The sequence below is a fragment of the Talpa occidentalis genome, unplaced genomic scaffold (genome assembly GCF_014898055.3).
Source record: "Talpa occidentalis isolate TD23 unplaced genomic scaffold, MPIMG_talOcc4v2.1 talOcc4.15, whole genome shotgun sequence".
In the NCBI taxonomy this organism is placed as follows: Eukaryota; Metazoa; Chordata; class Mammalia; order Eulipotyphla; family Talpidae; genus Talpa; species Talpa occidentalis.
The window spans coordinates 63,483,655-63,555,743 of NW_023601543.1; the positions used below are offsets into that span (position 1 = coordinate 63,483,655).

A 72,089-nucleotide genomic window follows, 5' to 3' on the forward strand; every position below is an offset into this window, starting at 1 on the left:
GGCCTTGTCATTGGCCGTGATGGCACATGAATTCATGGTAGACCAGGATTAAAGTTTCTCATTTCTCACATTAGTCCTCTGCACAAGTCAAAATCTGATGTGTTTCTGTCTTTCAACTATGCTGTAAGTTCCCTAAGGCCAGAGAAAGTATCAAATGAAATATTCCTTCTTCCCAAGCCTTTCTAATGTATTGACTGGATGTGGGCCAACTTGAACAAGCCAAGGCCTGCCCATTCAGAGGGACATTTTCCAGCTAGGAGAATGGAGGTACAATTGTAAGTGACTTTTTCCTGGTAGACTCTGACTGGTGCTGGGCTAAACATAGCCTTCTGTATAAGGATCTTTCCAGGTGGATGTTTTGGTTTGTTATAGTTGCAAGGAATGGCTCAAGTGCATCTCTTTCTTTTAATTGTTCTTTTGAACTTTTTATTTTGAAACAATCTCAAACTCATAGAGAGTTAAAATAGTTTAAGACGAGAACAACAAAGCAAGAAGACTCAAAAGAAAGCCCATATAGTCTTCATCCAGATTTACTAGCCATTAACACTTGGCCTATTCATTATTTCCCCTGCCTCCAGAGTATTTTCCTCAGTACTTCAGCTTTCCTCAGCTGCCACTGAGGTGCTTCATCCTTCAGGTCCTTCCAAGGTCGCTTTGGGGTGAGGCCCTCACTTCATCCAGCCACCAGCACGGAGTCCGCCAGGCAGCTCCAGCACCTTGACTTCTCTCTCCAACACCATGACCTCTGTCTCGGAGCTCGCCTGCATCTACTCCATCCTTATCTTGCAGGACAGTGAGGTGACAGTCACGGAGGATAAGATCAATGCCCTCCTTAAAGCAGCTGGTGTAGATGTTGAGCCTTTCTGGCCTGCCTTGTTTGCAAAGGCCCTGGCCAACATCAACATCAAGAGTCTCATCTCTAACGTAGGCGTGAGCCGACCTGCCCCCCGCAGCAGGAAGTCCCGCTCCCTCCCCCATGACTACTCCAGGTGCAAAGTGGAGGGAAAGAAAAGAATCTGAAGTGTCTGTTGATGACATGGGCATGGGTTTTTTTTGATTAAACTCTCCTTTGTAACATGTTCAATAAAAAGCTTAACTCAAAAAGAAAAAGAACTTCAGAGTCGACGTCCTAAGCCAGTGACAGCCTTGGGCTTCCCTTTGCATTGCCACAATATACCCACGGAAAGCAAGCCATTTAGCACCGCTATACACTGTCATCTGCGATCCTTATTTAGATGGCGCCGACTGTCCCCAGAGAGTCCTGTATTGCAATTTTGCTTATCTATTGCAGGATCCAGACCACGATGGCGCATTGCATTTCGGTGTGATGTCTCTTTAAATCTCCTTTAATTTATAATAGTTCCTCCCCCTTTCTTTGGCATTTATGACCCTGACATTCTGGAGGAGTACAGGCCAGCTCTTCCATGGACTGTCCTTCAGTTTGGCTCCATTTGGTGTTTCTTTATGAAACATTTTTAGCAGGTACCCCAGGGAAGTGATATTCTATCCCCAGGGCATTTATGAGGAGTCTCATGATGTCTGCGTGTCTGGTTATTACGACTAAGGTAGTGTTTGCCAGGTTTCTCCACTGGAAAATCAGTATTTTTCCCTTTGTAATTTGTGGGGCCATACTTTGAGACTGTGTATATCTATCTCCTTGTCATAAAACACTTAACCTACTAGTTTTAGCATCCGTTGCTGAGTCTTGCCTGAATCAAGTATTACTGTGATGACACCATTTTATTTTTTAAATGATTTCCTGTCTTGTGGTTTCCAACAAAAGTCAGAAATGTATTTCATTAGCCTTGCCCTGGAATGCTGAGAAACATTTATAAAACATAGGGCTGTTCCTGAATTATGGCTGTGAAAACTGAACATTTAGGATTGGGTATTTCATGAATTTTTTTTTTGCCACATCCTATGGTAATTTCCTTGGAATATTTGCTCTTACATTCTACCAAAGGGAATAAATAGCATAGTGCCTCGAGAGAAGATGGATGAATAAAACAATAGGCGAATATATTGGCTCTGCTATTTTTAGTTATTGCTGAAAGTAATTTTAGAGCCATCTGTGGCCCTGATTCTAATCTTTTGCCTTCTTACACTTTTTTTTCCTCTCTCATGTGAACACAATGGCTGAAGCCTGGGTGGTTATCAAACATCTTCCAGTAGCTTCCAGAACGTTAGTTAATAATCCTGCTCAGTTTCTCTAGCAATAAAATGCCCCTTCTGTGGTAGTCTGGTCAGGCTGCCTTAGTGCAATCAAGTGGCAGGAGGCAATTGTTGGGTTCAGTCTCCACGAACCACGGCTTCCTCCCAGGCTTTCACTTAGTCTCTGCCTTATTCGAGTGTCCCCAAATGCCGATCTGTGGAAGGACAAGCAGGAGGCTGCCAAGCCTTCCTCCACACTCTCCTCTAGGGCCTCATCGGGAAGGTCCTGTTATAGGAAACAGGCTGGTGTCTATTCTTCACACTTATTCTTTGCACCAGAAATAAAAAACGACTTTTTACCTTTCAGTGAGAGGGTCATTCAATATTTTGAATCTTAGAAAACTTTTATACAGCTTATATAGGCATAGACATTTGGCTTTTTAAAACTTTGTTTTGAAAACAGTTCACATTTATAAAAAAAGGTTTTATAACAATACAGGGAACTCAGATGCACCCTTTACTCAGATTCACCAAGTGTCAAGGTTCTCACAGAGACGCAGAGACATTGGGAGAAGGGATTTATTAGAAGGAATAGGATAGGGTATGACAGAGCTGGGAGAAAAGGAGCTGAGGAAAAATGGGGTCTGAAAGGAGAAGCTGGAGGATTCCAAGTCACCAATCTGCCAATGTGAGGAGTCAGGCCCATTCAGCCACCAGGGCAGGGCCTGGGGCGCTAGGGTGGCTGGTGGAGAGGTCTGGTGGAGAGGTCTGGTGGGGGACCTTGGCCTCCCAGATGCCACCGCCAAGTATTCTGGCAATGGGTTTCGGGAGCGGGTGCTGCTGTTCAATAAGACCAGTACTCAGGAAGAGCTGGACATGGAATGGAGAGAACATTCTGGAACCTGCTGACACCTGCATTTGTGTTTCATTGCAGTTAATCCTGAAGGCCTTCTGAGAGTCATGTTTTACTTCCATATGCTACATTTTTTACAAAGATCTCTGAGCAACTGTTACCTGGAACCATACAGGGAAGGGGATTCTGGGAAATGTGGTTCCAGCTCAACCAGGCTGTCAGTACAAACTACTGCAACCAATTTTAAATGTTGCCATATTTGCTTTATCATTCTCCTTATAGATAAGAATGTGTATGTATATGTGTCTGTGGTATAGAAAATATTTAGATATACATATATACCTATATCCAAACACACATTACTTTTATTTTTTGGAATCATTTAAGACTAGGTTGTAGACACAATTCTGCTTTACTTCTTAATACTTCAGTGTGTATTTCCTAAGAACAAAGCTATTCTCTGCTGTAATCACAATAGAGTTGTCACTGATGTGACATTGTATACAACACTCTACGTAATTACAATCATATTTCAGTTGTGTCCACTGTCCCATTAATGTCCTATTTTATAGCAGCTTTTCTTTTTCAGAACAGATCCAAGCCAGTACCACGCAGGGCATTTAGTTGTCTGCTGTAATCTGGAACAATTCCTCAGCCTGTCTTTGTTTTTGAGAACACTGACATTTTTGAAGCGCACAGGCCAGGTTTTTGATAGAATACTCCCCAATTGGTTATAATTTCTCAGGCAAAATACCATCACAGTGTCCTTCTAGAGGCACGCTTGTCTGCCCCTTGGGGGGACTGTCCATTTTGATTCCCGAGTCTAGGCATTCTTGTTTCTCTACTGAGTAGTTGCAACTGTACAGCTTCTGTGATTTATTCCATCCTCCCCCACACCTTAGAAGTAACTAGCTTTACTGTGTTCTGGTTCATTCTTCTTGTGTTTTGTTTTGCAAAAATAAGGAATTTTGGGCCTCCCTGGTGGCGCAAGGGGTTAAGACACAACCTATGAAGAAATCCACAGCCTCTGTAGCAGTAGTTCGATCCCCGGCCAGGGAGCAACCCACCTGGTGCAGCAGACCTCTCCTGTCTCGCCCGCTGCTCCCCTGTGCAGTGTATTTCAGTCAATCTGCCTGTTCTGTTCCCCACTCTGTCTCTGGTAGATCCTCCCACCCCCCCCCACGACTCTGGCCTGTACCCCAGTTCTTGTATGCATAAATAAATCTTTAAAAAAAATAAGGAATTTCATGCATATTTAGTTACTTCCCCTTCCTTACACAAAAGGAAACATACATTGTTCTTATTCACTTTACCATATATTCTGAAAACAACCCCGTATCACCTCGTAGATATTTTCCACATTCTTTTTCACAGTTACATAGTACCCGGGTGTGTGGACATATCACAGATTAGTTAGCCAATATCCTTTATTTGGACACTTATGTAGTGTGTGACTTGGGGTGTGCAAGTGTGCTGAATTTCCTTGTGTATGTATTTTCTTGTTATTACAGGTATATTTGAAGAAGTAAGATTCTAGAAATGGTATTGCTAGGGGAAAGGATAAATATCAATTTAGCTTTGCTAGATGGACAAATTAGCCTTTCACTTAACATTCTCACAAACAAGATACAAGAGTGTCTGTCACCCCATAGCCTTGTCAGCAGACTATGTTGTTAAATTTTAGAATGTCTGTTGATCTGATAGATGAGACATGGTAGCTCATTGTCCTTTTTTTAAAAAAAAAGATTTATTTTACTTATGCATCCAAGAACTGGGGCATAGGCCAGAGGTGTGTGGGGATGGTGAGAGGACTCACCAGAGACAGAGTGGGGAACAGAACAGGCAGATTGATTGAAGTACACTGCTGAGGGGAGCAGCAGGCAAGACAGGAGAGGTCTGCTGCGCTATGTGTGTATCTCCATGACTGGGGATCGAACTCATGCTCCAGTGGCTGCCAATAGCTTCAAAGTGCTGAGACTTAACCCCTTGCACCACCAGGGAGGCCTTGTCCTTTTTTATTTATAACAGTTGTATCAAGGTATAATTCACACACCATTCAACTTACCCATTTAAAGGATGTAATTCAATGGTCATTGGCATATTCACAGAGCTGAGCAACCATTACTACAATCAATTGTAGAACATTTTCAGCACCCTAAAAAGAAACCCTGTACCCTAGTAGACCCTCCTCACTCTCCAGTCCCAGAAGTCCCTGGCAACCTCTAAAGTACTTTCTGTCACTAAGCAGTTGCCTCCTCTGGACATTCCATATGAACAGAGTCAGACAACAAGACACTGTGCTTGCTTCTCTCACTAGCATTGTGTTTTCCAGGCCCACCCACGGTGATGTAGTAGTACTTCATTTCTGTTTTTTCCCAGTGAGGCAGTTTAAGAATCCCAGGATTTTTCCCTCCTGTGTGTTTTTGTCTTGGTGCCAGGTGAGGTTGCCAGTACAATGAAACCAAACTGACAGGATGAAGCAGATTATTTTGCCACTTTTCTATATCTTTGAGTTGTGCATCAAATCTGGGGCTGATCAGTCCACACTTGTTCAACCTGCCTGTGAGGTTCACAATTTTCCCAGCTCTGTGATCATCAATGATTTCAAATTTGCCAATATAACCATGCTTCATCATCACAGTTAGAAACCGGGGGCCTCCCTGGTGGCCTAGGGGTTAAGTCTTAGATTTATCATTGCTATGGCCTGAGTTCAATCCCAGCGAGGGAGTTACCCACATGGCACAGCAGACCTCTCCTACTCTTGCCCGCTGCTCCCCTCAGCAGTGTATTTCAGTAGATCCTCCTGTTCTGCTTCCCACTCTGTCTCTGATGAATCCTCTCACACACACAGCCCCCACCCCTACACCAGCTGTGGCTTACACCCTAGTTCTTCTGTGCAAAAACAAAAACAAAAACAAAAACAAAAAAAAACTGGACAACGACTTTGAGGCATGACCTGAGAAGAACTTAGCATTTGCCTCCCTTTTTGGCATTGGTGGTGGTCTTGAGAGCATAAACCAGGGGACTGCTTGTGCGCCACTATGGCGTCTGGAAAGATGGCAGAAAGAGCACGTGAGGGGGCAAGTGCAAGGAGTTAAGGGCTATAGTACTTCATTCCTTGGGCCAGATGTGCTGGAGGGTGAGAGGATTCACCAGAGAGAGTGGGAAACAGAACAGGCAGACTGACTGAAGACACTGCTGAGGGGAGCAGCAGGCGAAGCAGGAGAGGTCTGCCACGCCATGTGGGTAGCTCCCTGGCTGGCCGGGAATCGAACCCGCACTGCAGAGGCTGCGGACAGCTTCACAGCACTGTGCTCAACCCGCTGCACCACCGGGGAGGCCCCAGTACTTCATTCCTCTTTATAGCAGAATAATACGCTACTATGTGGATAGACCACATTTTGTTTATCCATTCATCAGTTCAATGGACATTTGAGTTGTCTCCACTTTGAGCTATTGTACATATGCTGCTACAAACATTTGTGTACAAGTTTTTGTGTGGATGTGTTTTCATCTCTCTTAGGTAGATACTTGGGTGTGCAACTGCTGGGTCATACACTGTTTAATTTTTTTGAAAAACTGTCAGACTGTCTTCCAAAATGGCTGTATCACTTCATGTTCCCACCAGCAATGTGTGGAGGTTCCATATTCTCTCTCCATCTTCACTAAAATCTGTTATCTTTTTAAATTGTCGTCATCCTAATTGGTGTTCTCAGTATAGTCTTTTTTTTGAAGATTTTATTTATTTATACAAGAACTGGGGTATAGGTCAGAGGCGCGGGAGGGAGAGAGAATTCATCAGAGCCAGAGCAGGGAGCAGAACAGGCAGACAGACCGAAGACACTGCTGAGGAGAGCAGCAGGTGAGGCAGGAGAAGTCTGCTGTGCCTTGTGGGTCTCTCCCTGGCTGGCTAGGAATCGAACCCACGCTGCAGAGACTGCGGACAGCTTCACAGCGCGGCGCTCAACCCACTGCACTAACGGGGAAGCCCCCTCAGTATAGTCTTTTTTTTTTTAAAGATTTATTTATTTATGCATACAAGAGCTGGGGCACAGGCCAGAGATGCAGTGGGTGAGAGTATCCACCAGAGACAGAGTGGGGAACAGAACAGGCGGATGGACCGAAATACACTGCTGAGGGGAGAAGCGGGCGAGACAGGAGAGGCTGCCTCGCCATGTGGGTTGCTCCCTGGACGGCCGGGAATCGAACTCATGCTGTAGAGGCTGCGAACTGCTTCATGGTGTGATGCTTAACCCCTTGTGCCACCAGGGAGGCCCCCCCTCAGTATAGTCTTAATGTGCACTCTTACTATGAGTGAATTTGAACATCTTATGTTTAGGGGACATTTTAATACCGTCTTAGGCTAATTGTCTATTCATATCTTTGGCTCATTTTCAAATAGGAATTTTGTACTTTTTCCTCTTCAAATTTTGAAAGCTCCTTATATAGTAGAGCTATTAGTACTTTATCTGTGGTGTATGTTACAATTTTTTTAATCCTAGTTTGTCATTTGTCTCTTGAGTTTTTAATGGTGTCTCTAGCAGAATCACTCATATTAGCCCCAAATTGTGAATGGATAGACAAAAATGTGGTATATCCGTATGAGGAAGACTATTCAACAGTAACAAAGAACTATTGATACATGCCATGGAAGAATGACTCTCAAAAAATATTACACCCAGTGAAAGCAGTCAGATATAAGAAACCAAATACCTTATAATATCATTTTTGTAAAATGTCCGCAAAAAGCAAATCGATAGACAGAAAGATTAGCGGATTCCTGGGATGGGGGAGGGGGGATAGTTTTAACAGTAAATGTTCTAAACAAATGGTAATGTTGCACAACTTGATAACTTTAATAAAAACATTGATTTGTGCACTGCAAACAGGTTTGTTATATGACATCTAAAATATACTTCAATAAAATAACAAATTTAAAATGTTTAGTCAGGTTTATCAATATTTTATTTTATTGTATATGGATTCTGAGTCATTAGAAAGGCTGTATGGGCCTCCCTGGTGGTGCAAGGGGTTAAGTCTCAGCACTATCAAGCTATCGCCAGCCACTGCAGCACGAGTTTGGTCCCCGGCCAGGGAGGTGACTCATATGGCTCAGCAGAACTCTCCTGTCTCGCCCACTCCTCCCCTCAGCAGTGTATTTCAGTGGATCTGCCTGTTCTGCTCCCCACTCTGTCTCTGGTGAATTCTCTCACCCCCCACACCTCTGGCCTACACCCAAGTTCTTGTATGCATGCATGAATAAATAAAAATAAATCTTTAAAAAAATAAAATAATTCACCCTGTTTTCTTCAAGTACTTGTATGGGTTTTTCCTTGTTTAAATTTAAATCTCAAATTCATTTGGAGTTTGTTCTTTTGTATGCCAGAAGAAATGGATCTAGTTTTGTCTCTTCCTAAATGAGTATCCTGTTGCCCAACATCATTGATTAATTAGTCCAGCTTTGCTCAGTGGCTTGAGAAGCCACCTTTACTATACACTAAATTTCCATGTGTACCTCAGCCTATTTTCAGAGTTTCTATTCTATTTCATTGGTTTGTCTAGTAATGCACCTGTGTCATATATTTTTTTAAAGATATATTTATTTTATACAAGAACTGGGGTACAGGTCAGAGGCACGGGAGGGTGAGAGAATTCACCAGAACCAGAGCAGGGAGCATAAGAGGCAAGCTGAGCAAAGACACTGCTGAGGGGAGCAGCGGGCGAGGCAGGAGAGGTCTGCCGCTCCATGTGGGGTTCTCCTTGGCCAGTGGGGAATCAAACCCGCGCTGCAGAGGCTGCGGACAGCTTCGCATCCCGGTGCTCAACTGCTGCGCCACTGGGGAGGCCCTATCATATTTTTTTTAAGATTTATTTTTATTTATTTGTGCATGTAAGAACTGGGGTGCAGGCCAGAGGTGTGGAGAGGTGAGAGGATTCACCAGAGACAGGGTGGGGAGCAGAACAGGCAGATCTACTGAAATACACTGCTGAGAGGAGCACTGGGTGAGACAGGAGAGGTCTGCTGAGCTATGTGGGTCACCTCCCTGGCAGGGGACGAAACTTGTGCTGCAGTGGCTGGCGATAGCTTGATAGTGCTGAGACTTAACCCCTTGCACCACTAGGGAGGCCAAGTATCATTTTTTTTTTTTCATTTATTTTTTTATTTTTATATTTCCCATACAATTGCACCCCCTGATTTTTTTATTATTATAAATTTTATTTTTATATTCCCCATACAATTACAACCCCCTTATTTTGACCCCTAGCCCTCCCCTCCCTGCCCCCCATCCCCCATAGAGTGTCTCTGGTTCATAGTTGTTTGTTGATTTTGATTTTCACTTTCTTATAGTTATTCTTTTTCCTGGTCCCTTATTTAAGTTTTCTAGATTCCTGCTATGAGTGAGACCATCCGGTATTTTTCTTTTTCTTTCTGGCTTATTTCGCTGAGCATGATCCCTTCCAGCGCCATCCATGTTGCTGCAAATTGCATGTGTTTATCTTTTTTGAATGCTGAGTAATATTCCATGGTGTATATGTACCACATCTTCTTGATCCAGTCATCTATTTTTGGGCATTTGGGCTGTTTTCAAAGCTTAGCTATTGTAAACAGTGCTGCTATAAACATAGGGGTGCAGGTGCTCTTTGGAATTGATGTTTCTGTGTCCTTTGGGTAAAGACCTAGGAGTGGAATTGCTGGATCCTATGGAAGCTCTATGTTTAGTAGGTCCAGAAATCTCCACACAGCTCTCCACAGTGGTTGGACCAGTTTGCACTCCCCCCAACAGTGCAGGAGAGTTCCTTTTTCTCCACACCCTCGCCAACATTTGCAATCCCCTGATTTTGACCCCAATCCTTCCTTTCCCCCCGCCAAAGTGTGTCTCTGGTTCATAGTTGTTTGTTGATTTTGGTTTTTTTCTTTCTTATAGTCCAAGTATCATATTATTTGATTCATAGAAGCCTTATGTTTTTCATATCTGGTAGGGCTAATCCACCCCTCTAACTTTTCCTTCTCAGTATTTTCTTAGTTTTCCACATGTAAGCCTGGCTATCAATGTGTCTAGCTCCATATAAACATTTTCAGTGGGCTCACACTAAATGTTCATTAATTTAGGAAGAACCATCATTGTTACGATGTTGTGGGTTGAATGATGTCTGCCAGACAGATATGTTGAAGTCCTACTCCCTGGCTAGGATGGTACCATAGAATGTGACCTTACTTGGAAATGGGTCCAGGTGTAATTAGTTAAGATGAGGTCATACTGGAGTAGGGTGGGCTATTAATCCAATGACTGGTGTTTTATAAAAAGGAATTTTTAGGGCCTCCCCTGGTGGCGCAGTGGTTGAGCACTGGGCTGCGAGGCTGCCAGCAGCCTCTGCAGCGCCGGTTCATTCCCCCGCCGCCGGCAAGGGTCCCACAAAAGAAAGGAATTTTTAAAAAAGATTTATTTATTCATTTATACAAGCACCGGGTACAGTCAGAAGCGCGGGAGGGTGAGAGAATTCACCAGAGCCAGAGCGGGGAACAGAACAGGCAGACTGACGAAGTACACTGCTGAGGGGAGCAGCGGGCGCCTCAGGAGAGGTCTGCACGCCATGTGGGACCCTCGCCGGGGGCCGGGGATGGAACCGGCGCTGCAGAGGCTGCGGGCAGCTTTGCAGCCCAGCGCTCAACCGCTGCACCACCAGGGGAGGCCCTAAAAAGGAATTCTACCTCAAGACTATCATAAAAATATTGCCTGAGTTCCTGCCTGCCCGCCTGCTTCCACAATCACATGAATCAATTCCTTAAAATAAATGTGTATGTATACATATGTATATATATAGTCATACATTTTCTGGAGCACGCTGATATACATGTTTTCCTATTCAAAAAGATGTCTTTTCATTTGTCAAGTCTATTTTTGTGTCCTTTCAGAGTGCTTCAAAACAGAAGTTTGTATTCTCTAGACATGATTCATAAAGGGCAGCCAGGGTAGATATAAAAGTCTTGGCTTGCATTTCCTTTCCTTGGGTTTCTTGAAAATGCTGCTCCACTCTTACACCACTTTTTGTGTTCTCTTGAGAAGTTTGTCAGGCAAAATTTCTTATTCATATCAGTAATTTGACCTTTTTCTTGAAAGCACTGAACATCTTTTGTCTTTAAAGTCTAAAATTTTAAGAATCTCACAGTTGATTCAGGTCAATTTCCCCAAGTATATGTGAGTCCTTTCACTATGTAGAACTGGTTTTTTTTTTTTCTTTCTTATTTCTGGTAAGTTTTCTTGGGTTAGAGTTTCAAAAAATCAGTTCTCATCCATTATTTTTCTCCAGGGATTCAAAACATATATACGTTATAGTTTTCTGGCATATTCCATTTCAATCATTTTTTTTTTCCTGACCGCCCCCCCGCCCTTTTACTTCTTTCTTCACTTTTCATTTTCTTGGGGCCTTCCCAAGCTTTATCCAATATCCTTTATTAGATTTTTTTTCTTTAAGATTTACTTATTTATGCATACAAGAACTGGAGTACAGGCCAGAGGTGAGGGGGTGAGAGGATTCACCAGAGACAGAGCGGGGAATAGAACAGGCAGATTGACTGAAATACACTGCTGAGGGGCGCAGTGGGCAAGTCAGGAGAGTTCTGTTGTGCTATGTGGGTAGCTCCCTGCCCGGGGATCGAACTCGTGCTGCAGTGGCTGTGGACAGTTTCACAGGCTGCGTCTTAACCCCTGCGCCACCAGGGAGGTCCATAGATTTTCATTTGAATGTATTCTTCTTAAGTATCTTATAATTTCTTTGGTTCTGAGATGCTTATCTTTGACTTCAATTTCTTTACTGAGTTCAGTTCTCTTGCACTCCTTTTTTTTTTTTTAAAGATTTATGTATGCATACAAGAACTGGGGTACAGGCCAGAGGTGTGGGGGTGGCGAGAGGACCCACCAGAGACAGAGTGGGGAACAGAACAGGCAGACTGACTGAAATACACTGCTGAGGGGAGCAGCGGGCGAGTCAGGAGAGGTCTGCTGCGCCATGTGGGTAGCTCCCTGTCAGGGGATCGAACTCGTGCTGCGGTGGCTACAGATAGCTTCATAGGTTGCGTCTTAACCCTTTGCACCACCAGGGAGGCCCCTCTCTTGCATTTCTACCTGGTTTTAGTTCATTTCCATTCTTAGCTTTTACATATCTGATTCTAGGATTTTTTAATTGTTTGGATTTTTGTACTAGAGTCATCTGCTTCATGATTGGCTTTTATGGGGAGAATTTTCATTAGCTATTTTTTTCCTTTTTTCTTCTTAGTTTTACATTGAGTTAAATATTTGTTTTCTATGTGCAGGCATTTTGTAGAGATTTCTAGTTCAAAGCACCTTTTTCCTCTCAAAGAGCAAACAGGGTTGTTGCAACGCAAGGTGGGAGTGGGATGAACAAGCTGGGCTGCACTGGGGTAGAGCTTCTGTGCTGTGGTAAAAGACCAGTTTTAATTTTCATTTCAAATTCATGGTGGACTAGTATTTTTGCAAAATACAATGAAAATGAATTACTGTTTTTTAAATGATGAAAAATACAAGCCCAATTGTTTTATATTTAACAGCTAAAATGCATTTTAACTAATATAATCAGAAACATTAAAAATGTATTCACTGAAAGATATAGGCAGAGATAATGACCATTATACCCATAGCTTTATTGTCCCACAATTCTAACAAAAAACAATTCCCCTACATTGAATGTCTATATACACACTTTGAACAAAAGCCACCTATATTTAATGTTTTAAATTTGCCAAAAAGCTTGGTTGCTTGTTAACTTATTTAATTGAGGTTGGATTGTTGACAATTCTACCTGTAAGGGATAATAACTATGTTTTGTCTTAACATAAAACTAGTCTCACAGAGCTATGTTGACAAGACTAATTTTAAACTAATTTGGCAAGATCAGGATATTTATTTTTAATTTTCATTAAAAAAAAAAAGGGATTTATTCCTAAAATGTCTTAATAATCTTCCTCCAGTCCCAGCAATTTATGAGATAAAAGTGAGAACTAAATATAAATTCTGGATTATATAAACTTTTGGGTTACTGGCAAACAAACCTTAAATATCTCCCATTATGACAGTTTGGCTGTGCATGACCAGGACGCAGCTTGTCCTATGCGTGACTGACGCACCATGCAAGCTTGACAACACCCAAGCCGATCTGTCCCTTGTTCAGCGAGATGAGTCTATCGATCATGTATTTGGATGTCATGTAATATCAAAATTGCTATAAAAGCTTCTCAGCACTGATCTCAATTTTTGTACTTCTCACATCACAGACTGATAGCAGCCCTCAGGCTGGCACAAGTCTGAGGGCCACTTTGCAGAGTATGTGATCCACCAGCAAGTTATTGGAAGATGCCTCGATCTTCAGGAATAGCTGAAGGTAAGGGAACACTGAAACAGGCCAAAAAAACCAAAAAAACAAAAACAACAAAATAAAAACATGAAAACTAACCACGACCTTATCTTTTGAAGTGATTAGACTGCCCGAATACCTTCCGCATTTTGTCCCGTCTGTGCATATGCCAATACCATTTTTTCCTTCCGCCCTTCCCCCTCCCCGCCTTTATTTCTCCTCAATCACACAAAGTTATGTTGATTGTTAACTTGAATAGTTCTTAAGTATGAGGTGTGCTACAAAGTAAACAAGTGTCCCTCAAATGGTGACTTATCAAAGGACACAGGAACCAACTAATAAAGGGGCCCCCAATAGCCTTATCTGGGACCACTGAGCAACACAATACATGACAGGAGGGGGTTATAACAGAGACTAAAACAAGTGTCCATGAGTTCATGCTGATATAAGTAACGGAAAAAATAAACTAATGGGGAAGACAAAGCTTTTTACAGAATTCAAAATTAACATATAAGGAATGATGAAAATAGTGTATCAATTAACAAACTACACAGTAATAATTATTTCAGGCAAGAATCACCAATGGATGCTAAAATGGATGTGTGAAAGGATGAAAAATGGGATATAGTCTTAAAGTGTCTAATTACAGGAGAAAAATTAGTAACTTTGTAGGGGAGACACCTGGCAGATACCCCCTTAAACAAAGTGAAGGTCACCAAAAATGAGGCACATGATGACACCACATGCCTCTTGGTAAAGATGCACTCATCCAATCCTATAGTATTCTTTCCAAAAATGCAGAGCCTGAATTTTACCTCGAGAAATTGTCAAACAAACCCAAACTGAGGGACATTCTAGAAAATAACTTGCCATCACCCTTCCAAGGTGAACTGTCCCAGATTAAAGACGACTAAGGAGACATGACAGCTAAACGCTGTGTGCTCCTGAATTGGCTCCTAGTCCTGTGAAAGATTATTAGTGGGACAACTGACACGTAGCTGAAGCCTGTTACTAGTGTTTGCAACCAAGCCACTGGCTAGTTCACAGCCAGGACATCGGTGGGTCCAGGCATTGCTTCTAAATTTGGTAGTTACTATAGTTTATATTATACATTCACAAACCTTAGAAGATTATCTCACTGAATGACAATTTTCACAAACTTGGAGTATTACCATTCCCATCACACAGATTAGAAACTTTTGATTCAGAGATTAAGGGATTTGCGCAGATTGTTCAGCTAGTAAGTGGTGGGTGAAGCAGTGGAGTGAATTCCTCTGCAAGACTTCTTATGCATTTTAATTGCAATGCTTCTTACCAGTGGCCTTCTCCATTTTTCCATTAACCATTGCAGAGTCGGCCATTCTGTCAGGAAAAGGCTAGAGAGAAACTTTTAAATCCAAGGTTATTAGGCTTGATATCATAGTATATCAGTGGCCTGTTCTTTGATCCCCAGGTTCTTTGCCCCTCGGAAATTGTTTTATCATGCATTCAAAAGCTTATGGTTTCCATGTTATTTGGTTCCAGTGAAAATGGATTCAGAATATCATTCCTTCAGAAGATTGCCCAAGACAATAAAAACCGAGTCTCTACTATTTCTAGTAAGTTTATTCCATAAGAAGTATCTACCACATTTAGAATCAAAGGTATTCTATAAACCTAGAATATTCCACCAACTACTTATGAAGTGACTGGGTTCTCTCTTTCAATGTCAGTCAAATAACCTGCCATGAGTCTGGCTTTTCAGCCTCTCACACAATCTAGACACTGTGATTTATGTTCCTGAACAAATTAGACTTAATTTAAGAGCAAATCATCAGCAACAGGTATAATAATCTTGGCAGAACATTTATTTTAATTAATTGCTTTCTGCCTAACATAGATGGAAGGGTGCTGATGCCATTTACCCTATAAGGATTAGTGTTGTCATGTAATTAACTTTTTTTTCTTCCCCTAGAACTTAAAGTCTCATCAGTTTTAAATTACAAAGGCATTAGTTTACTTCATATTTAATCATAACAATCCACCTGGTATGGCAATGTTTATTGAAAAAAAAATCATGAAAGAGAAACGGATTTTAACCATTCTGCAGCATCACAGAGGCCTGGTCAGCAAACATAGGCCCTGTAGGCGTCCATGAGGGTCAGAGTGCTTTGGGGGTGGGCAGCAGAATAATGTTCACCCCCACAAAATCAGCAAGGGGTAGAGGTGGAGAATACTTGGGTGGCTCTAGAACGTAGTTTTTTCTTCCTCGTGGAGTTACCAGCTTCACTATTATTTATAGTTCAGTGAAAAGCAAAAATAAAAACTGCCTCCATTCTAGGAAGTTCAAAACTGTTAATTGTCAAAGGTATTGTGCATTAAGTGGTAAAACTTAATGGTAAAACTTAAAACACAATAAATAGCGTCCATCTTCTCAAACCTGCCAACCTCTTACAAATGATTTGATGATCTCTCCAAAGAAGAGGCAGAAACAGCTAATACTAAACCCAGGTAGGGTTCCTGCGGACAGGGCAGCACAACTCTCATATGGTAATTTTTCTACACGCTGATAAAATTTAAAATTCTGATCTGCAAGTCCTTTTTTCTTTTAATTGAAGTAACACTGGTTTACAGCACTGTCTGATTCAGAGGCACAAGATCAAATCTCTTCAAGAAACAAAATTATAGGGGGCCCTCCCTGGTGGCGCAAGGGGTTAAGACACAACCTATGAGGCTATCCGCAGACACTGCAGCACGAGTTCGATCCCCAGCCAGGCAGCAACCCACATGGCACAGCAGACCTCTCCTGTCTTGCCCGCTGCTCCCCTCAGCAGTGTATTTTGGTCAGTCTGCCTGTTCTGTTCCCTGCTCTGTCTCTGGTGAATCCTCTCACCCTCCACACCTCTGGCCTGTACCTCAGTTCTTGTATGCATAAATAAATAAGTCTTTAAAAAAAAAGAAACAAAATTATAACCTTAGATAGTCCTTCATATTCTAAACAATTAGTTGCTTATTCAACTTTTAAAATGCTATAGGAAGCACTGTGATTTCACGCATATGTGGTATATAGAAAAAACAAACAGCTAAGCTAAATAAAACAAAAACTTTAGACCGTAAGATCAACAGTGCTTACCAGAAGGGAAGGGGAAAGGGGTGAAGGACAGAGTGGACTTCAGTGGTAAAGTTAATGCAGGTTACACACATGTCGATTTCCAGTGATGAACACCTGAAACTTTTATGTTAAAAGCAATGTTACTTCCATAAAAAATAAAGGCGTCAATTTTTTAAAAAAATCAAATAAAATGCTAAAGGGAAATTTAAGCCTTTCCTACACCTGAAGTCTAGTGTGAATTTATCATATATTCTGTATAAATTGAGTAACAAGAATGGTAATTGCAGTGTCTTCCTTATATTTGTAATGAATCTCAGGAGGCAGTGAGAACAAACAAATGTTAAAAAACAGCATGAGACTATATATAATAAAACAGGCAATACTGATTAAATAACATCCTGTTAAGTTAGATTCTTGCAACATAAAATAGATTTAATATTGAAATGACACAATTTTGGAATCATTAACTTTATTTGTCACTCTTTATAGACATTGGTCCACTTCCACATGAAAAGTAGGCAGCATCTACTTCCACTTAATATCCTATAAAAAAGACATTGTACCACAACCACAGTAACTTACACAGGGGAAAAGTTACTGAGATAAAGATTTTATATTCATGCCCCAAGATGTCCCCCCAATTCTTGTTTTTGTGTATATAATTACAAGCATCTAAAACTCCACAAAGCCAGCTTCTTCTCAGATCAATATGGTATTTTTAATCCCTATACCAGACCACCTGGATCACCAAACTTTCAGAAGAGGTTAAAAAACGGTTATATTGGGTCAATCAGATGCAGTTCCAAATCTAAGCAACCTGTTCTCTTGTTTCAGGGATATTTACATCAAATTAAGACATTTACAAAGGGTTCATAGAATATCACTGACCAAATATTTGCACCTATCCTGTGTAAGGAAGTTAAGCATTTATAAGTTTCTCCAGTAAATTCAGTGCATTTTTCCAACATAAATAACACAAGCTATTCTAAATGTCTAACATTTATTTCAGTGCATATTTCCAAATAGTAAATGGAATGAAATTATATTAAATGGTATATTATAATATTCAAGCATATAATGGAATCTATATCACATAAACCAATTCACATCAATACTCTAATTCACTCTAAAAAACATCACAGGCACACACAAAATAGAGAACAAAGTTTGCTTTTTTATAAATTTAAAGTGTACTACCAACTTTAAACTACACCGAAAGATTAATTTTAACAAAATAGTAAATTCCAAACTCTTTTTCTAAGTTTGGCGTGAGGAAAGTTCAATCCATTCGAATCTTCTGATTTGTCATCCTATATATGATGCTATCATATCCAGGATCCATATTCCAAATATTGTAAGAGGTGATAATTACAGCCAAGGCCAAGCCGATCATAATCCAAAGTACCAGGTTGAAGACCACTGGATACTCAAAATTATACTTATATGCAAGGTTATAAGGAGTTGATGGGGGCCCCTACAATGAATAAAAGAAGATAAAGAAGGAAGAATTTTAAGATAGGAAATTATTCCAATTTAGTAACTATGATTGACTGATTAACAATTATTCGTAAGCGGCACAAGAGTCTCTTAAAAGGGGAGCCTTCACGGAAAAGACAAGCACTCTGGGGTAGAATTATAAATTGGTCCAACCACTTGAGAACATTTGGAAACACCAATGAAGTTGAAGGTGTGCATCTCCTGTGATCCAGCGACTTCACTCCCTACAGAGCACTGTGACACGGGCAGCGAAGGCCACAGACAAGGACGTCCATCACCAGAATGGGCAGTTATGGCACATCGTACAATGGAACACAAAGCACTACAATGACTCCATAACAGCTGCATTTATCAGCCCAGGGCTCTTAAAGCTATCCATAGATTCGATTTCCATAAATCTCTAATACAGGTAAGACTAAACATTTTTTAAGGATAAATACACATATGATCAAAGTAAAGAAAAGCAAGGGAATGATTATGTAATATTCAAGACAGCAACTACCTCTAGATGATGCAGGTGGGGGACTAAGACAGGGGGAGCTTTGGAGAACAACTAGTCTCTTCAGTTACGTAGTGTTAAAATTCTTTTTATTCTTTATGTTAACCATTATTACATGTTATAAATATCTATGACCCACTTGAAAGGTAAGCCCTTCTGGCAAAGGCAGTGAAAACTTAGTTTAATCTGGCTAGGAAATTAAAAAGTAGGAAAACAGCAGGAGATGAAGCCAGAGGCAGGGGAGCTGCTGAGAAGCCAGCCTTGAGCCCACAGGCAATGAGAAGGCACCAAGCAGGAAGTGACAAGATCAGGTTTGTCTTTTCCTTTTTTTTTTTTTGGGGGGGGGGGGGGTAAAATGGGTTCTTTCCTCACTTATTTTAAGTGCATAATTCATTGAATTTTAGTATATTTGCAGAGTTGCAGTCTTCACCACGATCTAATTTTAGAACATTTCATCACCCTAAAAAGAAACTTCAAGCTGAAGGCCTCTTTTTCTCTGGGAAGCAGGCGAGACTGTCAGCATGGAGCTGAGAGCAGACACTGGATTTAGGAGAGTAATGAAAGCTGACGAGAGGTGGTGAGTCAGAGACTGGAGGCAGGGGCAGAATGGTATTCCAAGAAATGTTTGGTACCAACCTCCCATCTCTAAGTGTTAGTTTCAGTCTGTCAAGTTTAACAAAAACTAAATCCTAGATTTTAGGCTACTTATGCACAAAGTTAATTCACTAGCTTGTGAGTAAAGACAATCCAACGACATCTCCCGATTCTTGTCCTTACCACATATGCAGTCATTGGAGAAACTAACTTTCTAATAAACTCAATTTGTCCATTAAAACGGCTGATCGGTAAATTCAACCTAATGCCTAGAGTAGATAGAATAATTCAACTCTGCAAAACTAGTTTCTCAAAGTTCCAAAACAAAGGTACCTTTTTCAAATGGTCTGCTTCTCCTGGGAGTGACTTCATGCAAAATTAGCAGCCTAGGGTGGGCCTGAGAGGATCTTAGTCCTTAAGAGGGCTCCCATTAAGTTAAAATTTACTAGTTTGATTGCTTCATTTCTTCAATCATTTCAAATCATTGTTTTATGGCCCATACCCACATTCTATTACTTAAAGTTCTTGGGGGTCTAATTCTGCCATCTGAGGCATTAGCTACCATACACTCATGGCAGCTTGGCCCCACCTATGTTGTCCAACGTTCTGTGCTCACATCCATGAGACTAGCTATGGGGTCCTCCCTCCACCGTGGCTCGCTAGCGTGGATGGCGTGTCCTGCCAGAGAGGGTTTACATTTGCTTCTGCTGGGCGCCACAGGTTTTACCAGCCTGGGGCTTCCTAGGCCTTGCAGGTAATATAAATTTGAGCCCCAAACCCACACAAAAGTGGTCCTGTGGTTAAGAATTGCTTGGGAGACATCCCACCCCCAGCACATACCCCAATTACACAGAGCCCAAGCTGCCTTTCTGTCTCCCCTTGCTGGTAGGGAAACTGTTTTCCCGTGGGCCCTACTCACTGAGCCCTTTCACGGTCCCAGCTTTAAGTGGTGGGGTCATTTCCAGCTCCCACCCATGTTCAGAGGGTCAAAGATGCTGTTTCCAGGCTCCTGGTAACCCAACTGGACATGTCTCTAAGGCAGCCTACTTACTACAATTTTCAAGTTCCTTTTCTTTACTTGCTCCTTACGAATTCCCCTTAACTTTCTTGACAGCTAAACTATGCATGCAAAAATAGCATTTATTTTTTTATCCATCATTTCTAGATGTTATAGTGGGAAAGTTTTCAGGGCTGTTTAGCCTGCCATGCTGTCTTAAGCAGTCCCCTGACCAGAACATATTCTCACAGCATGTATCATTTCAAGACAAGCCCAGTGTGGCCGAGCAGATGGGGCTACGTGCTGGTAAGTTGCTAGAGTTCTGAGGGTAATCAAAGTCCAGAAAGGCAAATAAATCCTCCTCCCCTCGATCTCAGTTCATGTAATAAAAGTATTTATTGTTCTATAAATAGACATCCTTCCACTCCAGTTCAATTTAGAATGAAATAATCTCAAACCAGTCATGTCTAGGGCCTCCCCGGCGGTGCAGCGGTTGAGCGCTGGGTTGTGAAGCTGCCCGCAGCCTCTGCAGCATCGGTTCGATCCCTGGCTGCTCCCTGGCCACTGGAGGAGGGTCCCACATGGCGTGCAGAACTCTCCTGCCGCCCGCTGCTCCCCTCAGCAGTGTATTTCGGTCCTTCTGCCTGCTCTGCTCCCTGCTCTGGCTCTGGTGAATTCTCTCACCCTCCCGCGCTTCTGACTGTACCCAGTGCTTGCATAAATAAATAAATAAATATTAAAAAAAAAAAAAAAAAAACCGTCATGTCTAGATTATGGACTGTCTTACTCCAACCCCCTCCCAAACAGGGTTGGGGATACAAATGGGTCCCAAGAGAAGTGTCTATAAATGACTGGGAAGCTGACCGCTCCAAGAGATGAAGCCAACTGTAAGCAATGCTCCTGGCTACATAATGTTCTGGAGTATCCACACTGCTGCCCTTGTATTTGTACATGTGTGTACGTCTGTATACACACATACACATGCTTTACTATGACTTGCAGTCTTACCGATGACCCCCTAAAATGTAAACTCAAAGCAAGATCCAGATCAAAATTGCAAAAGATCAAATTAGAAAGCGTGTACACAGCAGACCCAGGAAAATGAGAATCATGCCGCCCAACATAGCTCTGGGAAAAGGCTCTCCGGGATGAAAGAGCAACACCCTCTCTCACACTAATGCCAGTGTCTCCTTGTACTACCAATGCGTGAATGATCTTGTTGGCTTGGAGATTTCCTTCATGCCTAAATCAAATTCTTGCATTATCTGATTATAATCCCAAAGAACAGAGTATCACTGGCAAAACACACTTACCTGTGTGAATAAGAAAGTTATGTTTTAACTGAAACTGGCTTCAGATTTACTGACTGCTCATTCATCTTGTCCTCAGGCGATATAAGATAGAGGTGATAAGGGTTGTTTTTTTTAAAGTTAATTTTACAATTTTAAAGCAGGATCTAAAAATGTACTTACTTCTTCTTTTGTTTCAAGGATAGTCCTTGTCTTCCTCATAAGGGATGTGTCGAATGATTTGACGGTCACTAATTCTACCACTGCATTCCCACCATAAAGACTGTACATGTCATCTGCAAACTGAAGTTATTGACATTACTATGAATCTCAAATACAGACTAAAATTACTGTAAAGTTAATGTGCAGCTACAAGAACATATACTTATATATTCATTCATGAGATCAACTATCTTAAATAGGCAAGTCTTTTTTTTTTTTTTTTTTTTATAAATTTTATTGTTATATTCCCCATACAATTGCCGCCCCCATTCTGACCCCAATCCCTCCCCTCCCGCCCCCCCCCCCCTAAAAGTGTCTCTGGTTCATAGTTTTTTGTTGATTTTGATTTTCACTTTCTTATAGTTTTTCATTTTCCTGGTCCATTATTTAAGTTTTCTAGATTCCTGCTATGAGTGAGACCATCCGGTATTTTTCTTTTTCTTTTTGGCTTATTTCGCTGAGCATGATCCCTTCCAGCGCCATCCATGTTGCAGCAAATTGCATGTGTTTATCTTTTTTGAATGCTGAGTAATATTCCATGGTATATATGTACCACATCTTCTTGATCCAGTCATCTATTTTTGGGCATTTGGGTTGTTTCCAAAGCTTAGCTATTGTAAACAGTGCTGCTATAAACATAGGGGTGCAGGTGTTCTTTGGAATTGATGTTTCTGTGTCCTTTGGGTAAATACCTAGGAGTGGAATTGCTGGGTCATATGGAAGCTCTATGTTTAGTAGGTCCAGAAATCTCCACACAGCTTTCCACAGAGGTTGGACCAGTTTGCACTCCCACCAACAGTGCAGAAGAGTTCCTTTTTCTCCACACCCTCGCCAACATTTGTTGTTGCTAGTTTTTTTAATATGTGCCATTCTCACTGGTGTAAGATGGTATCTCATGGTAGTTTTGATTTGCATTAAATAGGCAAGTCTTAAAGCTTTTCATTATATTAAAATATCCAGAAGTGTTAATCTTCAACATATATTTAAATGTTCAAAATAAAATTTCTTTAAGAGATGAATTTGTTGGCACATAAATTGGGCAAAGGGAGGCAGAAAAGGGAAAAGAGAGCTTCCGAGTGGTCCCTAGTAAAATACAACAAAGGGCTAGCTAAGCCACCTCACTGGGGAGCTGCAGGGAGCTAACTCCAGGAGCGGAATCTACTGAATCTGGTGTTGTGCCAAGTATTCTTCATCACATCAGCGTTTGATGGGGACAGGGTATCAGGTAGGGAAGACGTAAGCTCTGCAGATGGATGGTGATGACAGTTGCACAAATGTGAATATACTTAGTGCTACAGAGCTGTACACTTAAAAATGGTTAATATGGTCAATTTATGTCATGTAATTTTACCATGATGAGAACACTGCACCAGTTATTCCTACAAAAATGCCCCTTTGGGTGCTAGCCCTGCCAGCATTAGAAACTGACATCGCAAAATATACTTCCGACCTACTTCATCCTTGGTCATTAAAACTAGTGGGTCTCCAAAGAAGGTAAAAGTGCAATCAGCAGTGTTTCACTAAGGACATTTTTCCATCAAGAGGCTAAAACAGAAACAATCCTACCCAAACCTCTCATAGCCCGTCAATAACTTACCTTTTGTAGAGCATCAACAAGGATCTTAGAAGCATCTCTGAATTGTTCAGAGTCTTCTCCATATCGTTTCCCAATTTCATCCAAGCCTGCCAGCTCCAGTGAATATAAATCAGGGGAATGATCCTTGGCTAGATGCTTATGTCGAGACAACTTACGAGAATAAAAAGAAGTGGATAAAGCAATGTCAAACATAGCCAGTTGAAGCTCTACACCTGACTGAGTCACGCTGAACAGAACTGCACCAGAACACACGATATACAAATAGTCTAAAATGGTGGAAAATGGATGTGGTATGACAGGAACTCCTGATAAAGTTACAAGATTCCTTGATTATTTAATAAAAGCTCTTTAAAAATGTCTTAGTTTATAAACCTCAGACATGGGCCAGAGTATGAAAGAGCAGATGGTTAGACCAGTGTGATCCCAGGAGAGCATGCGTCACTGGTGCTCAGAGAGTAGACACCTCCCACGTGCCCTCCCGAGCCACCTCACCAGCTCCTCGCACTATGTATCCAGGCTCCCAGAACCAACCCCACTGATAAAGTACGGGCGACAACGTCAGATGCTAGCACATAGGCAAGTTTCCTATTTTAGTCACAGGAGGATTAAAAAAAAAATCATTCACCCCCCCAAAAAAAGAGAGAGAGAGACTATCCTCCAGGCAGATTTATTCCTTTCCTAATTTGGTTGACAGCACTAGTCTAAACTGTTATTTCTTTCTGACCCAAAAATTATATATAGGTACTAAGTCTTGATGCCTGACAAATTAATAGCCAAGTCAGGAACTACGACCAGGATGCCTTTACTTCTAGGTTTGTCTTCTTGGAGAATATACTTACTGTCGCTCCTAAAAGTAGAAATGCAAAATAACTTGAATGTAACATGAGTTCAAAATTCCCAATACCACCAATATCTCAACTCACATGGTACCATAAATCCAGCACATACTTAAACCAATGGTTTCGGTATTACTCAAGGATTCTCTAAAAGTATCTTCTGGAACCAAAACAAATGGAACTGAAAAATTCATTAGACTAATTCTTACTTACCAAACTTGAAATATCATGTAGCACTTGCAATTCAGAAAGAAAGAGCAGGTCAACCTGCAAAAGAAATGGGCATTACTTTAAATACGTGTCAGCTCTGCACTTGCCCTTTATCAAGGAAGGTACAGGATATTACAAATGTTAAGCACGTAAGTGAATTTATGAAACAACCGTCCTTGAGCTGAGAGGTTCATTCATTTCAACTGAAAATGCATATAAAACATTATTTCCTAACAGAGAGGTAATAGTCATTCCCCACCACAGTGACTATCACTCAAAAGCAGTATTTTTGATACAGCATCCAAACTTTAATGTGGTTTTCCCTCAGGGCATCAGAATATTCTGGTCCACTGCAATGAGGTCCTGTTTGCTTACTTCCCTTCAATCCTTTCTATACCAGAGAATAAAAGATGGTCCTGGGCATCCACAGTAGATAAAGAGGGGAGGCTGCAACAAAGGTGGCTCGCCATGTAGGTAAGAGGGTACCTGAGCAGGGGGTAAAGCTGACGAGGCAAAAAGGAAGGGTGGCTCCCTCCACTGTACTGTCAAGAATGAGTCAGAAAACTGAAGTTACACATCAGAAGTAGCAATGAATAATGGCCCCCATTCAACAGCCACTAAGTGGATAAATGTGACTTCTGACCTGTCTGGACTAATTGGCGGCAACCCTTGTGCTAGAATGTGATACTATTTACTACTACAGCTCAATTCACAAAAAGTCAGTTTATTTGTGAACTTCACAAGAAAACTAGACTATAAAGGAAAGAAGAAATCTAGTCCAGGAGTAAATTTGTGAAAGCTTTCATTTTCAATTTCAAGTGTGCTCTACAAGCAGGAGGGTATAAAAAAGGGAGATTAGCAATGATAGTCATTTATTTATTCAACACTGGCATTACTTACCTCATTGTTCCTACTCAGCGAATTTAGGGGAAGTGAATTGAGAACAGAATTTTCTTGAAACAGACGATTGCGGAGCTGCCGTAAAGTTACTGAAAGATCTTCAAAAACTGAGTTTGCCTTCCCCACCATATACACTCTCTGCAAGAATCCAAAATTTTAAGTCACAGTCCACAGATTAATTCCAATAAACACAGAGCATTTTTCATGAAATTAGTTTTAGGTTTTCACTAAGAATAAAAGTTTATTTTTAAAAGCATCTTAAAAACTTAGCACTTACTTCCTCACTGGGAGCCAATTGCAAAACTACCGGAGTTTCTTCAGAAAACAGAGAGTGAATGGAATTTGCAACACTGTCAAGACTAAAAGGAACTGCCTGAAATTTAAGAGTAAGATGTTGATTACAATCAGAACCAAAGTGGGAAGAAGAAAGATCATTCAGATGGTATTAAAAAAACCCAAAACACCCAAGCCTTTAAAAACAAACCAACCCCAGCATTTTCTACGGAAATTCAAAAGACCCAAATCATATGCAAAATCAGAGCCCTTTTGAGGGCTGGGAAGATTAAAGAGTCCCCAGTGAGCCAATGAGTTTCTATCTCCCAATGTACCTAAATGGGAAATAGCTGCTGCCAGGGAACACACCACACCAGCCCACCACAACCTCTTCCTGGTGGCCAGTCATGTGCTTTAAGCCTCAATACACCCAGTTTCAGTATTGATTAAGCATGCTACAATTAATGTATATTTTACAATCAAGTATTAACATGCATTTAAGAGGTCAGAGGAATTTGAAGAATTGAATTTAACTGAAAAGAAATAGGGTCTCATTTTTCCTTTCAAAAATTCAAAAACATTTAATTAAAGATTAAGGGCTTGTCTTCGAATAGACTAAAGACTCTTAAACAAGGCATAAAATGTGTCACAAGAATTTTGAAGCCCTGACAGCGTGAACCCAAGGCCCGGTGTGGAAAAAAAAGAATTTTGAAGCCTTCTACCAGGACCATGAAATATTATTAAATTAAAATAAACAGTTGTAGTGAAGCCTATTTTTCCTTGAAATTTTTTATTAAAATATGCATACAATATAGTACACAAACCTTGGGGAAATAAATAGCTCAGGGAATGTTTACAAACAGATACATTCCTATGACCCAACACATCAAGACAGAAAGAACATTCTCAGCACCCTAGAGGCCTTGCCATCCACTCCCTCCACTTCCAAAAGTAACTAAAATTTTATCTTCCCTGTAAATCTGCTTTTGCTCTCCATTATTTTAAAAAAATATGATATAGTAACTTTCCCCTTCAAAAATTATTTTATACTCAACATCATATTAAATCATGCAGTATACTAGCAGTGTTTTTATTTTAGTGGAGATTTCTTAAATGCTCCTTTTTTTAAAAAAGTAATCCCCTTTAGGTTAAGACACAACCTATGAAGCTGTCCATGGCCACTGCAGCACGAGTTCGATCCCCGGCCAGGGAGCAACCCACATGGCGCAGCAGACCTCTCCTGACTCACCTGCTCCCCTCAGCAGTGTATTTCAGTCGATCTGCCTGTTCTGTTCCTCACTCTGTCTGGTGAAACCTCTCACCCCCCCACACCTCTGGCCTGTATCCCAGTTCTTGTATGCATAAATAAATCTTAAAAAAAAGAAAGTAATCCCCTTTACTGTTGTTAAAAGGCTCATGTTTATAAGTAGCTAATTAATGCTCATGTGGTACAGGTAGAAATAAATATTACATAAATTACATGAATCTGATTAAATCCTACCATCAAAATTAGGTTTATCAATTTTATGATACTGTAAAGTAAAATCAATTTGTTCTCTTATCCAAGATGCATATTAATAACTCTTCCCAAAATTCTCTTAAAATGAGTTAAGAAGGAACTGAAGGGGGAAGAATTCAAGCTTGCAAAAGCATAATACTAGCAGTGCCGAGTCAGCCACAAGTGATCTCCTTTTGCAATCATACAATAATCCACCTCCTTGGGTTTGGAAGGAATACAAGAACATGTAACACAAACTCTCCAGCCTCATTTCACCCAGTGAAATGGCAGAAAGTTGAAGATTAAAGCATGATGAACACCAGACTGTGAAGGAAAAGAAAAAGCTGCAATATATAGACCTTAAAACTCAAAGGAAAAAACTTGGAATTCTGGTCCCGACTAGATCAGGAAAGTAGTGCCCCCCACCCCCGTCGTCCTTTGAACCCCTTCCTGAGCACCTCTGACCTCCAATGCATTCCCCTTTTCAACTTCAGTCCATTTCCATACCCACACAGCTCTCTCCAGTCAGCTCCCTAAATGCTCCACGTCCTGCGACAAGCCCTTCAGTTCAGAGTATCCCAGGCCTCCCTCTCTCTGCAGGCTTCCACTGCAGTCCCCCACCCCCCCTTTTCTAGCACCCTTGTGCTGCATTCCTTCTTCCCTGCCTTCCATTCCTCTCTCCTCCCTTTTTCCTGTGACTGATCCTAGTGGGCCCCAGCCCCTTGTCCCCTGTCAGGTCCAACCTTCGCTTGTCCCACACCCCTTCTCTGACCTCGGCTCATGAGCCCCCTCAAGGTGGGAGCCAGTTGCAGAGCTCACCCTAGAGCAGAACCTCTCCATCCAAGAGGAAAGTAGGGGACCTCTAGGCCACTCACACGTACAGTTGAGGGGTGCAGATTGCAGATGAGAGCTCACTACCCTTATACTCCAGAGTGACCCACTTCCTCTGCCACCATGAACAGGGTCCCTCTGAAGTGGGCCAGGATCCTGCAGGACACTGATAGGGGCTTTTGACCCCTTCAGAGATGCAGAGAGGCCTTTCTGCTGCAGGCCTTGCAGATTGCACTGGTGGTCTCTTTACTGGGTCACCTCCATCTCCACAGTGTTCCTTAACAAGTACCTGCTGGACAGCCCCTACCTGCGGCTGGACACTCCCACCTTTGTCACTTTCTACCAGTGCCTGGTAATTGCACTGCTGTGCAAGGGCACTGGCCACTGGGGCAGTGGACCCCCACCTGCGCCTGGACCCGAGTGGCCTGGGGCATCTTGCCCCTATTGGTGGTATGCATGGGTATAATCACCTTCAAAAACCTCTGCCTCAAGTATGTGGGTGTGGCTTTCTGCAAGCTGGGCCGCTCTCACCACCAGCTTCAAAGTGCTGCTCTCCTACGTGCTGCACCCTTGTGCTGCATTCCTTCTTCCCTGCCTTTCATTCCTCTCTCCTCCCTTTTTCCCGTGACTGATCCTAGTCACAGGATCTGTGACACCACCTCTGATGCCTGACTCACCTGCAGCAGCAGCATTGGTGGCCACCGGTTTGTTGTGGACCAGGAGGGGACAGAGGGCACCCTGTCTTTGGGCACCTCTTCACCGTGCTAGCTAGCCTCTGCATCTCCCTGAATGCCACCTATATCAAGAAGGTGCTTCCAGGGTGGACAGCAGTGTCTGGTGCCTGACTTACAATGTCAATGCCTGCGTCCTATTCCTGCCCCTGCTCCTGTTTTTGAGGGGGCTCAGGTCCTCCACAACTCTACCCAACTGGGCAGTGCCTGATTCTCGGGTATGATGACTTAAGGCGGCTGTTTGGCTTTGCCACTGGCTGTGTGACAGGACTACAGCTCAAGTTCACCAGTCCCCTGACCTATGTGTCCGGCGAGGCCAAGGCCTATGCCCAGAATGTACCAGCTCTTCTCTACAAGGTGAACCAGAGATTCCTCTGGTAGACTCCTACACCTGGGTCACGGGCTGGGACAGGAAAATTCAGTAGGATCAAGCCTCAAAGAGGAAAAGAGCAGCCCAGGGATATGAGCTCCTCCAGGGACACTGGGAGGGCCCAGAGGGGTGCTATGTTTGAAAAGTGCCAAACCTGACTCCACCTCCTTTACTATTTCTGGGTTTTTTGCCCTCCCCTAGGGAACAGGGGTCCACAGGGGACTCGCCAGTTATGTTCTCTGGAAGAGCACTGGCTCTTGGGGAGTAGGAAGGGAGCAGAACCCCTTCTGCCCACTTCCCAGGGCCTCCTACCTCCACATGACCTTTGGGATTGTGGATGGGCTACAGGGAACACTTTTGGCAAGGCTGTTAAGAGGGCAACCGCAATGTGAACTGGGTTGGCCTAACGGTGGGCCCTCACCCGCGCTTAAAAGGGACTTATAATGAGACTCAACTGCAGGCACACACAAAAAGGGTAATAACGGGTTTAAATACAAGAAAGGGGAAATGATGAAATGAATAGCTTAGGGAGAAAGAGAGATAAATTGGTGAATGCATCCTACGGAACCCCAATAGCACACTGAAAGCCGGCAAAAACCAAGGGCCCCCAAGACCCACGTGTCTGGTTAATATACCAAGCCTGGCTGCTTAACTCCACCCTCAGTTCCCAGCAACCCTCCTTCAGCGGTGATGACATTATGGGATCTGCAGTCCCTGGGGTCTTGGATCTCTTTGGTCTGGGGTGGGGGTGGGTTCCATAAAACCTGTTTGTGGAGTTTGTTCAGGACATCCTTGCCCCCAACAAGGCCATTAAGTCTTCAAGTCTACTCAGGACAGTCATGTGACCCCACCCTGGGCCACTGAGGGATTTGGCAAACCTATGAGCTCTGGGTGCTGGGGTAGGTTGTGTATTTTTGACACACACAGAGTCCTCCTTTGGAGGAAAGTGGGCTGGGCTGAGGAAATGGACCAGTTTTCCATGTCCTTTTACAGAGACCCACAGGCCTCATGAAGGGCACAAAGGATCTAGTATACACCTGTCCTGGCCCTGACACCCGCAGGGACTGCTGGAAGTGGCCTAAAACTGGGGTATACCATGGAAAAGCAACCTTTCCCCGCTGTCTGCATCCCATTTCCAGTTTTTGAAATTAGGGGAACTAAACCCTTCTCCAGTCCATGACACACTTTTATCTGCCTTGCTCCTCTGCCCCTGACGCACCATTGCCCCTCTGGTCTGCAAAGCACCTGGGCACAGCTACCTGGTTCAGGTAACAGCCTTCTGGAAGTGAAGCCAGGGTGCCACTTCCCTTTACCCAAATTTGCCTTTCCCAAAGCTTCATCCCCAGGCAGAGCTGTTGGATTAAGGGTTCCCAGCTTAGAGCCTCCACCTCAGCTGTAGGGCCACTCAGGTCACTGCAGGGCAGATGTCCTGACTGGGGGCCTCTTTCCAGGGAAGGTGATAAGCAAACAATGACATTCCTCCTGGAGGTTCCACCCTGCTAGCCCCAAGTTACTTTCACAATCCCATCCCACCCATCTCCTGGGAGGTAATCCTGATGCTTTTAGCTCCTACAGGGAAAGGTTGGGGAGGGTGGGTCTTACCCTTCCCCTTCAGACCCCCACAATCCCAGGGGTTTCTAATGAAGTTGATAGGGCCTGATGCTCGGAATTGTGTGATTTAATTAAAAACTAGAGAAGTCATTAAAAAAACAAGGGAAAAACTCAGCTGATTAAAATCGAGTAACTGTTTTCTTCCACTGTATTAAGTATATGCATGGCTGTCCTGTAAAAAATGGAATTTTGGTCGCTGATGACTTGAAATTCTAATGAAAAGAGCTAAGCTAATCAAATAGAAGTTTTGTTATATGGAATTTGAAGACATTCTATTTCTTCTCTATTTTGTGGGTTTTGCCCTGAGCCTTCTAGCATTCACCACCTACTGACAGGAAAAGTATTATAAATGGTCAGTCAGGGTCTAGCAACTAGCTCTTTTCACAGCTTTTGCTCAGTAAAATGAGGTAAATCTGTTTGTTTAGCATTGCACACTAACACCTTTATGGCATTTTGAAATTTTCTATATTTACTTAAAGGGACCTTCCAAAATGATTTCCACAGAAACCATATGACAAACAACTTTGAAGACTAAAGAAATTTTTTTAATCCTTGGATTTTTACTATTCCCTTCCTTGTACTTACTCTGAAATTTTTCTGGTTTCCTTAGCTCATTAATTTCTAATCTTTTAAATTGTTTATCATGCACATTTGAGGTTATAAATTTCCCACTCCGTACCACTTTAGCTGCACCCTAGTTTTTTACATATAGTGTATTGAGACTCAATTCCACATAATATCATAACTTCCACTGTGATTTTCTCCTCAACCATGAATTATTTAGGAGTATATTTAATTCCAACTTTCTTGCTGACTTAAAAAAAAAACAAAAAACGTTTAGGGCCTCCCTGGTGGTGCAAGGGGTTAAGACACAACTTTTGAAGCTGTCCGCAGCCTTTGCAGCACAAGTTCAATCCCCCGGCCGGCCAAGGGGCTACCCACCTGGTGCAGCAGACCTCTCCTGACTCGCCCGCTGCTCCCCTCAGCAGTGTACTTCAATCTGCCAGTTCTGTTCTCCACTCTGTCTCTGGTGAATCCTCTAATTCCCCCCCCACACACCTCTGGCCTATACCCCAGTTCTTGTATGCATAAATAAATCTTAAAAAAAAAAAGTTTACCTCTCCCTCATTTCCCAGTTCTCTGAGGCACTCTTTTCCAAATCCTGTTTCTTTTTCTTTTTCCCATCATCTCTAAATAATGTTTATTTTACTACAATATCTATCTATTGCCCATTACAGAAAATGAGGACTTAGCTCTCTACACCACCAACCACAGCCCCTGCCCACATACACCCTGTTTCTCTCTCTCCACCCTCCCAATAGGTACATCAGAATTTTCATCAGGTCAATATCATCTCTTTATTATGACTATGTAAACAGTATTTTCAGCTCAGCTTATGCTACACAATGAATGCTTTTCCATTCCTGCTCTTCTAGTCCCTCATGGGAACAGCAAGAAACCTGCTGTCATTTTCCTCTCAGTACCACATCATGACAGCGTCTTCTCTCCTGGCAATGTTTAAGATTGTCAGTGTCCTTCACAGTGCTTCAATTTTACTGTGTGTAGGTGTTCATTTGGCTTCAGCCTACGGGGTGGGGTGCTCAGTGTGCTTTAAACCTGGGGTCATGTAGCTTTTGCTTGTTTCTACAGTTTTAAGATATTTTGGTTTAACAGCATTGTGGTCAGAGGGTGGTTTACATGATACGGATTCTTTATTGTTTGTTGAGATTTGCCTTGTGACCTAGTTCGTAAACACGTAAGCATTTTTTTTTGGTAAGCATGTCATGTGTGCTTGGAGTAATCTATTCTAGACCACCAGAAAGTCTGTGTGTGGGGGGGGAACCCATCTGTGTGATGCTTCATAGAGACCGCAATCTTATAATGCAATGAAATTTGAAATTGAGAAATTAAAAATTGTTTGAAACAATCCTCACACATTTAAATACTTCTGTTACAGGGCAGAGAGAGGGACAGCCCAGACCCCGCAAACCTGCCTGCTCTAAAGAGGTTCTGCCATCCGGGACCACCCTGTTACACTTCTAAATAACGCAAAGATTCAGGAGATTAGTACAAACTATGTAATGTTTAGAACTGAGTATCACTGAAAGGACCACATATCAAAAATGTTTTTTAAAGGCATAACAGCTTCTATGTCTTCCTTTACTCCTTCACAATTCTAATGCATGTATTTTTAAATCTCTTTTTGAGACTGGTCTACTATCTGTAGTTCTAGGCGGGGAGGAATCCTATCTGTGGCACCTGCTGGCTTTCTCATGGTACTTTTTTTCCTTCAAGTGTTTTATAAATTTGACTCAGCTTCAACTTTTTACCAAAGGAGCCTGGGAAGTGGAGGTGGCCCCTTTGGGTGGGTGGTGTGAATTTGGAGCACACTGCTCTGCATGGCGCAGCCTGTCGCTCCAACTTCTCTTAGGGGATTCTTTGGGTCCCACAGACAGGCCAGCTCCCCACAGTAGCCCCAGGCAGCTGGGGTTTTACTAGTCCTCCTTTCAGGAGCATGACAGCATTTCACAGTGCCTGGCTTACTGCAGGGAACAATCTCAGCTTCAGCTCCTGCTCACCACTGTGGCTTTTGAGTTTCCTATTCATATCTGGCACTGTGTGTATCCCTTCCCCGAAATTTAGTACTACACATAAGAGTGCGCTGGTGACTTCTACATGCTTGCAGTGGAAGGCAGGCCTCTCACCACAGCTCAATCAGCCCTATTGCCTGAATAAGTGAGCCAGCAAAATAGACTCCAGTCTCCTCTTTACATAAAAAAGAGGTAAAATTCTGAAGGAAAGGTGACAAGATAATGCTCAAGAAAATGTCAGCAGGATATACCCTTAATTGGCTTCTCTTTTTTGAGCTTTTGACTATTCTGAGCGGGGCAATTTCTCTACCTCTTAGAAAGAACTCTCATTCAGAGAACAGCCAATAAATATGCAGTCTCAATAAATATATAACCCTCATATCATTTAAAAAGCAAGAAATTGTAGGCCTCCCTGGTGGCCCAGGGGTTAAGTCTCAACACAGTGAAGCTGTCCACAGCCACTGCAGCACGAGTTTGATCCCTGGCAAGGGAGCTACCCACATGGCACAGCAGACCTCTCCTGTCTTGCCAGCTGCTCCCCTCAGCAGTGTATTTCAGTAGATCTGCCTGTTCTGCTCCCCACTGTCTCTGGTGAATCCTATCACCCCGCCCCCCACACCTCTGGCCTGCACCCCAGCTCTTGTATGCATAAATAAATAAATCTTAAAAAAAACCATAAGAAATTGTGTTTCACCTATCAGTACATTATATAAAGACAAGAAAGGCGTGCTTAGTATGTAATTCATCATGGTTAGCTGACAATTAAAAATGCATCCCTTTAATTTTTTGTAATAAATACTCACATTCTCCAAAGGGTAGGAAATGACACTGCCTGGGGGTAAAGCAAGTTTGTCCACTCCCTTCACCATCACCAGAACTGTAGCCCGAGGACGATGAAACAGATTCCCCACAGCAAGTCCTGGCCAAGAAAGGTCCTAAACATTGAAAAGCACAAAAGCAGCTTAAATATGCACTTGGGAAATCATTCTTCCATGACATCCGGGAAATGGAGTTAAAGGATTCTGGATTGACAGTGGTAATGAAAATTCACAGGAAAAGCAAATATTTTATTGAAGGCAGGAGTTACAATCTCCTAATCAAGGATACTGACTTCTACCTTCTTCATTTTCTAAAATGTACACATATTTGAAACAATAAAACCTAGTAGTGAGTCATCTTAATTCTTTTGTGGAAAAAAAGGTGGCAATAAAACATGGGTACCTTTCAAATTCCAGATTATAAAATTATTCTCTTCATATAACCATGGCCATTTTCATTCCCCACATTATTTTTTGCCCTTATTATAGCATCAATTTTATCTTCAAAGTGATGTAGCAAGACTGTTGATTCAAACATTCCTTAGACTCTTCAAAAATAAAACAAAATTTCTGCTAGAAGTAATTCACATTAGTTCACTAGCAACTCTTTCTAAGTTATTTGACAGCTGTTTGTAGTCAAATTTTAGTTTGTAATTTACATTCTTAAATGCAAATGGTCATGACAAAATTTCTGCTAGAAGTAATTCACATTAGTTCACTAGCAACTCTTTCTAAGTTATTTGACAGCTGTTTGTAGTCAAATTTTAGTTTGTAAATTACATTCTTAAATGCAAATGGTCATGCAAGGAGATCTGGGCTCCTTCCCTCCCACCCCATGCCTCCTCTCTCCCCAGGCCCAGCAGGAGGCAGTTCCCAAGCACTGCTTCTGGTTTCAGGGGCATTGAGGACCTAGGAAGAAAGGACCTTTGAGTGACAGATGGTATCTAGAGACCACATCAAAAGCAACAAACGTATAAAGTGGGAGATGATGAACAGAACAAACTGCATCTCCTTTCTTCTGGCCCTTAGCTTCAGATCACACATACTGAATGGATCTAGGCCCCTTTGCTAAAATCAGGTAAGCAGCCAATTACAACAGGTTAGGGCTTAATTCTAGGAAACTGAGATCCTAGGCTGTCCCACAGTTACTGACCAAACTATGGTCCTAAACTCAGGCAAGATGCACATACATTTTGTCATTCATAACCAACTGCAGTGGACTGAACGTTTGCATATGCTGAAACCCTAACCCCTAATGTGATGGTATTTGGAGGTGGGACCTAAGGGAGGTGATAAGGTCATCAGGGTGGAGGTGTCATGAAAGGGATTAGTGCCCTTATAAAAGGGACCAAGAGAACTCTGTCCCCATGCCATGTGAGGATACAAGAAATCGGCAGTTTGCAACCTCGAGGGTGCTCAACAGAACCTAACCATGCTGGTTTCCAGACCTTGGACTTCCAGCCCCCAGAACTGTGATAAACAAATTTCTATTGCTTATAAGCCACTTGGTCTATGGTACTTTGTCATAGTAGCCTAAACTAAGATATAAATCTTTATCATGTATACTGAAAAAAATTTTATATCCCAGTAATAGGACAGATGCATTCTCTTCTACATAAGAACTTCACTACTATGAATAAACTATTACATAATTAGTGCTCTATAATGATTTGTTTTCATAAGCTGCATTGGAAACACTTACCTAAAATTTTCCTAACTACAAACAAGTTTTACTTTTGCAAGGGGTACTAAATATACTTTGCTTTCTTGGGTCATTAATAGAAATAAAAAAATTTACAGAAGCAGATCCAAATGAAAACTAAAATACACATACTTCTTTCACAGAGAAGCCCATGGACAATGCAGCTACATCTGGGATTCGTTCTCCAGGTATAGGCCAATTTCCATCTCGGAAAACAACAGACCCAGGTGATCTTAATATACTAAATTCGTTTCCCGAAACACCTGAGAAGAAAACATAGGAAATGAGTGATCAGCATCATAAATCTTCTGCATCCACACTGAAAACAGAATGCATGTTTCTCCCTTCTCCACCAATATAGCATACTAAAACATGATTGGACAAAATGCTAAATCCTTAACAATAAATTCTTCTTCAAAGATCATCCCCAAAATTTAAGTTCATAAATTCTGCTGTAACAAAGGTCTAAGAATGAAAGAGGAATCTCTTAAGGCCTTGATCTAGAGGCCTTCTTACAGGTGACCCTTAAATAGGGGCATGTGGCAAATTTGGCAAGGACTAGAAATCAACTGCATTTTCCTCAGAATTTACAACACAAAGATGCTGGCACAGACTAAAAAGGGAGAAAAGGAACTTGAGTGCTTGCTTCGGCAACATATACACTAAAATGGGAACGAGTTTTAATAGACTGGAGTGGTCCCTGCACAAGGATGACATGCACATTTATGAAATGTTCCATATTTTTTCCTCTCCAAGTTCTATGTTGGCCATGACCTATGAAGTCACTCAGTGGAAAGGCGCATAATGATAACTGAAATATTTTGGAGCACAAATAAACTCATTATACTATGATTAAAAAAAAGAAACTTGAAATCTCTAAATTCTTTCTACCATCAACCCTGTCATAATTCCTAGAATTTCACTCTAAAGCTTTGGCAGGTTTGTGTATCTTAGGATAGATCATATCTTTCCTTATGTCCCACAGGCAACCCTAGTGATGGCAGGACTGTCAAATGGGGTGGGCATGGGAGGGAGGTGCACTTGTTACCAGTCAAATAGAAAACACTTTGGGCTTTAGAAACAATGTCCAGTAAATAGTGCTTCCATTGAATTTATCAAGAGGTGAGGAAAGGTATTCTGACATTCTTTTAAGTGTTCTAAACACAATATCCGTCCCACGTAGGAGGTGGTTTCCCACACCAATGAGCAATTCTTCGAACACAGGCAGGGTGCTGGAGAAGTCGGGTGCTGGAGAAGTCGACTCAGTTCTGACACTACCCAGAGCAGCAACAGATTCCACAGGGTAAGGGCGCACTCGGTTCTAGGAGACTCCCCTGACCCTCCTCCGACTCCAGCAAGTCCAGGTTATAACCTGTGCTTCCTACTGACTGGCTAGAGATTGGCGGTTTCCATGACTCCCTCCTTCTGTGGGTTTAATTAATTTGCTAGAGCAGTGCACAGACCTCAGAAATTGTCTAACTTACTAGAGCACTGGTTTATCTATTAATAAGAGGCTACAACTCAGGATAGCCAGATGGAAAAGCTCAGGATAGCCAGATGGAAAAGCGGCGTAAGGCAAGGCATGGGGAAAGGGCGTGGCACTGCGGCCCTCTCCAGTCCGCCTTTCTCCCCCCACTGCCACTTGCTCACCAAGCTGAAAGTGCTCCAAAGGCCCTGCTTCTGTTTCTTGAGGAAGCTTCTTCAATTAGGCATGACTGACAAACAGGTCACTGGCCACAGGTGACTGATGCAACCTCCAGCCCCTCCAATCCCCTCCCCAGAAACCTGGGGATGAGACTTAAAAGTTCTAAACCTCTCTCCACAGTAGGTTCCTAAACAGCCAGCCCTCATCCCTCGGGGTAGTCCACAGCCACCCACTAGCACAGCCCAGCTGGGGTGGAAAGGGGCTTGTGATCACAAGACACCCACTTTACTTTTTTTTTTTTTTAAAGATTTATTTACTTATTTATACAAGCACTGGGTACAGTCAGAAGTGCGGGAGGGTGAGAGAATTCACCAGAGCCAGAGCGGAGAGCAGAGCAGGCAGAAGGACCGAAGTACACTGCTGCGGGGAGCAGCGGGCGGCAGGAGAGGTCTGCGCGCCATGTGGGACCCTCGCCCGGTGGCTGGGGATCGAACCATCGAACCGGCGCTGCAGAGGCTGCGGGCAGCTTTGCAACCCAGCGCTCAACCGCTGCGCCACCAGGGAGGCCGAACACCCGCTTTACTTTTATGGCTCTTCAGAAACTGAGAAGCAAAGATCAAATATTGCTCTAGGTATTCAGAAAATCCCAAGGGTGTGGGGAGCTGTAAACCAGGAACTGCGGATGAAGATTAAATATATATGAGAAATAAAATTGGGTGATCTGAAAGCAAATACATATACTACTTATGAACCACAGTATCACGACAGTAACAGAGACAGCTGGCCTAGGGAGATGGGGCCTGGAGTTACAAGGTGAGAGATGAGAATAAAGAGACCATTTCATAGACTGTCCAAGGCTAAGAATGAGGTATTTGGCCTCTTCCTCCATCACGTGTGCCTAGCTCTCACTAGGCCAATGGAGACTCTTGGGTTGCTATCAAAAGATCACCTCCAAGTCCAAACCAAATCTCTGTCACGCCAAGTATGGGAAAATCAGACTTTAATAAATCATCGCTGCTACTCTTTTGACCTAAGTAAAGTACCATTTACAGGATATGGGAATAAGGCTAGAAGCAACAGTAAATGTTTTGGTGTTACAGTATTGACAGTAAATAAAAGGCCTCAGGATGGTGCTGATACAACATGAAAAGTTACGAGTTTCAATTCAGTGCAGCTGCCAGAGCAGGAATTTCCCACTGTTTCAGCTGAAGGTGGAACAAAAAAAATAATTAGCAGAATGGGATGGTCCTCCATAACTGGTAACACATCTTGGTTCACTAAAGTAGTAGTTACCGCAAACGCTAAGGAAAATGGGGCAGCAAGAGACCTATACTTTCCAAATAGCACGCACATTAAAAAAAACATGTTTAGATCTGAAGACAGGCCTGTTTTGAGACATGGCCCAAGTCACTCCACCCCAGCAAAGAGACATGAAATTACTTTACATCAACTCTGTAGTTAAAATGCACTGCTGTGCCTGCACAAGTTCTTTCAGGGGCTTAGAGATTTAGAAAACCTAGAGTTACGCACTCCTACACCGAGAAAGGTTATCTTGTCCCAACTGCTGCTTAATGCAGGTATCTGGGATACCTGACAAAGTCACCCATCCTCTACCTGAGTAGGACAGTGAAGAGGGAGACCACCCTAAGTTACAAGCAAGACATTTGACAGCAATCACCTCCAATGCTCCAACACAGTCCTTTCAGAAGTTTTTCCTTGTACTGAACTGAAATCAGCTTCCCGGCTTCTTTCAACTTCCTATTTTATGACTCCAAACTCAGTCTCACCAGATAACTTCATCTCCAGCCTACAGAAAAAGAGAATTCCTCCACCTACCTGCTTCTCCTCTACCACACATTTATCAGCACAAGTTCCTGCCCTTACCTCTTCTCCCTCCACATGCGGCCCTTCTTAGAAACCATTCATTCTTCTATTACTCAAAGTTTACTCAACCACTATTCTGGAACAGACATGTGAGGCTATGTGGCTGTAGATATAAAAAGTTGTCTCCGTAGAACATAAACTCCACAAGGGCAGAGATTTGTCTATCTTGCTCACTAAATATCCCCAGTGCTAAAACACACAGGTACTCAATAAAAACTAATTGAGTGAAGTCACACCTTGCACTAACAACTTCCCCCTCTTATCTGGCACTCTTCTACTTCAGCATACAATATACTCGGAGTGCTCCTATTCTAAAATTAAAACCATAAAAAACCTCCGTTGGTCCTACCAGCCTCCACCTGCCTCTGTTTCCCTTCAAAAGAAGAATCCTGAAAGGGTGCTTCTCTGTGTCTTTATTTCACGTTTACTCCTAACCCATAGCTTCTGACACCACCAACCACTGAAACAATTCACTAAATCCAAAAGACAATTTTCAGCCTCTAACTTAACTGTCCAAGGCATCTGACACTGGCAACTCCCTCCTTGACCATCTCCTGCGTTGCCTTCTTGAAGTCCAGGCCCTGGTTTTCCTTCCAATCCTTTTGGCTGCTTCTCAGTTTCTTTCTCTTTCCATCCATCCTTTTAAGCAACAATGTCCAAACATCAGATTTCAACCTTTCAGTTCAAAATTTTAAAGTAGCTCCAGTTTATATATGTCTACTTACAGACACCTATAAGATTAATTTCATAATACATTACAAAGCACACAAATATAGAAATTTTTAAAGAGTGAGATAATTTTGTAGTATTTGCCCGACTTAAGCATAAGTAAACATCAGACAAATCCAAATTGAGGGACATTCTGCAATATATCTGGCCATCACTGCCTTTTTTTTTTTTTTAAAGATTTATTTATGCATACAAGAACTGGGGTACAGGCCAGATGTGTGGGGGGTGAGAGGATTCACCAGAGACAGAGTGGGTAACAGAACAGGCAGACTGACTGAAATACACTGCTGAGGAGAGCAGCGGGCGAGTCAGGAGAGGTCTGCTGCGCCATGTGGGTTTCTCCCTGGGGAGAAACTCCCCAGGTCGGGGATCGAACTCGTGCTGCAGAGGCTGCGGATTGCTTCATAGCGCAGTGCTTAACCCCTTGAAGGCCCTGGCCATCACTGCTTTTAAAATGAAATTTAAAATGGATATAAATGAAGTTCTAGTACATTCTGTTATTCAAGAAATCACTCAGCATACTCCACTTTGGGGATCTGAGGGCTCCATTCTTGACCCTCACTGCTTTCCTAGTGTACATCTCTTGCAAACACAAAAAACAGGTTTTTATTTCCGGCACACCCAACAGTCTGTTGAGCATCTCCTCCTAAGTCCCATGGCTCTTTCAAACTTATCTCCTACACTCTGTTCCTACCAAACTATTTGATCTTCTGCATTCACGCATACTTCTACACATGCTTTTCTGTCTAAAATGCCTTTCCTTCCCACTTCAACCTTTCACACACTTGCCTTGTGAGGCACCTACTTGAGGGAAATTTCCGTCAGCACTCCCAGTCTAAGTATCTTTCCCTTTGGAAACTCCCACCATACTGTACTGTGATCTATGAATGGTGGATGAAATCAGTAGGTAGAAAAATGGGTCCGACTTTTATCCTCTGTGGCCTCAGTGACCAAATCAAACACCTCTTCTACATGACATCCTTTTAAATTCCATGTTGTCTGTGCTTGGCTTTTCCTCTCCAGGCTAAACATCTGATTTTTCCAAATATGCCTCATGACATGGTATTCATAACCACACTTCCCATCCGCTAGTCTCCCTCTGGACTGGCAACACCATTTTAAAAGGCATTATTTTTGCCAAATAGAGAAGTCAGGGTTCTAAAAGTTGTTTTCCATTAGATCATATTTAGTCATTTGTGGAAAACAGTAATTTAACATCATCCGACAAGTTCAAGCAATGCAAAAACTGACAGGATCAGACTCCTGGTCTGTATGAACTAGATAATTCTAGTTAGGAAAGCATGCTCAAACCATATACAGAAGCAATTATTTTGCCTCAGCCCAAAAACAAACCAAAAAACGCTAAGCCTCCCTGAATCAAAAGAATATTAATCATAACATCAAAACATGGAATTTCAATACCTGTCCAGTTAAACCACAGTGTCAAAACATTTCTAAACTTCAAAAACTGAATTCCAATAATGAAAATTAACCCCTCCCCCCAGCAAAGTAACTTACTAGATAGGTCACAATGACCTTTCTAGAGGCAGAAACAAAAGGGACACGACAACCCTAAAACTTATGAAAATAAATGGAACTCTCATCCACAGACAACACTGGCCATCTCCAGGGAAGGTAAAGACCTGCAGACTTCAAGAATATCATTGGCGTATACCCCTCGGGGAAATTAAATCACCATTCCAAAAGCGGGACCTCCCAGAGCACCTCACACTGCAGGGGCACAGGCCCCTCTAATTTTAACCTGTAGTTTAAACTGACACACTGAAGAAGAATCCCCCTTCCTCCAAATTGTTCTCAACTTGGCCTCTCGTCTGCCACTGTCTGGAACCCCAGTCCCAGCCCTCATCATTCCCCCCACCCTCACATAGCAATAGCATTTCCATTATCCGTGCCACATATAAGGGAAAAGTACCGTGCGCGGAACGAGCTGATCTGGGTGTAGTTCCAGCTCTGCCAGTTACTACCTATGAGGTATTGGGTCATTTATTTAGGCTTGATCGCTCTAAAATGAGGATGTTAGCCTCTTCAGAGGACTGCTGTAAAATTAAATGAATCGCATGAAACACAGTAAGAGGTGAAATATTAGCTGATTTACAATCCCCTTGCTGAATGCTAGGGAGCCTAGGTTCCATTCCCAAAGCTACATTCGACATGTGACCCTAAGAACATGACTCACGTCTCAGTTTCCAAATCCTTAAAATTGGGAACCAGTACAAACTACAGAGTGGGGGCTTTTTGAATTGGCCTCTAGAAACAATCACACAAGAACAATTACTCCATCTCCAACTTTTGTATCTTGAAAGATACATTAGTAAGGAAAGAGATTTTCACACTTTACTGATGACAGCCGCTAGAAATGAAGACACTGGAAAATGCAAAGAAACGCAGCAGCTAAGTCTGCCTTTCCGTCTTTGCAAAGGGCTGCGGGGTCAACAGCTAATTGAGAAATGCCTCCGCATTCCCCTAGCGCCTCCCGAGCCGGAAGAGGCAGACCCGACCCGAGGCAGGTGGGACGACAGGCGGATGCACCTTCCTCGTAGAAGCGAAGGGTGGAGACCGGCTCAGGTGCCCCCCACGCAAGCCAGCCAGCCCCGGCCCAGCGGGCCGCGCCGCCACCGGCGGGTCCGGGCAGGAGGCGAGGGAGAACACTGGGGCCAGGCCGCCGCCGGCTGTCCGCACTGCGGCACCCGCCCCGCGGCCGCCCCAGACCCCCGAGGCTCAGGGTCTCCCGGAGCGCGCCCCCCCGCCCCCGGGTCCTCACCCGCGAACAACAGGAGTAGAAAGGGTACACGCATGGTTCCACGGCGGCCGCAGCAGTGCAGGATAACCCGGAACAAGGCGGCGGGACGCGAGCGACCACCGCAGCGCTGGGGGGTGACGCGCTCCTGCTCGTCCAGACTCCCCGGACCCGCCCCGTCGTCGCCTCCGCTTTCTCCACCAATCGCCAGCCAAGCCGTGGCCTGCGGGAGAGACGTAGCCTGGGCAACGTCAGCCTGTTGGGCGGGACCTAATGTGATGGATGGAAGCACCTGCCAATAGTAGGCAGCAATGAGGAGCACGGGCAGTCCCGCCCCCCGGCCCGTGACTACCGGTCACGAGATGGGGGAGGGGGTAGAAAGGTGGTATGGAGCAGTGGGGAGGGGGAGGAGGGGGGGAAGATGGGGGGAGGAGGGTAGGTGGGGGGGAGGGGTAGGTGGGGGGAGGCGGGGGGAGGGGGAGGCGGGGGGGAGGCGGGGGGAGGAGGGAGGGGGGAGGAGGGAGGGGGAGGCGGGGGGAGGGGGGGGGGGGAGGCGGGGGGAGGGGGGAGGGGGGGCGGGGGAGGGGGGAGGGGGGAGGCGGGGGGAGGGGGGGGGGAGGGGGAGGGGGAGGGGGGAGGGGGGAGGGGGGAGGGGGGAGGGGGGAGGCGGGGGGGGGCCGATGACGGAGCCGGGCTCCGGCGTCCAGAGAGCCCGGCGGGTTGAGGTTGCCTCCCGAGTGCGGACCCTTTGGCCGGTCTCGTCTGACAGTCCCCGACTGGGTTGTCTGTCTTTCCCGGTCGCTGTGGCTCCTCCCCGCTGTCGGTGCAGCTGTGAAAGCGGCGAGGCTGGTTTCGCTCTGACAATTACACAGATGCTGAGCACCTGCTGGGAGGAAGCCGGGCGCCTCGAGGAATCGATCTCCGTCCTCCTAGCAGGGGTGCCAGATAAAATACAAGGGGTCCGGTTAAGTCTGAATTTCAAATAAATGCTGAATAATTTTTGGCCTAAGGGTGTCATAATATTTCCTGGAACATACTTATACTAAGAAAAGTATCCTTTGTTTATGTGAAATTCAAATATAAGAAGGCTTTCTATATTTTGATTTGCTGAATCTGGCAACCCTCCTAAAACTTCCCAATCTACTGGGAGTGACTGGACAAGAACATTCATTAGTTCCTTTATTAACTGACTGTTAAGTGAGGACTAGATAGATTAATTAGACCAGGATACTCCCTTCCTACAACTCACAGTTTCTTCCTGTAGTTTGAAGCAAGAAGTGACACAGTGTAGTGTCTGTGGTCCGAAAATTATACCGCAGCTGATGACCTTGAAAGATGGGTGTGGTTTCAATATGCAAGGATAAGAGATGGGGAGATTACTCTAGGTAGCAAGAACTTTAAGGTGTGGCCGGGAGAAAGCATTGTCAGGTTGAGTATTCACTGTTTAACCAAAGAAGAGGTTTATAGGGGAGGCACATAGAACTAAAATTTTCAGTCAGGACCATGTATATTGAGGATATTGAATTTCCCCTAAATGAACTACACTTTGTCCTGGGTCCTATTTCCAAGATGACCAAAGAAAGAAGGAATAACGGCTGGCAAAAAAAAGGACAGTGGCCACCTGCAGCCAAGGACAAGGTCATAAAGAAATTTGCCATTGGAAACCTTAAGGATATTTCTTTTTTTTTTTTTTTTTTTTTTTTTTTTTAGCTTTTTTTTTTTTTTTTTTTTTATAGAGGCATGCTTTATTTATTTGTTTGCTGGTTTGTTTGTTTGTTTTGTTTATACATGCACTGGGTACAGTCAGAAGCGCGGCAGGGCGAGAGAATTCACCAGAGCCAGAGCGGGGAGCAGAGCAGGCAGAAGGACCAAAGTACACTGCTGAGGGGAGCAGCGGGCGGCAGGAGAGGTCTGCGCGCCATGTGGGACCCTCCTCTGGTGGCCGGGGAGCAGCCGGGGATCGAACCGGCGCCGCAGAGGCCGCGCGCAGCTTCGCAACCCAGCGCTCAACCGCTGCGCCACCGGGGAGGCCCACCTTAAGGATATTTCTAAAGCAAGTGTCTTTGAAGCCTATGTGCTTCCCAAGCTTAAGACAGAATTATATGACTGCGTGAGTTGTGCTATTCACAGCAAGATAGTCAGACAGTGTTCTGAAGCCAGCAAGGGCCCAGGACCCCCACCTGGATTCAGACCAGCAGTTGCTGTCCCATGACTTCCTTACAGACTGAAGAAAAACTGTCCTCTGGGAAAGAGTAAAATTGAAATTATACTTAAAGGGGGAAAAAAAGAACTACCCTTCATTTGGTAGGAAATAGGGAGCCATGGAAGATGCTTTAGCATTGTTCCATGCACATATTAAGACTTGTTGAGGGAAAAATACCTTCTTTCCTCAATTCCTAGTCTCCATTGTCTTCTTGGGATTAAGTGGGGGAGAATAAGCAGGGACCCCAGGAGTTTCTGTGGCAAACCTATTCCAGGAAAAATACACCACTAGATTGGCAACTGAAAACTGGAATCAGAAGAGCACTCCCCAATTACTCCAGTTCCATCTTTCCAGAACCCCCTATGCTTATGAAAACCACTGTCACTTTAGAGGATGGAATCTGCATTTCCTCAGTCAATTTCAGGAAGCTCTTGACTCTCAAATTTGCATTCTTCCAGAGGAGAATTTGCACAAATGAGGCCTTCAGGAAATCTGAAGCAGGAAAGAATAATTTTCTATTAGGAATGTGAAATTATTAGATTACCAAAAATGTCTAAAGCTTAAGCATGATGGAGTCATTTTTCTTCCCATCAACTAAAACTTTACTCTTTGTTCATCTTACTGCATGTCCTAGAATAGGTTCTAAACCACAGGCTGGGAAAGAGCTTGTTTAAATAAATCTTATTTAAGAACACGATCAACTAAAAGTGGAGCAGAGCTCCTACAGTTTCATGCATCCTAATGATACAGGAAAGGGAGTGAATTCTGCTCTTGAAAGAGTCCTAGGACATTCTTATTTTAATTTGAAGACCAAAAATATTATAAATACACTCAAATATAAAATAAATCCTTTCTCTCCCTTTCTCCCCCTAAGAAAACCTCAAAATCTCACAATCTTTCATACTCTGTTTATGTCTTGAGAAATAACATCCTTTTTTGAGCTAAGGGTGAGTAGCTTATCCTTTAAATCTAAGGCCCCCTTTCATCTGAGGTCTCAAATGGGGCATTGCTGCTTCTTATAGCCTTGGAATTCAGCAAAATAAACGCTGTAGGAAGTCTTCTCCTTGTTTCAGAGATTGAGAGATTGAAACCCGGGGAAGGGCAAATGTACTCAAGGTCACATTCTGAATCGTCAGCAGTTCTGCTGTATGAAAGCAGCCCTTCTGATTCAATCTTTAGCACTCAGTAAACAACCGGTGGTGTGTGGTTAACTTTTCCATTGAAGCATTTAAAGGTGGATATGTGTGTGGCAGGATAATATTTGAAGTATATGACCCATATGTTAGCCTAAAGGAAGCCTCCTTCCCCATCCTGGCCTCACTGCTCCTCTCAGGCCAAATAGCGAAAACTCGAGCCATCATTGCCTTGAGGGGAGAGAAGAACCCAGAAACACAGATGTCAAATTCTTGGCTCTTGCATTTCAAAAGTAGAAGTCCAGATATAAGATTCAAAAGAATATATAATTCTGTTTGCTTCTCTAACTCTGCCACTTCCAACTCCCTCCCCCACATTAATTCGAGCTCTAAGTGCTGAGTGATCCCATAGGGTGATGAGATGACCTGTCCCTGCAAATTAGCCATCAGGAAGCCCTGTGGCAGTCGGGACCATGCCATTCCTCCAGACCAGGCAGCCTTCACTCAATTAAAATTAAGAATTTCTTCTTTTCAAAAGACACTATATACAATATGGAAAAGTGATGGGGAGGAAGAAAGTAAGTTTGTAGTGGAGAAAGCTGACAAACTATCTCAGCCAGGTGATAAAGGACAGAATCAACTGTGCATTATGGGCATTATAAGGCATGTTGGTAACATGTACCCCTGATATGATGTCATGAGAATCACACTTCACCTCTGTGGACTTCCTCCCCCAGCTCATAAGACCAGTGTAATCAGGAGAAAAACATCAGCCACATTCCTTCCCAAGCTCATAAGGCCAGTGTAATCAGGAGAAAAACATCAGCCACATTCCAACTGAGGAAGCTTCTACAAAATACCTGCCCAGTGCTCCACAAAAATTATCAACATCATGAAAAACAAGGGAAGTCTGAGAAACTGTCACAAGAGTTTTGAAGAGGAGACTTGAAGAGACATGGAGGAGTCTAAAGAGACATGACAATTAATGTAATGTGGTCTCCTGAATGGGATTCTAACTAAGCATGGATTGCTATTGCAATCTATGTTCATTAATTATGACAACTGTGTCATACTAAGATTAGATATTAATAATAGGAAAAACTGAGTGTGAGGTATGTGGGAACTCTGTACTGTCTTCTTGATTTTTCTGTAAATTTAAAACCATTCTAAAAAATAAAGTTAGTTTTTAAAAAAGCCTTAAACTAAGTGAAAATCCAAGCCACAAAATGGGAAAGGATAAGTTGTATCCAGAATAAATCAATCACTCTTACAAATCAAAAATAAAAAAAGAACAACCTGATAGAAAAATGGTCAAAAGACTTGAATAGATACTTAAAAAAAATGGAACTTTGGAAGGCCAATAAATATATGAAAAGATAGTCAACCTCTCTGGTAGTTAGGGAGATGCAAATTTGAAACCATGTAATCCCACAACACACCAGTAGGTTGGCAAAAGTTAAAATGTCTGACCATGCCAAGTGTAGGCAAGATGTGATTCAACTGAAATGCTCCTAATATGCTGGTAGGAGCACAAGATGGTGCAATGATCTTTGGAAACATGCCCTTAGCAATTAAAGTTGAAAACATAATACCCTATGACCCAGAGGTTCTACTCCTTGAAGAAATACTGCAGGTATATGCACTTACATGTGCCCAAACACATGGCATTGCATGTGTAAGAGGGGTAATGTTCCAGTAGTCCCAAAATGGAAGCAATTTAAATGCCCATTAATAATAGAATAAATAATGAGTTGTGGTATATTTCATAAAACGGGATAGTATGCCACAGTGAAAATGAACAGAGAAATAGTGTCCATTATCTACTATCTAATATAATGCAAATATAAATAAGAAACAAAGAGCATGATTTCATTTATAGGAATTTCAAAAATAGTCAAAAAGGAGCTATCATTTAGGGATGCAGCATAGGTGGTCAAAATAGAAGAAAGGCAAGGAAAATCTGTACCGAGGTGGTAGAGTGGGGATGTGCCTGAAAGGAACATGCAGAAAGATCTGGGGTTGCTGGTCATGTCTTAACCTAAGTGGTAGTTGTTATGCTAGTGTTTCATTTCATATTTATCCTATTCTGAACATCGATGTTGTATATTCATGTGTGTGTTATATTTTACAATAAAAATATTTTTTTAATCTAAGTTGCTGTTTTGAATCTTGAGAAGGTATATCTCCCTTTCACTTGGTAGTAATTATTTCAGTTTATGTTTGGAGAATCTTGTGTTTATAAAACATGTCTTCAGTGAGTGTGGAAGTTTCCAAAGAAAGGTCAGTGTGGAGGCTGGTTGTTAGCAGCAGCCTTCCGGGAGATCTTAGCAATGGCATCTACCTTGGGGAGTCGCCGCAAGGCAGAATCCAGTCCTCAGCCTTCCAGCCTGAGAATCCCAGTTCTGTCTGTGTCGCACAGTGAATCTGACTCTGTGACACTGACCCAAAATAATAAACAAGATCTTCATGTTGCAAATGGTGTTTTGTTAATTTATGATGAGATATATATAAGCAAGTAGTAGTCTGCATATTCATGTCAACCTGATCAGTGTATGCTCTCCAAAAATGCAAGTGACACAGGAATCCTGGTTACTCAAAATCAACGTGGTGAGTATACAAGGCAAATAGCTCATGAATTAGGTTTTGTTGTCCCGTCTTGGGAGCTGAAAATTACCTTTCCTGCTTCAGATTTCCTGAAGGCCTCATTTGTGCAAATTCTCCTCTGGAAGAATGCAAATTTGAGAGTCAAGAGCTTCCTGAAATTGACTGAGGAAATGCAGATTCCATCCTCTAAAGTGACAGTGGTTTTCATAAGCATAGGGGGTTCTGGAAAGATGGAACTGGAGTATTTGGGGAGTGTTCGTCTGGTTCCAGTTTTCAGTTGCCAATCTAGTGGTGTATTTTTCCTGGAATAGGTTTGCCACAGAAACTCCTGGGGTCCCTGCTTATTCTCCCCCACTTAATCCCAAGAAGACAATGGAGACTGGGAATTGAGGAAAGAAGGTATTTTTCCCTCAACAAGTCTTACAAATGTGCATGGAACAATGCTCAAGCATCTACCATGGCTCCCTATTTCCTACCAAATGAAAGGTAGTTTTGTTTTTTTTTAAAAAAAGATTTATTTATTTATTCATACAAGAACTGGGGTAAAGGCCAGCGGTGCAGGGGCTGAGAGGATCCACCAGAGACAGAGTGGGGAACAGAACAGGCGGATTGACTGAAATTCACTGCTGAGGGGAGCAGCGGGCAAGACAAGAGAGGTCTGCTGCGCCATGCGGGTAGCTCCCTGGCCCGGGATTGAACTCATGCTGCAGTGGCTGCGGATAGCTTCACAGTGGTGTGTCTTAACCCCTTGCACCACCAAGGAGGCCCTGCGTAGTTCTTTTTCAACTGTAATCTCAATTTTACTTTTTCCAGACTGGACATTTATGTCAGAATGACAGTGCACTTTAGGAAGCCACCTTTTTGAGGTGACTGCTTAGGCCATACCTGTCTATTTGTGAGAGATTTCCATCCCTCATCATGGCCTCTGTTGTTGCTTGTGCTTGTACTACATGAGCCCCGCTCCCTGGCTCTCTCAACCAATTGGCTTCTCTATCCTAGAATTCTGTGATTGGGGCCAAAATATTCTAAAAATTCTCTTCTAACTCTTGACCAGGGAGACTCATGAGTTACCATGGTTTGCCATGTACTCAGAGAAGAGGAGAAGCTAGCTGGGCTGAGGAAAGATAGGAGTGAGCAAACATTCAGAGACAAGCAGCCAGGTGTGACCAGTTGTGTCCGCAGTCCCTAACAGCTTTGAAGTTCTCAGTTCTTATCCCTGGGGAGACTCATTTTCATTGCCTGACATGGGAATATGTGTGATGTGCCAGAATTCTTAGAATTCAACCTCTTTTTTAATTATTTTAATTGTGATGAACTACACCTAACATAAAAAAGTAGCATTTTAAATGTAGCACAGCTCAGTGTATTAAGCACACTCACACTGATGTACAGCCCTCACTGCCATCCATCTCCAGAACGCTTTCCTCTCGCAAGACTGAAACTCTGTACCCATTAAACAATAACTTCCCCCTTCCCCTTCCCCCAGTCCCTGGTAACCACCATTCTACTTTCTGTTTCTAGGAACCTGACTACTCTAGGGACCTTGTACTAAGTGGAATCATTGTCTTCTTGTGGCTGGCTTATTTCACTTAGCATAATGTCCTCAAGATTCACCCATGTAGTATGTCTCGGCAAATCATCCCATTTTAAGACTGAATAATATTCCATTGTATCGTATACTAAATTACACTTAAACGTTTGAAAAAGTAGAGCATTCTCCGTTTGCATAGTGAATGTGGGTATTTAACCTAACATGAATATATAAGTCATTCTTTCTTTGTTTTGATCATTTGCTCATTCGCTCATTCATGTGTCCAATGTCGTGTTTTTTTTTAACATGCTTGTGAACACAGGGCCCTGCTAACTTGCAGCTGAACCTCAGGAAAACAACCTGAGAATTTGCATACTGTTTGAAGGGGCAAAGGGAAAAAAACTTTTCATCTGGCTCACCTCCAAGTTAGCCCGGACCGTGTTCACAGAGCACATTGAAAACATACAACATTGGCTATGTTAACAAATAAATGAATGAATGAGTGAGTGAACAGATGAACAAATGATGACTTTAGTTCATACACGAAGAACAAAATGGAGGGAATCGTCTGTTAATGAATGCATCACAATAAACTCATTTCCAGCTAATTAAAAGGGCATAAACAGGGCAAGACCATGTCTTAACTGGAGCTGTTTCAAGTCTCTGTTGTTGACAGGAGCTGGCTGGGATGCCCGATCACCTGAACAGACCTTGGTCTTCTATTTCCCCCATGAACTTCTCTCCTGTCTTTTCTGCCTCCTCATTCTGCTTTGGATCCATGGAGAAGCCCTCACTCTTTCTCTTTACCGTACCCCAGTCCCGTTCATCTGAACTTTTCTCTTGGAACTACTGGACAAAACCCTATTCCTGGAATCCACTGGCTACTCACCTTCACTTCCTGCAAAGAACTGCTGATTACATCTTTACATCCCTAGTCACTGTCTTCTGGTCCTTCCTCTCTCCCCACCTTACTCCCACAGCTATTTAAAGCTTTCAGTAATGTCTTCGAGCCCCTACCTGCACGCACTCCCTCCTCCCTACCTTGGGAGACTGCACTCCTAGCTGCTGCCAGCTGTTGGGCATCCATCCTGCTGACCATAAAGGGAAAGAGTCTAGACTTACGAGCGTGAATTGGTCATTACTGATCCATTACCAGCATCAGGAAACCAACTGTGCTCGCTCTTTTCTCATCTCCTCTGGCAGCTACTTCCCCTTCTGTATGAATGTGATGACTTATGAATACAAAATCTCCAGTCCAGATAGCCTGTTGCACCCTTGCGAGAGTCACACCAGGAAGCCTGCACACAGCAGCTTGTGGGGACGCCTTGCATTCACCTGCTCTCAGCTGCTGGTGAGATCAGGGGGCATCTGAGCCCCCTGACTTTACGTGGCTGTTGCCTTCATGCATTGTCCCTTTCGGTGTGCAGTAGGTACGGTGCCTAGGTTGGATGGCGCAGACGACACCTCACATTCCTAACTAAAAGGGGTCCACGCTTCTGGTCTGGTGTTTGCTCTCTCCTTTATCTACCATCACACTGTCTCTTGCTGCCTGGTTCAGCCTTCCAGTTGCAGATTGTTTGAATAAACTTTTAATTTTAGGGTTACGTTTATAGACAAGTTGCCAAGATGGTACAGAGTTCCTATATACACTACCCCTAGTTTCCCTTATTGATAACATGTTATGGTTTATTTCTCACAACTAATGAACTAATATTAACACATTATTATTGTTATTAAAAGCCCATATTTATTCAGACTTTCTCATGTTTATCTAATCCAGGTGGAGGTTTGATTCATTTCCTTCCAGCCTCTTCTCCTGAATTTGCCTTGACCTGGGCATGGATGCCCTCTGCCTGACCCTCCCCCCTGTGCATCTGCTGTTCTTTCTGCCTCGGCCCGACCCCCATCATTGAGCCCCAACCCAGCGACCTGCAGCTCTGACCTGCACTTGTACCTAGAGCTATCAACATTTCCTGCAACCCTTGCACTCTTCTCTCTTGCACTCATTTTATGTCTAGTTGCTTGAAACTCTGCCAAACTGGAATGATCCAATACATACTGGGCTTAATCAAAAATAATTTGCTTGCAAGTGACACATTCACTCACCTTATGACCTTAGCAAAAATAGGAGGCCATTCGGTGGTAATCATGGGGAAGGGGGAAGAAGTGTGGGCAAATAAGGTAAAGGGGGTCAATCGTGTGGTGTTGGATGGAGACTAGACTTCTGGTGGAGATCATAACGTAGCATAGACAGATGTCAATCTATAATGCTGTACAACTGAAACCTATACACAGTTGTAAACCGATGTTCTATAAAAATTTTAAAAAGAGGGGCCTTTTTGGCAGGATCTGTCTATAGGGCATGTAACAGCAGTGATGGATTAAGAGCTTGTAACAGCACCGGCTCAGTTATCTAACTGCCTGTGTGACCTCTGACAAGTTACTTTACCTTTCAGGGCTTAGTTTCTTCATTTGTAAAATGGGATAATAGTGGTGTCAGTCCCACAGATTATATGAGAGTTAAAATTTATTTAAGTAATCTGAAACAACCAGAGAGGGAGGGGGAGGCATGAAAATTGGGGAGAGCACAATGGACAATGGTGGAGGACTAGGGGTGCTTTGGTGGGGGGAGAGCTGTGGTGACAAGACCTGAGCTGTGGTGACCAGAGAAACCCTCTACTGTCAAAATATTAACAAGAATGTAAGACGATTAAATAAAAAACAAACAAAAATTCATTCCAGTAGAGCACTGAGGACGATGCTAGGCATAGTGAGCATTCAATCATCCTTATATGATTGATAACAGCAAGTATAATGATAACAGCAAGATGTTCATTTATTCCAAGGAAGAACCATGAAGTGGAAGGAACACCAGGAACAGGACAGTCACATAGGAAAAGGGGGTCCTCTCATCCTCTTTTAAGGATATGGGGTCTCCAGTTCCTGCTTTTCTTCCTTTCTTTTTTTTAAGATTTATTTATTTATTTATACAAGCACTGGGTACAGTCAGAAGTGCGGGAGGGTGAGAGAATTCACCAGAGCCAGAGCAAGGAGCAGAGCAGGCAGACTGACGAAGTACACTGCTGAGGGGAGCAGCGGGTGGCAGGAGAGGTCTGCGCGCCATGTGGGACCCTCGCCGGTGGCCGGGGAGCAGCCGGGGATCGAACCGGTGCTGCAGAGGCTGCAGGCAGCTTCGCAGCGCAGTGCTCAACTGCTGCGCCACCAAGGGAGGCCCCTTTCCCAGGTCTTATTTGCGGGTTCCATCCCAGACCTCAATTGGCTTATCACCTCTGGGGGAATGTTTAAAATAATTCCCCACCTTTGTTACAGGTATAATTTTCTGAAAAACAACAACAACAAAACCCACAAGAAATACTATTTTTACACATCTAATTTTCAAATCTAGGAAGGTGCAATGCTCAAATCATCAGTTTATGGAGTTAAATATAACCTCATGCACTGAGCAATATATTTAACATCCTAATTAATAATTCAGAACACTAAGTGCTGTGTAGAAAGATACTATGTCTGCACTACCTGTTTGTGGGTAATTTTGCTACCTTAACTGCATTATATTCACCTTTCACCCTCCAACCAAAAAGCAACCCAGAGATTTGCCAAGATGTGGCAAGCACATATTAATGACAAAGGGCAGGAATATTGTTATTCTAATTTACCAGTGATAATGATACTGAGTAGGGAAGGACTTCTTTAAATCCCATCTTCTGAGACAATGGAGATTTTAATGTGGATTTTTGCCTTCATTATAGTGTTTTATAGTCTGTGTTTCTAAGAACTGGGTCAGATTTTGCATTATGTCTGTAATTTATTTTGAAGTGCCTGATATTTATATTCCTAGGCAAGCTGTGTATATATAATGTCATTTTAATACTGGTGGTTTTAAGTTAGAGGAGGTTTTTTTTTTAATTGAAATAACAACTCACCTCCCTCCATAGCATACATTCTATACATAGTCCAATATAACTTAATTTTTTCTAAATGAATTCATCTGTGATTTCCCCTCCTGCAGATTCGGTTTTTCCCATTCCACACATCCTTTCTCCCCGCTCCGAGCCAGACAAAAGTAAGTTCTATCTGCTCTGATCCTCCAGAGTATTGATCATTCTTTATCTTTTACAGCAGGGTGCCTCCTTAGTTGGAATTTTAATTTGTTTCTAGGCAAGAGAAGTGGCTTGTTAAAATCTGTCTGGGTCTTGTTTATAAGTTTATTCAGAACAGTGTTACTTGAATTGGAAAAGATTGCAAACAACCTAAAAGTTTACCAATAAGGGACTTTGGGTAAATAACTTACAGTACATTCCTACTTTGGAATACTTTGCAGCTGTAATAAGGAGAGAAAGCTCTATGAATTGATTGCAAAGATATACTGTTGTTAGAAAACAAAATTCATCCGAATAAATTTGAAGATCCAATTGGCAGCATCCCATCTAGCAAGTGGAAAGGAGCTAAGGAATATACAAAATGGAAGGAATTAATAGAGAGTGTGACAGGTTATTAACAAAAGCAAAGAGGGATTATTTGGGTAAAGCCATCTTCCCTGGGGTAGGGGGCAGCTCGACAGGAGGTCACGTCATCCTGCAGATGACCTCACTAGTGCTGACCTACCGGAAAACTCCAGATTGATTAGTGTAGAATTCCACTTTGGGGAGAGGCTGAAATGCAATTAGGTTAGGTATTGAGTCTTGGTGGAGCCCCAGCATGAAGGATTCCATCTTGGACCTGTTCTGTTTTTTTGCACTGTTAAGTGGGAAAAAAAAATCAAGGAACAGAACATTGTGTATTGTATGCTATCATTTATATAGAAAGGAGGGATGGATAGATAGATAGATAGATAGATAGATAGATAGATAGATAGATGTATATTGATTTATATAGACATAAAATGTCTCTGAAGGAAACAAGAAACTGATAAAACTGGTTATTGGGGCAGAGGACCTGGGTGGCGCAGAGTAGAAGTAGGAGGGACAACTTACATATCTTTTGGCATCTTTAATTTTCAACCATGCGAATGTATGTATGCGAACAGGACCTGTTCAGGAAAAATAACTGAACAAAATGAAAATTCAATAACAAACAGATGGAGGTAAAACCACAACACAGGTGGCCTCGGAGGGAGCAGCAGGTCACCTTGGAGCAGACTATGGTTCTCAGAGGCCCTCACTATATAAGCATACGGGGACAGATTGCTGTTGCTGGGGGGATAAACAAGACCCTTCTTAGGGACAGCCATGGCCTGCCTCTCCTTGGAGTCCTTGGTATGCCAGACTGCCCCGGGGCACGTTTGCATGGGGCTTAAGGAGAATCATTCACAAGAAGGCACCTGGCTTCTGTCTTTTACTTCTGAGGAATCTTATCTTCTGTGGTGGTTGGGAGGGCCTGGGAGGACCCTGGTAGGTCTGCTGGCTGGAGATGGGACCTGGGGACCCTTGGGGAAACGCACCAAGAAGGAAGAAGCTTGACTCGGCTCAACACCTTGGCAGTGGGTTGTTGGGGAAGGTGGATTCTGGCCAAGGGTGGAGCTGACCTGCAAGATCCCAGGGGTGTTATGGGAAAAAGGGTGGAGTGTCTCAGGGAAGGTAGAGGCTCTTGGCACTTTATCCCAGGGCTTCCCACAGGGAGGGTCTCGGCTGTTTTGGAGAGTCACTGGGGCCTGGACAGGAGCTGGACAAGCAGTGAATTAAGGTGGTTGCACTGAATGAGACACTGCTTTTCATCAGCACAACTCGGGGGAGGGGGACGGGGTTGAGGCAGAAAAAAGAGGGTGCCTCTTGGGGGGACTGCTTGGATTCTCTAATTCTTTCTCCTCCATATGTTTGGAAGCAGGGCTGGGCTGGAATTGTACCCGTGTCTTGAATGATTCACCAGGGGAGGGGGCCCAAGAGGGAAAGTGGGCTTTTTATTCACCTGGGCATGTGGACCCTCAAGCAGTTAATTTGCATATGTAACAGTGACCAAATGATGTTACAGTGTCATTGTTCATTATGGGGGAATGGTCAATATTGGTATTGCCTTTATATTTACAAGGATTCCTTCTCATCAAAAGATTCTGTAGTGTTTGTGGCTAAAAGAACAAGACTGCAATTTGCTTCAAAACATCCAGTAGGGAAGAGATGGAGGGAGGAAAAAGTAGGTGGGGCCTAGATGAATTGAGATTGGCCTAAAATTGATACTAGTAACACTGGGTGATGGTAAGTAGGGGTTCATTATGCTACTCTCTCTCTCTTTTTATAAAGATTTATTTTTATTTCTTTATACATATAAGAACTGGGGTGTAGGCCAGAGGTGTGGGGGTTGAGAGGATTCACCAGAGACAGAGTGGGGAGCAGAACAGTCAGATCTACTGAAATACACTGCTGGGGGGAGCAGTGGGGGAGACAGGAGAGGTCTGCTGTGCCAGGTGGGTCACCTCCCTGGCCTGAGGATAGAAATCATGCTGCAGTGGCTGGCGATAGCTTGATAGTGCTGAGACTTAACCCCTTGCACCACCAGGGAGGCCCCTACTTTCTCTCCTTTTGTGTTTTTTAGAAACTGTCCAATGTCTAAAAAAATCTAAAAAAAAAAAAAAAACACAACACAAAGGTCACATGAACTTATTTAACCTCAAACTGGTAAAACCTGTCCTACCCAGAATGCTTTTATACTATTTGTTCCTGCCCTCATTGATCTCTTCAACTCTAGTGTCAAATCCCTGAGCTGAAAAACTAGCCTCTAACCTCTCTCCACGTCAGCAAGAGTTTCCAGCTGGGCACATGGAGGCAGCAGAGGACAGTGATTAAAATGAAGAGCTCTGGATATGCACCAGGAGCTCACATCTGGGCGCAGCCACTTAGTCACTGACAAATTCCCTAGCTTCTCTCTGCCTCAGTTTCCTCATCTGTGCAACAGGAACAAAGAAGAGAAAATACCTCAATGGCGGTTAAAAGGATTAGACATGATAAGAGTCTTAGCAGAGTGCCTGCTTACATAAAAAGGCTCAAATATGTTTATTATTGTTAATATTAGGTGCTCAAAGAGCAGTTATTGAAAATGAATGCCCGGGTGAATAAAGGTGTGTGAAAGGCTATATTATTACAGAATCTATAATTACTTTTAAAAAGTGTTCAAATATCCTTAGTTTTCAGAGAACACTGAAATTAGCTAAAATTTGCCATCTTTTAAAATGAATCTGTTACAGGGCAAGGAGAGGGTCAGCCCAGACCCCGCAAACCTGCCTTCTCTAAATGGGTTCTGCCATCCGCCGCATCAACACAAAACATAGGAGACTTTAATGGGAAGGAACTTTAATACAATTAGGAAACAATACAGGAAAGGCAAAGAATCTAGTTTCTAAATCAAGCACCCGAAGTTACCCGTCCCCTCGTGGGTAAAACTCCATCCAAATGGGATTGGCCCAGAGCAAGGCCCCAAAGCCTGCCACAAGTCCAAAGCATCTTCCAGTGGGGACACACAGAAAAGGAGCAGAAACCACCAGACAAGTTTGGAAGGAAAAGAGCAAAATCAAAATCAAGACAAAAACTGCCATTGTCTCCTCCTCACGGGTCTCACCCACATCTGTGTCACCCAATCCACGACCAAAAGGCAAGCGCAGTTTCTTCACATGTCTCTAGGCTCCATGTGCCTCCTCCAGGTCTCCTGGCTCCATCCTGCTTCCTTCCTTCCTCAGTCTCCTCTGCAGCTTCTTGTCTCCCTGCTCAGCTCCACCCTCCCTTGGGTGGGGCAGGAAACCTGGAACCTCCCCCTTTCCTGGGGACCACCCTGTTACAATTTCATTTATACTTAATTTCAGGTCTCATTTACAATAATAGTAGGCACCTACTATTATGAAGAAATGAAATTCATTCTGATATTATTTATTATGAATAAATTTATACTAACTGAATATAATAATACATGTATTATTTAGCATATACCTTTTGGTATTCTATAGTCTCAAACTTTGAGGATTTCATAGTGAAAAATGTGAAGTTTATACTTTTGGCTAATTTATTTTTGAGAAGATTAGATACCTGTTAATCTTAACATAAATTGGGGGTGTATTTTTCCTCTATGCTTTGTTAATAAAAGCTCAAGACAACCTCGGGGAGAGGAGAAAATGGGAAATGCTGTTATATGGGAATGAAGTTTCATTCATGCTAGATGAATAAATTCTATACATCTGCTCTATAGCATTATGCCTCTAGATAATAAGACTCTCAACTTTGGAACCTTCAAACTAGGTATCTGTTTACCTAGTGTGGATGTGGCACCTGGAATGGATCATAACAGGTAAAGTTGAAGAAGACTAATGGACATAATAACCGCTATATAACTCTCAGCGTGGAAGATCCGCTGGTGTTGGCAGTCAGTAGATTGGTTTCAAAATCTATATTATCAGGGGCCTCCCTGGTGGTGGAGGGTTAAAGACACAGAGCTATCAAGCTAGCACCAGCCACTGCAGCACGAGTTCAATCCCCGGCCGGCCAGGGAGCTGACCCACATGGCGCAGCAGACCTCTCCTGTCTCGCCCGCTGCTCCCCTCAGCAGTGTATTTCAGTAGATCTGCCTGCTCTGCCCCCCCACTCTGTCTCTGGTGAATCCTCTCCCTGCCCCACACACATCTGGCCTACACCCCAGTTTTTGTATGCATAAATAAATAAATCTTTAAAAAAAAAACACCCAAAATCTATATTATCTTTCCTCGATCCCCTAGTCCCCAACAATACACCCAAGCCTGAGACCTTATGCCTTCTGAATGATCAGGGTAGCACCCCTATTCTGATCTTTGTGCTAGTAAATCAGCCTTCAAAATGACTGGTTTTCAGTGATCTGTTGCTGCCTAATAAATCATCTAAAAATTTAATGATTTAAAATAACAACTGTTATTTTATTATACCTCATGGTTCTGGGGTTTAACAAGTGTCTGCTGTCTGCCAAATAGTATGGTTAATACAAACATGACTATAGTGAAATTTTGGAATGAGGGCAGCATTATCTGTGAAAGTGACATGGAAATCTGGGGAATGCTGGAAGGTGGAGATTCCATGGGAAAGCCAGGGACAGGAGATAAGGATGTAAAAACATGTTTGTATTCTTTACGTTCTATGGACACGTTAGAGTGGTGTGCTGGTGTTTTTTTTTTTTTTACTAGCAGTTTTAAATATTTTATTTCATAATTTAAAAATTTTTAAAATTTTATATTTATTTTTTTTAAAGAGGCATGTATTTTTATTTATTTATTTGTTTGTTTATACATGCACTGGGTACAGTCAGAAGCGCGGGAGGGTGAGAGACTTCACCAGAGCCAGAGCGGGGAGCAGAGCAGGCAGAAGGACCAAAGTACACTGCTGAGGGGAGCAGCGGGTGGCAGGAGAGGTCTGCTTGCCATGTGGGACCCTCCTCCGGTGGCCGGGGAGCAGCCGGGAATCGAACCAGCGCTGCAGAGGCCGCGAGCAGCTTCGCAACCCAGCGCTCAACCGCTGCGCCACCGGGGAGGCCCATAAATTATATATATTTTTATATCATTTTTCCTTTTTGCACAATGTATGCATTTTCATCTTGGTTATATTCCCCATACAATTCCCACCCCCCTTATTTTGACCCTCCTCTCCTCCCCCCCCAGCGTGTCATACACCTCAGCAACATCTTTAAAGACTCATCACCTAAAGCAGTGATAGCAAAAGCAAAGATAAACAGCTGGGACTACATCAAATTAAAGAGCTTCTGCACAGCAAAAGAGACAGTAACCAAAACAAAGAGACACCCCACCGACTGAGAGAAAATTTTTGCACACAACACTAATGATAAAGGACTGATCACAAAAATCTACAAAGAGCTGATGAGACTCAACAAAAACAAAGAAAATAATCCAGTCAAAAAATGGGCAGAAGAGCTAAAAAGGAACTTCTCCAAAGAGGAAATGCACATGGCCAACAGGCATATGAAAAAATGTTCAGCATCACTGGTGTGCTGGTTTTAAAGCAGATTTGCAAATCTTTTGACACATGAAGAGATGGAGTCTAGTCCCTTCCATTTGAACTGGGCTGGCCTTAGCGATTGGCTTCTACTGAATAAAATATGGCAGAAGCTATGCTGTGTGACTTGTAGGCTAGAGCGCAAAAAGCAACGCAACTTCTGCCTGATGCTAGCCCATATCTGTAGAGCCCGGAACCACCATATAAGAAACCTGGTTGCCCTAAAGTCACCATGCAGAGAGACCATGTAAATATAAAAGGATGCCAAAGGAATCCAGTCATTCCAGCTGTCAGCTGTGCCAAGTTTTCCCAGCCCAGGCATCAGAAATATTCATGAAGAAACCCTTGCCCCAGCATTTAATAGAAACACATAAAACGTGGTATCCAACAGAAAATACTCTATTCAAACAATTGTGGAAAATTTATAAAAATTAATCAAAAGTTAGCCTTAAGAAAAAGGAATATATTCCCTAAAAGGTATTCTGTTGTTACAGAAATCCCAGTTCCCCACCCCACACCCACCCAAAAGAGTGGGTCCTTTGTCCTCCGGGGAAAGAATTCACCAGAGAGTGCTAGGTGCAGTTGAAACAGACAAGGCTTTATTAGAAGTGTTAGGAGGAAAGGATGTCTTGAGCTAATTCCATGCAGGCTTTGTGGACTCCACCCCCACTCCAGACCAAAGGCATCAAGACATTGGGAAAGGGCCTCCCCGGTGGCGCAGCGGTTGAGCGCTGGGTTGCGAAGCTGCCCGCAGCCTCTGCGGCGCCGGTTCGATCCCCGGCTGCTCCCCGGCCACCAGAGGAGGGTCCCACATGGCGCGCAGACCTCTCCTGGCGCCCGCTGCTCCCCTCAGCAGTGTACCTCGGTCCTTCTGCCTGCTCTGCTCCCCGCTCTGGCTCTGGTGAATTCTCTCACCCTCCCGTGCTTCTGACTGTACCCAGTGCTTGTATAAACGAAACAAACGAACAAACAAATAAATAAATAAAACATGCCTCTATAAAAGAAAAAAAAATTAAAAAAAAAAAAAAAGACATTGGGAAAGACAAATCCCGTCACCACCACAGGGAAGGTGGCTGGGACCTGAGGGTGGAATTGGGCAGCCAGGTTGGATATAAAAACCAGACACGTGGGCCTTGGGGGGCTCTCTCTCTCGCTCGCCTCCTGGCTTCACGGCTCCTGGCTCGCGGCCAGCTCTCAGAGCGCCATTTGGGATTCCAGATCGGCGGACCGGGTAGGACGCATTTAAAACTTTGTCTCCCACTTTTCTCCCTGAGCTGTACATTTCCTCATTTGCCCTTCCCTTGGAAATAAACCTTTTATTAACCTTTCGCGTGAGCCTGCAGTAGAGTATTGATAAGTCCTTTTAAGCGCGCGGGTGAGGACCCACAGTCAGGCACCCCGTTTTGTATCGGGGCTGCCCTATAACAGAAGGACTCATGCGTGAGGGAGCCAGTGTGGGAAAGGAGAATATGGCCTGCCTCTTCAAAGGGAGTTAGGAGGAGATATTTAAAGGGTAAGCCCATGGAGGGGGGTGGGTGGGAAGGAGAGCAATGACATAGCCTGTTCTGAGTTGTGCTAAGCCTGGGCATGTGCAGATGGGTTGCAATCTAACTGCCCACGTGGGAGCTCAGCTTTTTCCCTCCCAGAAATCATTAATCAGGATCTAATGCTTTTTATCTATCTTAGCACCCCATGGTCAATGTGGCGGGCCAGATTGTTTGGACAGGACTAGCCAGTCTATGATTTAGTCCACCTGTTCAAACAGGACTGGAGCAACTGATCCTACTGGCACAAAGTCTCTTTTACCTGGGCCATCTCACTATGAAACATATGACCATAATTCAATAAAATTAGAAAGTTACAAAAACAAATAACCCAAATAACTCTATTCTTTTGGAGATTTGAAAATATTCTTTCCCTCACACAACTCAACAAGAATAAGGAAACATTTTATGTTGGGAAGGGGAATAGGAACTATTAATTAATCAATGTATTTATTTATTTTTTAAGTTTTTTTTTTTTTTTTTAAATTCATGTACCGGTTTTTATTATTGAATAAATAATAGGTTTTTTTAAATTTACATATTTTTTTTTTATTTTTTTATTGCAATAACACTTTAATGAATGTTTTAAACATAGAGGGACTCCTTATTCAGATACTTATTGAATATTCACTACATAAACAGTCTTTATAATAACCTGTGAGGACCAACGGAAGCAAGCTTCCCACCTCAAAAAGCATAGGTTAATGTGGGAAATAAGGTGCAGGTGGTCCTTTTGCAACAGGATTCATTCAACCCTAATATTTTGCTGAGCAAGTTTCTATTTTCTGTATTAGGATTTTTTTTTTTTTTAAATATTAAATTTTATTTTTATATTCCCCCATATTTTTTAAGTTTTTAAAAATATTTTATTTATTTATTCAAGAGCTGCGGTACAGGCCAGAGGTTCAGGGCCCTTGAGAGGATTCACCAGAGACAGAGCGGGGAACAGAACAGGCAGATTGAGTGAAATACACTGCTGAGGGGAGCAGGGGCGAGACAGGAGAGGTCTGCCACACCATGTGGGTATCTCCCCGGCCAGCCGGGAATTGAACCCATGCTGCAGAGGCTGTGGACAGCTTCACAGTGCTGAACTCAACCCACTGCACCATCGGGGAGGCCCCTCAACTATTAATTTAATGATAACCAAAAATAAAGCTTGAAAATAAAGGAGTACTAATGCATGGACTATATAAAAACTTTTAAAAAATGACAAAGAGACTATATTATTTAAACATTTTATGATGGCTGATTAATTCAGAGACTTAGTGACACAGCCTCTTTCCACACGTCTACTCTGCCATCCTCATTTGTCAAGGCCTCCCCTCATGCTCACAAGATGGCTGCATCAGCTCCCAGCATCACATCCTCACACAACAGCCCAAGGCTTCGTTCCTGGTACTCTGTTTTGAGAGGAAAACCTTTCACAAAGCCTCCCAGCAGACTTCCCCATCTTAACCATTGTTCTGACTACAGCACACTTTCTGAACCAATCACTGGCAAGGGGAACAAAATTACTGTGATTGACTCTGATTTGTCAGGATTCACCTCCAGCTCTACCCCCAGGCAAGGGAGGGGCCCAGCCTCTCCTGAGTCACAAAGCCCTCCAAAAATGAAAGTCTGGGTTTTGCAAACAGGAGAGAAATAAAATGACTGTGGAGTAATGCCTGTGGTGACCTGCCAGTGGAGAGTGCCACCTGCATCAAAATTTAGCATAATCCTTTTCCTTTGAAAATTCTTCACCTGTCTGATTGAACAAAACTTCTCAGATACCAATAGATTTATTGAATAACATAAATCGAACAAATTAAACGTTTGAATCCAGTGAACTTAAAATTCTCTTGACTATTCTGGTACCATACACAAACAGTTCAATTTCAACTTAAAATCCTAAGTCCACCTCAGTTACATATTTTAAGTTAGATTCACATGAGGTTATTTGAATATGCTAAATCTTCTTAAAGTATATAAACATAAGATACCCGATTTGCTCATTCTTTACAAGAAAATATGGGTCAAGCTTAAACACTTCTGAATTAAATTAGAAATCTTCCCTGGGCCAAAAGATGTTACTCACTAAGTAATGTGGTTATCATCCCAGTGAAGTGAAGTTACTTTTGACCAGAAATTTTGGTCATACTTGAGCTCAGGAATGGCAGAGAGTCAGGCAGTTCCTCTCACGCCCACTAAGGAAACCGTTGTATCATCTCAGCATGCCCGAGGTTGCAAAAAGAACCCACATGGACACTCAGAGTTGCTGTTGTCAATGATTCTATAACTTCAAGGGCTGGTCATGGGCCTCGAACATTATCTAATTCTTCAGTATTCACTTAAGTCTGCAAGCCCCACCGAGGCCAAGCACTCCAGCAGAGTCTTCGTTTCTTTGACTCTTGAAAGGTATGTACATCCCTTCTGCCTAGGTCTAAAGAGCTTTGAACTTTACAGGAATTTTGCGTTCTTTCATGGTCTCAGGACCACTCACCACTTCCAGATATTAAAATGAAATCTGGAAATCTCCGATTTTTGTCCGATTAGTGATCACAGAGTGTAAATTCCATTCTACTGATAAACACCATTGGATTTAATGGAAAACATTTTAGAAAGGTGACTGAATAAGCTTGTGATCAATTAGAGTAGGTTTTAGCGTTGCATCATAAACAAGGACGAAAACAGGCAGGGAAGGGGGACGTGAACAGAGAAAGTGACAGATACTTGGATGGGGTTTCACCACCTAGCTTAGTGGCAGTGGGGCTGTATTCTAAGCCCAGCGGGGGAACTTAGAGAAGAGACAGAGGCCCCTCTCTTCCGTGGCTGGGTTGCTGTCTCCTTACACCACTTCAGGCTCCCAGGGTGCTTACATGGGTGGACAGGCCACCTATCACTCATCTCGACGGGGTTCTGATTGATCTGTTTTTCTTACCTCCCTGGAGGTAGGTGCTTTGCTAGCCGGTCTTTGGCAGGCTTCCTCTGCAGGCCTTCTTCCTTGTGACTTGGTACACTAGCCAGAGGTTGTTCGATTTTCTGTTATTACCTAAGAACATGGGCATTCCAAGACAGAGCCTGCCTGTACCTTGCCACTGAGAACCTGACTTGGGGGGCGGGGTGACTGGCTGGCGACTTGCAGGATGCTGTGCTTGCTGACATTGGTTGCTCTTTTAGCGTGACAGATGTTGCTGCTGCTGCTGCTGCTGTTGCAAGTTTCTTTCTTGCATCTCAGATTTCCCTTCCTTCTTCAGAAGTACATCCCTTAAGGAGTTCTTTAAGTGAGGGTCAGTTGCTGGTAAACCCTCTTAGTTTTTATTTTCTGAAAATGTCATTTTCTCACCCTTCTTCAAATGCAGTTTATCTTGGCATAAAATTCTAAGTTGATGGTTATTTCCTCTCAGCACTTTAAAGATGCATTTGGTGCCAAGAAAAGCCAACAGGGGAAAGAATAGTCATTTGAACAAATGGTGCCGGGACAACTGTACACAGACACAGAAAACAATGTCGCTGGGCACGATGTACAAGAAATTAACTCAAAATGGACTAAAGAACTATGTGTAAAAACTTAAACTAAACAATTCTTAGAGGAAAATATGGGGGTATAATAGCTTGGCCTTGGATTTGGCAATGGATTCTTAGATATGACACCAAGAGCCACAAAAGAATAAAGAAGAGATAAAGTGGATTTCATTAAAATTAGAAACTTTTGTGACTCAAAGAATACCATCAATGCAGTGGAAAGAAAACTTGTAGAATGGGATACAATATTTGAAAAACATACCTCGTATGGTTCCAGTATTAAGACTATGTAAAGGACTCTTACAACTCAACAATAAAAAGACAACCCAATTAAAAAAATGGGCAAAGAGCTTGGACAGACATTTCTTCAAAGGATATCTGACCAATGAGCATGTGAGAAGTTGCTCAATATCACTAACCTTCAGGGAAATGCAGGTCAAAGTCACAACTCGGGCTGACACAGCAGGTTTCCATCTCGCATCCTGTCCTGTCCTTGGCAGCTTTCAGTTGTGGCCTTTGGCAACACTTACCTCGGAGAGCCTGCTCCAGACTTCTAGGCCCCCACTGGGGTCATGGTGCCTTCGAGGAGTGAGGCCTTCTGACCACAGAGGAAAATACATGGTCCTCTCTTTCTACCCACTGGACTTCACCTCTGTCTGCACCACTCCCGCACCCCGCCAAGATCACGAGGTCATTGTTCTCACAGGCAAACTGCTCTGTGAAGTTCTTTTATTTTTTTAAAGATTTATTTATTTATGCATATAAGAACTGGGGTCCAGGCCAGAGGTGTGGGGGGTGAGAGGATTCACCAGAGACAGAATGGGGAACAGAACAGGCAGACTGACTGAAATACACTGCTGTGGGGAGCAGCGGGCATGTCAGGAGAGGTCCATTGCACCATGTGGGTAGCTCCCTGGCCAGGGATCGAACTCGTGCTGCAGAGGATGCGGACAGCTTCACAGTGCTGTGCTTAACCCCTTGCGCCGCCAAGGAGGGCCACTGTGCTGTGAGGTTCTGCAGGTCTCTCAGGACTCTCACTTCACTCACGTGGCTTGGATCAACACACCCGGAAAGGAAGGAGGACTTGGTTCCCTAAACATCCTTCTGCTGGCTGAGCTAACCAGAAGCTTGCCCTGGGATTATGGTGTGCTAAAAGAAGATGAAGACATTGCCTATGGGGTCTCTTTTATTGATAGCAGGGTGTCCTTCAACAGATCACTGACAAGATTCACCTGTGGGGTGCTCTGTAGGTGAGGTCCTGTGGGTTGGTGCAGGCCTTCCAGTACACTGATGAGCACGGGGAAGTCTAGCCTGCTGGTTGGAATCCAGGCAGCCACACAATCAAGCCCTAAGTGGATGAAAGCAAGGAATACTTCTCCAAACACAACTAGGCTGGTAGATGGATGGCCAGCTGGGGCTCTTGACTACTACCTCTGCCCCTGCCTGGGTGCCCTGTGCTGGCCCAGGGAAGACCAGATTTGCCCCTTCAAACTCCACAATCTGTTACCCAATGGTAGGTCAAGGTCTTGTCATGGTTCCATTGGTTCCTGGTGAATGTGACCCCCTCTCTGGAGCCCGCTTAGCAGGGAGGGCACAGACCTAGAGGTAACCAGTAAAGTATTAGGGACAAAATTAAAAAGTCACAATAAGATACCATATCACACCCTGTAGAATGGCTATAATGAAAAAGACATAATGTGTTGACAAGGATGTGGTGAAATTAAAACTCTTACACAATGTTACTAGGCATGAAAAGCAGTGCTCTGCAAAATGATTTGGAAATCCTCAAAATGTTAAACATAGAGTTACTAGATGACCCAGCAATTCCACTCCTAGGTATATACCCAAGAGAAATAAAACATATGTTTATACAAAATTTCATACATGAATGTTCATAGTAGCATTATTCATAATAGGCAAGAGATGGTAACAACCCAAATGTCTAGTAACTGACTAACTGATAAACAAAATGTATATCCACACAATGGAATATTATTTGCCGATGAAAAGGATTAACATTCTGCTGCAACATGATGATGCTTAGTGAAACAAGTAGCAAAGAACCATGTATTGTTTGATTTCACAACCTCTGCAACATTTGGTGTCCTCAAACATATGATTTCCTCTGCTTGAAAGTTCTGTTCCCTGTCTATTTGGTAATCACTTGCTGGCCTTTTGAGAGCTAGTTCATTTGTCATCTCTTCCAGGAAGCCTCTCTGCACTCCTCCAGAAAAATCTCCACTCTCTTATTGGGATTAACACAGTATATTACAAATATTGCTTGTACCTATCTCCCCTATAACATGTAGAGCACTTTGAAGGCAATGGCCCTGTTTATACGTCACTTAATCCACAGAATCCAGCACAGACTTGAGCTCATGAAAGGTGCTCAGAAAGGATTTGATGAATGAATGAATGAAAGCATGAATACATGAATGGCTGGCTGACCATTTGTGGTAAAACGTCATTTTGTGATGTGTAATGAATATCCCCCACCCCACTCCCGCCCATGTTCATGTCCTTGTGTCGTCCTTCCCATACTGACTCTGGACTGGGTCATTTTATTTGGTCATGTCATTTTAGCTCACAACTCAGTGGGCAGAGCTGATCACATGGCTCTGCCGAACAGCAAGTTGGAGGGGGAAAGGGTGGGGAGAAAATGTGATGTCACCTCTCTAAGCCAACCCTGGTCAAACCCTGACACATTCTTACTCTCTGGCCTTTCTATTCCTAGGTTTCTACCCTCCTAACAATGACAACCATTTGTATGGCATTTTGATCATGTGAAATATTCTCACATAAAAGAACCTTGCACAAATGTTGAGAGAGATTGTTGACATGGAAAACTCCTCAATCTCTCAGTTAGTTAATGGGGAGGTTGGGTTTCAAACTTCAATGCCAGTCTATTTCTCCAGCCACAGCAGCCTTGGGTTTGTCACAGGCCTGGCAAGTTGCAGTAAGGACTTTCCTGAAAGAGCAAATCCTGGGAACAGACTGGGCTTGGGCCAATTTTCAGGAACGACCCCAACTTCCTCTTGTTCTCAATTCACTTAAATAATTACAAAATACTGAAAGAAAGATAGAGAGAGAATCTGATTGGCCAGCTTCGGTCTCGTGCCCCTACCTGTAATGGCAGGATGGGGGTCATGTGATTGGCAGCTGTGTGGAAAGGAAGGACTCATTCCTAAAGGAACTAGAGTGCTGTTAGCAGAAGAAGATAGCCAGGCAGGCTGTGCAGGCAACATCCAGAGATGTCCCCTGTAACTCTGGAATTAGCATTACAGGTTGAACTGTGTCACCCCCTCCCTTCCAAATAAAGATGTATTGGCATGTTAACCTCACTACTTTAGAGTGTGGCCTTATTTTGGAGATAGGGTCTTTAGAGAGGTAATCAAGTTATGATGAGGTTGTTGGGGGGGGATGGGGAGCGTGCCCTAGTCTAATAGGGCTGGTGGCCTTATAAAAAGGGGGAAAATTGGACACAGACATGCATGCACCATGTGAAGGTGAAGGCAGAGATGGGGTGATGCCTCTATAAGCCCAGGAGCACTAAAGATGGCCAGCGAGCCAGCCATCAGACATAGGGCAAGAGGCCTGGAGCAGCTCCTCCCTCACAGCCCTTGGGAGGAGCCAACCCTGCTGACACTTGATCTTGGACTTCCAGCTTCCAGAACTGTGGGAAAATGTATTTGTGTTGTTTAAGCTGCTCAGTCTGTAGTGCTTTGTTATGGCAGCCCTAGCAAAGTAATACTCCAGGCTGGACAGAAAGGAATTCTAACAAATATTCTTATCGTCTCTCCCCACCCTGACCCATTTCTGCCATTTCTTCTGTGTCCTTTGCCCGTTAATCCCTACATCCACATTCTTCCCCCAACACACCCATTCCCATCCAATCTTTTGCCAGCAAGACCATGTTTCCAAGCTATTGCTGTGTGTCTGTGCCCCCAGAATCCTGTTCTTTGCAAAGGAAAGAGCAGCCTTCACCTGAGGAGGGGCAGAAGGGAGCGTCGTTTTGTCTGGGCCTTACTTGTATGTGTGGTCCTCTGTGTCACTCACCTCCCAGACAGGCTGGAGGACTAACTCCTGGTCTGTGCGGCTGTGGGATGGGGATTTGTGGGGGAGGAGTGGGGTGACGCCTGAGAAGTGAGGAGTCTTTGAATCAGGATTTTGGTTCAGCTTACTGATGCAGGTAAGCCACGGTGGATGAGAAAACCCTACTTTCTCAGTGTCACTAAGTACTTCAAATGTTCTTTGTTTCCCTAGTGAATCTCAGGTCTTTTGGCAATTACTGCCCATCTTAAAAATGCTAAAGGATTTATAATTGTCTGTTTTTGCTTTGCCGTGTCTTGTACTGTTATTTTTTTTTTACACTGATGTCTTATTTGGTTCCCCTATATTCTTGCTATAAGTGAAACCATCTGATATTTTTCTTTTTCCTTCTGGTTTATTTCACCGAGCATAATTCCTTCTAGCTCCATCCACGTTGCTACGAATGCCATGAGTTTATCTTTTTTGATTGCTGAATAATATTCCATGGTGTATATGTACCACATCTTCTTGATCCAGTCATCTATTTTGGGGCATTTGCATTGTTTCCAGGTTTTACCTATTGTAAATAGTGCTGCAGTAAACATAGGGGTACAATGATAAATCAGAGACATCCTGCAGGGGAGGAGGAGGGAGAGGGATCAGAGGGAGGGAGGGAGGAGCACAGGGGACTGAGGTGATGGTGCACGGGTGCATTGGGGAAGGAAACTCTGTGGGGACTACACCTGAGGGGGTGGGGGGAGCAAATATTGTTTTTTTTTTAATAAATTTTATTTTTATATTCCCCATACAATTGCAACCCCCTTATTTTGACCCCAATCCCTCCCCTCCCCGCACCTCACCCCCCATAGAGTGTCTCTGGTTCATAGTTTTTTGTTGATTTTGATTTTCACTTTCTTATAGTTATTCATTTTCCTGGTCCCTTATTTAAGTTTTCTAGATTCCTGCTATGAGTGAGACCATCCGGTATTTTTCTTTTTCTTTCTGGCTTATTTCGCTGAGCATGATCCCTTCCAGCGCCATCCATGTTGCTGCAAATTGCATGTGTTTATCTTTTTTGAATGCTGAGTAATATTCCATGGTGTATATGTACCACATCTTCTTGATCCAGTCATCTATTTTTGGGCATTTGGGCTGTTTCCAAAGCTTAGCTATTGTAAATAGTGCTGCTGTAAACATAGGGGTGCAGGTGCTCTTTGGAATGGATGTTTCTGTGTCCTTTGGGTAAATACCTAGGAGTGGAATTGCTGGATCATATGGAAGCTCTATGTTTAGTAGGTCCAGAAATGTCCACACAGCTCTCCATAGTGGTTGGACCAGCAAATATTGTTTAAAAATGAACAGTGGTGTAAACAATTTAATTTAAAAGAATTTAAAAAATAAAAAAGACAAGAGATTAAAAAAATGCTAAAGGATGTGATGGGGCTGAAGGTGGAGATGGGGAGGGTCAGTGACTCACTCTTTTCTAAAGGGTCTGCGAGAGAAGATTCCCCACCCCCAAATGCTTATTTTCACCAGTGACTCCATCACTCGCTAGCTGGGTGACCTGGGTGTAGTGGACACAGTGATATCCATGGGCCAGGTTCCCCTCAAGGAAGGAGGCGTTGCCACGGCTGCTATCAGGCCGCTCTATTGGCAAGCTGCCCTTAGCTCTCTGTCCCTTCAGGCTTTGCTTTGGCTTCGGAGAGTGCCTTGCTGAGGTCGCGGCCTCCTGGGGTGGTGCCATCCATTGACTGACGGCTGCTGACTTCGGGCCATCTTGGCGTAACTCCAGACAATTCTGGCTCCAGAGCTTCTGCTGGGGGAGGTCCAGGCTGTCACTGGGCCCGCATCACAGCTGACTTTCCTCTCTGCCTCTCTCCCCTGCTTCCTTCTTCTCTCCCAGGTACTTAATAAACGTCCCGCAGGTTCGTCTCTGCCTCAGAGTCTCTTTCCCAGGGAACCCAACCCCAACAGTTAGGCCAGTTAATTTGTCTCCCCTGCTTGGTTTCCTTCATCTGTGAAGTAGTTGTGGCAACGCCTTCCTGGAGGCTTGTTATGCGAGTTTTTTAAAAAGATTTATTTATTTATTTATACAAGAACCAGGGTACAGGCCAGAGGTGTGGGAGGGTGAGAGGATTCACCAGAGACAGAGCGGGGAGCAGAACAGGCAGACTGACGAAATACACTGCTGAGGGGAGCAGCGGGCGGCAGGAGAGGTCTGCTGCGCCATGTGGGACCCTCGTCGGCCGGCCAGGATGGAACCCGCGCTGCAGAGGCTGCAGGCAGCTTCACAGTGCGGTACTCAACCGCCTGTGCCACCAAGGGAGGCCCTGTTATGCGAATTGAATGAGAGACTGACTGTACAGCCCTGTTATGGGGTGAGCTGCCACGACATGGGGGTGATTCTCATTAGTGTGTTGGGAGGCTGGAGCTTGCTGATGGGAAATGACAGCAAGTTGCTGCAAGGGATGGTTTCATGCTCCAACTCTGCGCCTAACTGAGCGCTGCCAGGCTGGGCTTGTTCCTTTGAAACGTGTCTTGCGTTTGGGGTAGCTGCTCCTGCTGCGCCCAGGCTGGTGGTTCAGCGGTGCTACTCAGAGCGCGGCGTGACAATCTCTGGGGTGGCCGCAGAAGCCCCAACACAGCCTTGAAAGGGGGGCGTGCAGAGTCATCTCTGCGGGAGACATTTCTAATTTTTTTGAGCCCCAGGGGGTAGTGGCAGGGAGTCAGGGCAGGGGAGCTGTTTGGAGGAGTTACAGACCTCAGGGGGCCCCAGCAGGACAGTGGTCTTTTGTCAGTGCCAGCACCACCTCTGATGCCTCCCCAGTCTGAGTGTGATGGCTAAGACAATGCACCATTTCCTACAGCTGCAAGGTCTGGGCAGGGAGGTGGGTGGCTGCAGCTCTTCTGGCCTGGGTTGGTCACCTCACAGTGGGCTAGCACTGGCTTAAAAATTATTATTTTTATATTACTGAAGTAATACAAAATTCACCTTCAGGCTGTCCAATGGAGAAAAATATAAAAG

General features: G+C 43.4%; 1 protein-coding gene and 1 non-coding gene across 2 annotated transcripts; one reads left to right on the top strand and one right to left on the bottom strand.

The window, feature by feature from the left end:
- Window positions 1-16,879: 16,879 nt before the first annotated feature.
- ATP6AP2 (ATPase H+ transporting accessory protein 2) lies at window positions 16,880-42,724 on the bottom strand. Its single transcript, XM_037512518.2, has 9 exons — window positions 42,573-42,724; window positions 35,665-35,795; window positions 33,816-33,947; window positions 25,385-25,480; window positions 25,108-25,245; window positions 24,211-24,264; window positions 23,162-23,311; window positions 21,526-21,645; window positions 16,880-17,940 (listed from the first exon to the last, which is right to left on the bottom strand). Exons 1-9 carry the CDS (start codon window positions 42,604-42,606, stop codon window positions 17,746-17,748), a joined length of 1,050 nt encoding a protein of 349 aa, XP_037368415.1. The 5' UTR covers window positions 42,607-42,724; the 3' UTR covers window positions 16,880-17,745.
- LOC119246813 (U6 spliceosomal RNA) lies at window positions 36,171-36,277 on the top strand. Its single transcript, XR_005125567.1, has one exon. It is a non-coding gene; the product is annotated as a U6 spliceosomal RNA (small nuclear RNA).
- Window positions 42,725-72,089: the final 29,365 nt, after the last annotated feature.

What these genes read in the sequence shown, in the direction of transcription:
- ATP6AP2 (XM_037512518.2), bottom strand. Translation starts at nt 42,606, where the DNA reads ATGCGTGTACCCTTTCTACTCCTGTTGTTCGCGG. An exon ending in TCTACTCCTGTTGTTCGCGG is followed by an intron (nt 35,796 to 42,572) that starts GTGAGGACCCGG and finishes TTTTCTTCTCAG; the next exon opens with GTGTTTCGGGAAACGAATTT. An exon ending in AATTGGCTCCCAGTGAGGAA is followed by an intron (nt 25,246 to 25,384) that starts GTAAGTGCTAAG and finishes GGATTCTTGCAG; the next exon opens with AGAGTGTATATGGTGGGGAA.